The 70188-nt window shown below is 49.4% G+C and overlaps 3 protein-coding genes, 10 non-coding genes and 2 pseudogenes across 13 annotated transcripts; 5 read left to right on the top strand and 10 right to left on the bottom strand.

The window, feature by feature from the left end:
• The first annotated feature begins 17834 nt into the window (after positions 1 to 17834).
• TRNAV-CAC (transfer RNA valine (anticodon CAC)) lies at positions 17835 to 17907 on the top strand. Its single transcript has one exon. It is a non-coding gene; the product is annotated as a tRNA-Val (tRNA).
• A 695-nt stretch (positions 17908 to 18602) lies between these two features.
• On the top strand, positions 18603 to 19762 carry LOC149334508 (uncharacterized; annotated as a pseudogene).
• Positions 19763 to 27144: 7382 nt separating this feature from the next.
• Positions 27145 to 27217, top strand: TRNAV-CAC (transfer RNA valine (anticodon CAC)). Its single transcript has one exon. It is a non-coding gene; the product is annotated as a tRNA-Val (tRNA).
• Positions 27218 to 27336: 119 nt separating this feature from the next.
• LOC149334506 (uncharacterized) lies at positions 27337 to 28269 on the top strand (annotated as a pseudogene).
• Positions 28270 to 32210: 3941 nt separating this feature from the next.
• TRNAV-CAC (transfer RNA valine (anticodon CAC)) lies at positions 32211 to 32283 on the top strand. The gene has a single exon. It is a non-coding gene; the product is annotated as a tRNA-Val (tRNA).
• A 2594-nt stretch (positions 32284 to 34877) lies between these two features.
• On the bottom strand, positions 34878 to 34950 carry TRNAV-CAC (transfer RNA valine (anticodon CAC)). The gene has a single exon. It is a non-coding gene; the product is annotated as a tRNA-Val (tRNA).
• Positions 34951 to 35006: 56 nt separating this feature from the next.
• On the bottom strand, positions 35007 to 44288 carry LOC149334500 (uncharacterized). Its single transcript, XM_089557939.1, has 3 exons — positions 44258 to 44288; positions 41858 to 41994; positions 35007 to 36083 (listed from the first exon to the last, which is right to left on the bottom strand). The coding sequence occupies exons 1-3, from the start codon at positions 44286 to 44288 to the stop codon at positions 35007 to 35009; spliced, it is 1245 nt and encodes a 414-aa protein (XP_089414065.1).
• On the bottom strand, positions 38666 to 39823 carry LOC149334503 (uncharacterized). Its single transcript, XM_089555851.1, has one exon. It carries the CDS (start codon positions 39821 to 39823, stop codon positions 38666 to 38668), a length of 1158 nt encoding a protein of 385 aa, XP_089411977.1.
• On the bottom strand, positions 39943 to 40015 carry TRNAV-CAC (transfer RNA valine (anticodon CAC)). The gene has a single exon. It is a non-coding gene; the product is annotated as a tRNA-Val (tRNA).
• TRNAV-CAC (transfer RNA valine (anticodon CAC)) lies at positions 40082 to 40154 on the bottom strand. The gene has a single exon. It is a non-coding gene; the product is annotated as a tRNA-Val (tRNA).
• Positions 44289 to 45643: 1355 nt separating the features above from the next.
• TRNAV-CAC (transfer RNA valine (anticodon CAC)) lies at positions 45644 to 45716 on the bottom strand. Its single transcript has one exon. It is a non-coding gene; the product is annotated as a tRNA-Val (tRNA).
• A 66-nt stretch (positions 45717 to 45782) lies between these two features.
• On the bottom strand, positions 45783 to 45855 carry TRNAV-CAC (transfer RNA valine (anticodon CAC)). The gene has a single exon. It is a non-coding gene; the product is annotated as a tRNA-Val (tRNA).
• A 66-nt stretch (positions 45856 to 45921) lies between these two features.
• On the bottom strand, positions 45922 to 45993 carry TRNAV-CAC (transfer RNA valine (anticodon CAC)). Its single transcript has one exon. It is a non-coding gene; the product is annotated as a tRNA-Val (tRNA).
• A 66-nt stretch (positions 45994 to 46059) lies between these two features.
• On the bottom strand, positions 46060 to 46131 carry TRNAA-CGC (transfer RNA alanine (anticodon CGC)). The gene has a single exon. It is a non-coding gene; the product is annotated as a tRNA-Ala (tRNA).
• A 3839-nt stretch (positions 46132 to 49970) lies between these two features.
• On the bottom strand, positions 49971 to 51161 carry LOC149334495 (uncharacterized). The gene has a single exon (XM_089556254.1). The coding sequence runs from the start codon at positions 51159 to 51161 to the stop codon at positions 49971 to 49973; it is 1191 nt and encodes a 396-aa protein (XP_089412380.1).
• Positions 51162 to 70188: the final 19027 nt, after the last annotated feature.

The following is a 70188-nucleotide window of genomic DNA, read 5'->3' as shown; positions in this document are numbered from 1 at the left end:
TAGTACGTGGAATGAATGAATTGGCATAAGACGATGAATGGCAGTTACCGCGTTTAACTTTGAGAGAATGATCACGGCGTGGAAAGATAGAATCAGGTGACAAACAAATCACTGCGAAGGTATGGGTGGTGATAAAGCTTATGGAAAAGGGTTAAGCGAGCAAGTTTACGGCGATGTGACAAATCTTCCTGTTCGGCACGTTTTTTTAATGCTGAAACGCTTGTGAAGGGTGAGTAGTATGAAAATATGAAACGAACAGCACGGTTTTGCAAGGATTCAATGTTAGTGATAACGTAGGCTTGAACAGGGTCCCAAATGGCCGCAGCATATACGATTTTAGGGCGTATTAGAGTTATATAAGCGTTTTTTTAACGTGTATAGGGGCATATCTGAGGTTACGTTTAAGAAAACCAAGTGAGCGGCTAGCAGATGCTATGGTGAGGTCGATATGGTGATGCCATGTTAGGTCAAACTGAAGGTGCACCCCAAGGTACTTGTATGTTGATGTTAGTTCCACAGTATTGTCATTTAGAATATAAGTGGTTGGAATGCGAGCTGAACGGCGAGTGAAAAATATCAGTTTAGTTTTAGAAACGTTTAATGTCATTAACCATGATGAGCACCAAGAGCTTACTGCGTTCAGGCCAGATTGTAGGGATTGGCGGTCACTGTGTCTAGTAATGTTACGATAAATTACGCTGTCATCAGCGAAAAGGCGAACTCTAGATGTTACACAGGCAGGTAAATCATTAATATAGATTAGAAAAAGCAAAGGCCCTAGTACGCTTCCTTGTGGTACCCCAGATGTCACATTAGCAGAGGAAGAGTTAGAATTATTAACGGAGGTAAACTGAGTTCTAGATGATAGAAAGTCCTTAATCCAAGCGAGCACGTTAGGGTGTATATTAAGCTGTGCTAGTTTCAGTAGAAGTCTTTGATGAGGAAGCCGATCGAAAGCTTTTGAGTAATCCAGGAACACTGCGTCGACCTGAAAGCCCGCGTCAAGTGATAGTTGTAAGTCATTAATAAAGCCAGCTAACTGAGTAAGAAAATCCCTCGCGAAAACCGTGCTGATAACTGAAATAATGTTATGATCTTCGAGATAGCTGATGACTTGGCTGTGAATTAGATGTTCAAGGACTTTGCAAACAGTGCTGGTTAACGAGATTGGTCGATAGTTTAATGGAGAGGAAGGCTCACCTGATTTAAATATAGGTATTACTTTGGCTACCCGCCAGTCATTAGGGATTAATCCGTGTGATAATGATTGCTAAAACAAACAGGACAACTCAACGCTAATGCTTTGGGATGTCTTCTTCAGCAACTTATTGTTGAAGCCGAGGTGATCCGAACTATTACTTATTTTAAAATTGTTTAATGAAGCTAAAACACCCGTTTCATTAATAACTATTTCAAGCATGCAAATATTTTGGATTATATCTAAGTCAGGGAATGATCCATTGTAGAAAAAACCAGCGCTTACGAACACGGAGAGAGGACAAGGGAAACAGACTGACGGCGCCGAACTTACAACTGAATTTTATTCATACGTACGCAGTCAATTTATACATTTACACAGACATGCGCAAATACACCTTGTCAAACCCGGATACACTGTTGCCACTCACAAGCGTAAAAATAGAGAAAACAAAAACAGCAATCATCCATTCAAGGCACGTGTGTCATTACCTCACCCTCCCTACCCAGAATAAAGCAGGCTCATTTCCCTCCCTGACAAGCTAATCGAGGATTTTCTTACGCATCCCTCGCCCTTCCTGATGATGTGAAATGCTTCCGCGATCTCCCTCGTGCGCTGATCATGATATACAAACAACACTTCCGTGTCAACAAAATACGGAACACAATCACACGTGAATTGGATTGGATTGGAATAAACTTTATTTGTGCCTGCAGTTGGACGCTCGCGCGCCCCGACGAGGGCCTACGTCGTCTACGAGGCTGCCGTTCTCGGCGCGGGTCTCCGCTCGCCGTTGCCGGCTCGCTGGATCCCTGCCTTTCGAGCGCCCCGAGGACCTGCTGGACGGCCCATAGCTGTTGGTCATGGTCGTTGCTCTTCGCGGCTGCCTCCAGCCGCGGCGGGATTGTTCCTGATCTTGCTTCCTTTGGATTTTTGATGCAGTCCCACAGGATGTGCGTGTGATTTGCCGGCTCCCTCCGGCAGACTCTACACGTATCGGTCGGGTAGGTCTCGGGGTACATGCGATGCATCAGTCTCGGGCTCGGTAGCGATCCGGTCTGGAGCTGTCTCAGTAGTACCGCCTCCGCTCGACTCAGCCTCGGGTGCGGGGGTGGGAGAGTCCTGCGAGCCAGGCGGTAGGCCTTCGTGATTTCGCTGTAGTCGGTCATGCGGTCCTTGGCTCCGAACCACGTCGGACGGTGTGTTGCCGGGGCGCGGTTGGTTAGCGCTCGCGCCGCTGCATGTGCCGTCTCATTGTGGTTCGCACTGCGTTCCGACGCGTCGCCCGCGTGCGCCGGAAACCACTTGATTCTTACTCTTCTGTCTTGCAGTTTAGTCGCTCGTAGTACGCGCTCGGCCTCCCTGCAGACTTGGCCTTTGGCGAAGTTTCGCACCGCCTGTCTCGAGTCACTCAGCACCGTGTAGCAGTCTGCGTCGGCAATGGCCAGGGCGATGGCCACCTCCTCCGCTTGTTCCGCTCCGGCGCCTCTCACGCTCGCTGCCGTCCTCGTGGCGCCGGTCGACGCCTCTATGACGACCGCTGCGAAGGCGTTCCGTTGGTATTCGGCCGCGTCCACGTACCGCGCGTGCTCGTCGTTGGCGTGCAGGTCGATGAGAGCCTTGGCCCTCGCCGCTCTTGCAGTGTTGGGAATGAGTCAGGGAATGAGCTAATGTCTTCTTTGGTGAATACTAATGAGAAGGCGTCGTTGAAAACCTGAGCACATTCTGACTCTTTAATTATGACGCCGTCGCTGTCGGAAAGCAAAATGTCGGGTTGAAAGCCAGGATTTATGATGCGCCAGAATTTACGAGGGTTGTTGGATAGCAGAGATGTCAGGTCATGATTGAAAAAGTGGCGTCGAGTGGATTTCAGTAGTGACTGGTAGTCCTTGCCGCATTGTACTTTTCCCACGCGCTTAGAACACCATTGTTCACTGCCTGCCGGCAAAATTGCTTTTTTTTATTATTCGCACGTCGCAAAGTCTGAGTAAACCATAGTGCACTACTGATACATCTAATGGTCAATAGAGGAACGAAGTCTTCGATAAGTTTGTTAAAAGTACTCTTGAATAAATCTCAGTTTTGCTGAACAGTGCGCAATAAATATTGATTAATGAACTTGGCGGAAAAAATTTCTGATTCGGAATTTATTTTTTCATAGTTAGCTCTGTTGTGACATCTGATTTGTTTACCAGTCGTTTTCTTTTCGTTAAAAGAACCAATAATGCGTCCTGCTATTACGTCATGATCCGAAATGCCATCTAAATGAATACTGTCTGAACAAATATCGGGTATATTTGTTAATATTAAGTCTGTAATGTTGGCAGTACTCGATGTGCGACGTGTGGGATTGCTAATGAGTTGCGATAGTGAAAAATCAAGACAAGATTGAAGAAACATGTTAGCTTCAGTTTCACTCGCTGTGACGGATTGTGTGAACCAGTTTATACTAGGGAAGTTAGTCTCCAAATATGCGTATAGTACAGTAAGGGAAACGCGTACATATTTCACACAGAATCCGATGAAATTCAGAAGAAAAGCCATTATTCATGTTAGGAAGACGGTAAAAAACACCAATAATTATATCAATAGAACACCACTTAAAAGAAACTCATGTACACTCAAGAAAAGAACTAATTATGAGAGGCAAAGTTGCCAAATCATCCCTTATCACCAAGAGTACCCAACCTCCTCTCCGGTACGGTCTGTCGCAACGAAAGATGTTAAAATGTGTCTGGCTGACAAAAATTGAATCATCAGGAATAACATCACTAAGCCATGTTTCGGTTAGCGCTAATAATGATGCGCTAACCATAGAAGAACCGCTTGCACCTATGTGCTACCTATGTATTTTGTAGCGATAGCTACACTATGCCAGTTGCTTCGCGAGGTCAGCGTGGCTGCGCGCTGAGCCGTGGCACCACCGCCCCCCGCCAGTGCGCATGTGTGGAGTGACGTCATAGCGTACAGCTGGAGTGCGCGCCGCGCACCTCGCCCCTGCGCCGACGGCGTAGTAGACGCCTCTCGCCTCGTCAGTTGTGCGCCTGCGCGAAGTGACGTCAAATCACGCAGATAGTGCGCGCCGCGCGCCTACGTTATGCTAACATTTCGAGCCTTCAGCGTGGTGGTGCCGTGGCCACCGTGGCTGCTCACGTTGCGCGGAGCAGCTACCGGTTGCGCGGCGCACCGGCGAAACCGAGTGGGGGTGGACTGGAGAGGGGGGGAGTGAGTGAATCCACGTCCAGAGAAGATGAAGAAGGAACGCCCTTCGAAACGGAGCGGCGAAAGACTGACTTTGCAATTCGACTGAGCGAGTTGCACTCGACCAGCTGTAGCTATCGCGTCGCCCCAGGTATAACCACAGATAAACCACAGCCAATTTTTTTTGCTCAAGCAATGAGGGACGCCGTAGTGGAGGGCTCTGGATAGTTTAGACCACCGGGGTTTCTTTAAGGTGCAGAGACATCGCACAGTACATGGATCTCTAACATTTCGTCTCCATCGAAATTCCACCGTCATGGCCGGTATCGAACCCGCACCTCGAGCACGATAACCACTGAGGCACCGCAGCGGGTTACCCCTCTGTGCAGTCGCTTAACAGCACAGTACTTTCTAATGCGCTCACCAAAGTGTGGCTAAGCAGTTGATCACAGGCATTGAAGTAGTCACGAAGTACACACGATACACAGATTGTTATTTCAGCCTTGTCGCTATTCGCTCGCCGAGAAACAAGAATATGCCTAAGACAGGGGTCGACATCATTGCTGTGTGCTTTATGCGCTTGTAAAACCAAAAAAGGGAGCCCTACAAATGAATTTTATATAAGACTAATGGGCAGATATCGTTCCCTGCACGGAAATATGCTATGTGCAGGGAGGGACAGACTGGTGCTGCATCGCAACAAGACATCACAACTGATGGCTGAACGAGACTGATGTTTGTGATGTCGAGCTTATGTTTTGTGTGTGTTTCCTCGAGTGGTCTTGGGAGCCCCGCTTGCCCACTCGCGGGGCATTTCCTGTCTCCCCCGTGCCGTCGCAGCAGTGGTGAAACACTGCATGACGAAGCGGCGAGGCATTAAAGCAGATGGCGTAGCGTCGCGGATATTCCTGACGTTGGGCCGTTTCTATTCTTTTCTTTGACACTTTAATGTTGTTAATGGATGTGGTGTTTGCCTACTAATCGCAAGGACGTCTGAGAGAAATCTGGCGGCGACGACCACATTTAGATAGAGGCGAAACGCAAAAAGGCCAGTACATGCTCTGCTACGTTAGTGCACCATGAGGCAGTTTTTATCGTAACGCGAGAGTTTTGAGGCCCCGTTACCAAGAAAATCAGGCGTCGGTGTTGCCGGCGCTGTGGGCGAAAAATCACGACCATGGATCTGGCAGGTGGTGCCCACAGAGCAACCTATCGGAGGCAGGTGGGCCACAAGGTCACGTGACCTTGCACCGAGTCATCGCAACCTGCCCACCGGATAGTGAGTAAGCTGCCCACCGTGGAATTTAAATTAATGACGGGTCGCTCGGGAAGAGCAAACCTGGGCGGCACAAGGCCCACTGCTGGGAGCGCCTGCCATCGCAGGCCAGTGGCGCATGGCTTAACCGCTGCACCACTGCGCGAAGAGAGGTATGAGGACTTCCAGGCATCTATGAATGTAAAGAAACGGATTGACCTTATGTATATATGGGATTAACCTATTACACTATCGCATCATAGCTTTAAGGCGGAACTTGTGTCCTTGATTTTTTTTTTCGTTGAGATGCCGCGGTCTAAGCGGCTGCAAACATTGCAAATTGCGTGGTTTACAAAGACACCAAACGACAGATCAGCTATGATCGATGGTCGCTGTGAAGGACGGCTCGGTTACTTACAAATTACATTGGGGAATGTACTGCCGTTTATGTGTTGCGCCTCGATCAATCGAAATACTGTGCCGCGGGCGAGATCCCCAGCCGAACGTCAAAACCATGGAGCCGGTACGGTGGGTCGCCATATTACGCGAAAGTTATGGGATAGAGGAACATTACACGGCAATAATACAGGGAGTTTAACCTAATAACATGAGCAACTTTTAAAAATGCGCTTTTTGGGTTAGAAGAGCACTTATTTCGGCATAGCAATGCGAAGAGTCCAGCGCATCAGAATACATCTGAGACGTGCTAACTAGTAGGTTTGGTAACTAATATCGGATGTTAACCTTTTAGCGATTACTGCTAATCTCCTTCTTTATTAAGCGTGTAGGCAGCCGTAGGTAACATTCATATCAGTTTTTAAAATTTCTAAAAGGCAGTTACTCTCGGCGCCGTGGCCCACCAAATTTCGGCTATTTCACCGAGCTACTTGCATGGAGGGGTTGCTTTGCTGCGCATGTATTTTGGTCCGATGTAGCGTAAATTTGTCGGCCACAGCGCCGAGGGAAACTGCGCTTTCGAAATTCTAAAAACATGGTGCGGTTATTGCGCAAAGCCGAAAGTTGGTCAAGTTGGATAACGTTCATGGTGTAACACAAACGCGAAAAACCACAGTTGCCAGTCAGCGCCTGTCTGCGTCGTTTCCTTTCCGTTCCTCGCGTTCCTGTTGCTCTATTGTTACATCTTGGATATTACTTATGGATCGCTGCATGCCTCTCAATGAATAAGGATAGAGAGTAATAGAGGTTCCCAACTCAGTATTAGTTAACTATCCTTCTGGCTAGCATATCCTAGCTCTAGTCTGATGCGCTACACCGCACACAATGTTGTGCCGAAAATAGCGCTCTTCTAACTGAAAAACACTTATTAAAAATTGCAGAACTTCTGAAGTGAAACACCCGTTACAAGAAAGTTCACGCATATGTGTAACATAAAAATTCGATGTCTCACCATGAATAACACCTTAAAAAACAATATAATCGTAAACTTCTATTATTCGGGTGTGCTTGAAGTCTCCGCACTCGCTCTTTGCGTACGACGTCCGTGTTTGCTACCTCGATTGGGCGGGAATATTTTTTGATGATTGCTTAGCTCCCGCCAGCCGTTGTGTGGCGTGGGCCGGCTGCTTCGCTTGATAGTAAAATGTGTGCTTGGCTCTAGCGGAGGGCATTACGAACGTTGACTCACGCAGTACATCGTGTGGATCCCGAAAGGAGGAGACAGCTTCTACAAATCCGAACCGTCAGGCCTTACCACTAGTTGTGGCGATGCGCAATGGCTAGATTCAGCAGATGATGGCTTTGTATTTAACCCTTATACCGCCTCGGAGCGCTGCAAATAAAGCAGCAACCCTTGATGCCACGATGGCCTACGCGGCTAGTTGCAAACTTTCTCATGTTTAGCGATTGAGGGGTGAGCTAATGGTATTCGCAACAGGTGCGCTCGGTAACCGGAAACAGCCGTGTAAACCGGCTGACGCGCATGGAGTCATTGTTCGGCAAATGATCGACGTAAATGTGGTGTGCAGCGTAAATTAGGACGTAAAAGACCCACTTTGGGCAGTTGCGCAACTTCGTACCACTGGTGCGAAAAGAAGTTCCGAAACTGCCGAAAGTGGAGGGCTGTCATACAAAAGGAAACGGATAATTAGGCGTCGTTTAGTCCGTTCGCGCGACGCCCGTGATTTACTAATGAGCTGTAATTGATAGAGTTGCATTGACAGCAGTGTATATTTGACTAATAGCCCCAAAGACAAAGCTTTAGCTGCAACCATTTCAATGCGAGGAGAGCATTATGTGAACTTACAGGGAAGAGGCGTACCTCGCTTTTTACGTGCATATATACGCATGGTTCTAGATATTGTTTTTCAGCTCAGATAGGGACATATAGCGTAATGCACAGAGATATCCATATATATGGGCTGCATTTATATTTACTGCCATATTGATACGTGGCGGCTAGAAGCAGCAATAGAAACAGCAGAGGTAATCTGCTACGCAAGGGACCGACGGCTTGAAGTAGACTCACAGCACACAAGCTCGCACCTCAGCGTCGTCTTCGTAACAAAAACCACTTCGTCGTCCTCCCAGCGTCCGTAGCATGACCCCCCTCGCGGCAAAAGCACCGTCCCGGTGCGCACTACACAGGCCAGATAGACGGCGAGTTGTAAGGTTTGAGGCGGGACACATGGACGATGTCGGTGCGGGGTGCAGCGGCCGGGGATGGCGGATGTAGCGGGGTGATCTCGTAAGTCACCGCGGTCACCGGACGTACGACCCGATAAGGGCCTGTATATCGGGGAAGCAGTTTTTCACAAAGGCCCACACGGCGGGAAGGGACCCAGAGTAAAACAAGAGAACCAGGAGAGTAGGTGACTTCACGACGGCGACAGTCATGACGTCGTTTCTGATTGACTTGGGAGGCTGACAGCCGCTGGCGGGCGACAAGACGGGCAGCGTCGGCGCGAGCGATGGCGTCCCGAGCGTAAGGACTCGTGGAGGCGGTGGCGGGCAGCACACTGTCGAAGGGCAGCAAAGGATCGCGGCCAAAGAGAAGATAAAAAGGCGAGAAACCGGCTGTATCGTGACGCGTAGAATTGTAGGCGAATGTAACAAATGGTAGGCTAATATCCCAGTCGCGGTGATGGTCGGAGACGTACATGGAAATCATGTTGGTGAGGGTACGGTTCAGACGTTCAGTGAGCCCGTTCGTCTGCGGATGGTAGGCCGTGGCGAATTGGTGACGGACGGAGCAGAAGCGGAGCAGTTCGGCGACCACTTTGGAAAGAAAGCAGCGGCCGCGATCGGTGAGCAGGTGACGGGGAGCACCGTGGTGGAGTATGACGTCGTGCAGGAGAAAGTCAGCGACATCAGTTGCGCAGCTGGTTGGGATCGCTCGCGTAATAGCGTAGCGCGTGGAGTAGTCCGTTGCGACCGCGATCCATTTGTTTCCCATAGCAGACACCGGAAAAGGGCCGAGCAGGTCGAGGCCGACACGGGAAAACGGGTCTTCGGGGATGGGAATCGGCTGAAGGTGTCCGGGAGGGAGAACCGAGGGCGTCTTCCGTCGTTGGCACAGCTCGCAAGCGGCCACATAACGGCGGACAGAACGGTATAGACCGGGCCAAAAGAAGCGGCGGCGCACGCTGTCGTAGGTGCGGGAGACTCCAAGATGACCGGCCGTGGGAACGTCATGAAGCTGCTCAAGGACGCTGCGGCGCAGCTGTTGCGGGACCACGAGCAAGAGGTCAGCGCCGTCAGGCCGCATATTGCGCCGGTAGAGGGCGTTCTCATGGAGCACAAACGGGGCGAGGGACGCATCACAGCGGTTGGCAGTGAGGCGGTCGATGAGGGAACGTAGCGAAGAATCCAAGCGCTGTTCGTGCGCAATGTTGCGGAAGGCCGAGATGGATAAGACGCAGGCGTCAGCCTCGCATTCGTTGGAGGAAGGCGCATCGACAGGGTAACGGGACAAGCAATCCGCGTCCTGGTGCAAGCGGCCGGACTTGTGGACGACACAAAATGTGTACTCTTGAAGGCGAAGAGCCCAGCGCCCCAGCCGGCCTGTAGGGTCTTTGAGCGAAGAAAGCCAGCATAAGGCGTGGTGATCCGTGATAACAGAGAAAGGGTGCCCAAACAAGTAAGGGCGGAATTTTGCAATAGCCCAAACCAGGGCGAGGCATTCCCGCTCGGTGATAGAATAGTTGCGCTCTGACACAGAAAGGAGACGGCTGGCGTACGCAATAACGCGAAGCTTGTTGCGTTGCCGCTGAGCAAGTAGGGCACCAATGCCATGGCCGCTCGCATCGGTCCGAAGTTCCGTAGGGGCTGAAGGATCAAAGTGAGCCAACACAGGTGGAGCAGTGAGGGCATTGATAAGGGCTCTGAAGGCGTCAGCTTGGGGGGGTCCCCAAGAGAACGGGATGTCCTTCTTGAGGAGCGTGGTAAGAGGTCGGGCTATTTCCGCAAAGTTCTGGATGAACCGGCGGAAATAGGAACATAGGCCGAGAAAGCTGCGCACATCACCGGAGGAGCGCGGCGTAGGAAATGAACGCACGGCACGGACCTTGTCGGGGTCGGGTTGGATCCCAGCTGAATCGACCAAGTGGCCAAGGACCTTGAGCTGTCGGCGGCCGAAGGTACATTTCTTCGAGTTCAGTTGAAGACCAGCGCGGCGGAAGACGGCAAGGATGGCTGAAAGACGATGAAGATGGCTTTGAAATGTGGACGAAAAAACAATCACGTCATCTAAGTAGCAGAGGCATGTCGTCCACTTAAAACCGCGCAGGAGGGAGTCCATCATGCGCTCGAAGGTGGCAGGGGCATTGCACAGGCCAAAAGGCATGACTTTAAACTGGTACAGGCCGTCCGGGGTGACAAAGGCGGTTTTCTCCCGATCCCGTTCATCGACAGCGATCTGCCAGTACCCTGAGCGAAGATCGATGGAGGAAAAGTAACTGGCGCCGTGCAAGCAGTCGAGAGCGTCGTCAATTCGGGGCAAAGGGTAGACGTCTTTCTTTGTGACGGCATTCAGATGGCGGTAATCGACGCAGAATCGCCAAGTTTGATCTTTCTTTTTAACAAGCACGACAGGGGACGCCCAAGGACTACTCGAAGGCTCGATGATGTTGCGGGCCAGCATCTTGTCCACTTCTGCCTGAATAACACGGCGCTCTGCGAGGGAGACCCTATAGGGCCGTCTGTGAATAGGGCGGGCCTCGCCGGTGTCAATGTGGTGGGCGACAACAGAGGTTTGACCCAAGGGACGGTCCCCAAAGTCAAAAATATCACTGTAGGAGGACAAGAGACTGTGAAGAGCTGTAGAATCAGCAGAGGGTAGATCGGCCGCTATCATCCGGGAAATAGAATCCTCACTGGAGGGCTGCGATGTAGGGACATTAGATGCGGCAGTCGTTGGGTCAGGAGCCAGGACAGAGACTGTGCAATCGGTCAATGGGGACAGATCAGCAAGTGAAATGCCGGTCGGAAGTACCTGAGGGGACAGGCTGAAGTTGAGGACAGGGAGGCAGGTGCAGTTGTTGGTGATGTGGACAATGGTGTGGGGAAAGAGGACGTTACGGTTCAGAATCACAGCGGTGATAGGGCAGGCGACGTAGTCTCCATCAGGGACGGGAGGAGAAGGCGACATAGGGATGTAGACAGCAGCTTGTGGCGGGAGACGAGCAAACTCGGTGGATTGAAGGCGAGGTGAGCTGGTGGAGTCGTCATTGCACAGGGGCAGATCCAATCGGAGAAGGCCTGAGGAACAGTCAATAAGAGCTGAATGGGCGGTTAAAAAGTCAAGGCCAAGGATTATGTCCTGAGGGCACCTGGTCAGGACGGTGAACAGAACAGGTATATGACGTCCGGCAATGCTGACTCTCGCAGTGCACATTCCAATCACGGCAGCGGGGCTGCCATCGGCGACGCGAACCGTGGACATGGCGGCAGGCGTTAAAACTTTCTTCAGACGGCGGCGCAAAGAAGAGCTTAGGACTGACACTTGGGCGCCAGTATCAATGAGGGCAAGGACCGGGACACCATCCACGAGAACATTCAAGAGATTACGTTGGGCAGCGGGGGTCAAGAGAGGATTTTCAGGCCGGGTCAATGATGCAGCGTCACCTCCGGGGGCTGCATCGGCTAGTTTTCCGAGAAGTGGCGGGAGGTCGAAGGAGAAGGGCTGCGGCGTGTGGTAGGAGAACGGGAGCGGCGGCCTAATGGGGAAGGTGAGCGGCTGGACCCACGAGCTTGCGGAGCGGGCTCGTCACGGAGCGGATCGGGACGGGGGGTGAAGCGGCGCGGGCCGTAGTCGTTGCGGTGGTCGACGAAGGAGTAGGGGCGAGGTGGCGGGGACCAACGGCTGCGGCAGTGACGGGAGATGTGTCCGACGCGAGAGCAGGTAAAACAGATCGGCCTGTCATCAGAGGTACGCCATTCGGCAGGATTGCGATATCGGTACCGAGGCGAGAAGCTGCGACTGTAAGTGGCAGCTGCGATCACTGGAGGGTCCGGGCTGGCATGAGCGGTGTCCACGACGCGAGAAGGGACGGCCATGTTCGCAACCTCCTGTCGAACGACGGCTTGGATGAGGGCCAAGGTGTTGTCCGGCAGTGGCAAGGAAGAAACAGCGGGCGTCATCGCCTCCAGTTCGCGGCGCACGATACGGGTTAAGTTAGCCGGGTCGGAAGGCTGCCGCAATGTTGGCAGATCTTCACAGGAGGAGCTAGCAGCAGTGTTCGGCAGCCGGTCAAAACGGTGAGAAATGCGCCGGTGTTTGGCTTGCTCGAAACGGCGGCACACCTCAAGAACAGAGGCGACCGTTGAGCAGTCTTTGCATAGAAGCAGGTTAAAGGCATCGTCGGCAATGCCTTTCAGTATGTGGCCAACTCGATCTGCCTCGGACATGTCTTTATCCACTTTACGGCACAAGGCGAGGACGTCTTGTATGTACGCTATGTAGGGCTCGGAGGAAGTTTGGGCGCGTGACGCGAGGGCCTTCTTGGCGGCGAGTTGGCGGCCGATAGGTTTTCCGAAGAGGTCGCGGAGCTTCTGTTTACAGATGTCCCATGAGGTCAAGTCCTCTTCGTGGGTTTCGAACCACACTCTCGCGGTGCCGGTCAGATAAAATATGACATTAGCGAGCATCAGCGTTGGATCCCACCTGTTGTGCGTGCTGACGCGTTCGTAAAGGGCCAGCCAGTCGTCCACATCAACGTCGTCGGTACCGCAGAACGTGCCCGGTTCGCGGTGGTGGGCGACGACGACCGCTGGCGGTGTTGACGGAGAGGGAGATGGCTCGGACTCGTTAGACATGATGGCGAGACGGCGGCCACGGCGGAGAGCCAGCTTGAGGTCGGGGATCGAATTTAGCAACCTCCACCAAATGATACGTGGCGGCTAGAAGCAGCAATAGAAACAGCAGAGGTAATCTGCTACGCAAGGGACCGACGGCTTGAAGTAGACTCACAGCACACAAGCTCGCACCTCAGCGTCGTCTTCGTAACAAAAACCACTTCGTCGTCCTCCCAGCGTCCGTAGCAATATCTTATCTAATTTCCGGATACAGATATATAGGGAATCGGATTGATCTGGCCGTATATGGTTCATATTTGCATTTACTACCACAGATGACCTAAATCCAGATGCGAATATATAGAGAATTGGGTACATCTAGATATACGAGGCTGCATATATCGGTTATATGCGCAAATATACCCAATTCTCTATCTTCATAAAGATTTTTTAATAACGTCATACTGGTCATTTTCGCACTGGAGCGATCATAAAACACTGCAGGCATGTGAACATGCCCCAGAATGATCTTGTCATTCACTTCAAGCAATAATATCGCACTATACTGCGGTAGATAGAATGCATTTCTTAACGCAAGCTAGTCTGCCACTGCGGAAAATCACAAAAGCGGTTGTTGGCCACGATTAGAATTCAAGCCGCTGGTATGCGTTGATGAACAGGACAGGACAAATCTGACGACGCTTAACCTGCCCTTAACAGTATAATGTGAGATCCCTCAAGCGCAAAAACTATTTCACGGATTTATATAATGCGGGGAGTCCTCATACGACTACTGTCGCAGCGCTGCAGCGGTTAAGCAATGTGCCACTGCCCCGCCAGGTGGCTGTTTCGAACAGCCACTGGAGGCGCTTGCGAGGTAGGTTGCCCTTCCGGATCTGCCGTGAGGCTCATATGTACATACTCTTTGGGAGTCTGTTTTTCTCTCGACCAATCAGCTGATGTGCTGTGCAAAGGTTGTCACCTGCTCACTGTGAGCCGTCTGCTTTTTTTTTTTGAAGCGGATGGAAGGACGCCGGCTTCTCTCGTGAACGCCAGCTCTGATTAAAACAACCTCACAGAAATAGGTTCAAAAACTATATTCACTAAAGTTCACTGTTGAAAGTAAGTTACGACTACACAGAGAAGGTGCGTTTTTTCTTCAAAACATGCATCCTCAGCAGATGTCAAGTTGAATCAAACCAACCAGTTTCGTTGGCGGGAGTGTTGGTTGTGCGTCGTCCGACGTAGTGTGCTCTCACATGGAACTCTGCGTTTGTGTGCGCGGATTATGGAAGCTGCTGCGGGGAATGGGCTGGTTTATAGTGCCTCCAGACGCATCGTTGGGAGGCCACACGTGCGTGCAAACGCAGCGGAACAAGGAGAGCCACACGCACGACTTAGGAGGTAGGCGCCATATGGAGCTGATTGCATTGTTTTGATTAATCGCATGGCTATTAAACTAGAAGCCCCATTGCGTGTCGCAACTTTGAATGTCAGAGGGCTGGGAGCATGAAGGCGGCAATGTCAACTTAATCGCTTGATGCTTGATAATGACCTAGACTTAACAGCTGTGCAGAGTCAAAGATAGACTCTCAAGACCAGACCGACCGCATGGTGTCATCTTTCCGCGCAAACTTCGATGTGTGTGTGTGTGTCATTCTGTCGGTGCATCAGGTGGATGCCTTCTTTTTATTCGTAATACACTAGGTATAAGTGTAGAGTCTGTACTTGCATGTGAAAGTGGTCGTCTCTTGGTTGTCGATTTTTCGTTTTCAAATTTATTTTGGCGCGCAGTTTGCGTTTATGCCCCCAATGTAGAAAGTGATCGTCAGTTGTTTTTTTCTTCCATTGAGCCTTACTTGAGTTGTGACAAGGTTTTGATCCTAATGGGAGACTTCAAATCTGTGTGTGCTGCTTCTGACCGCGTAAAGTGTAGACCAGTGAAGGACAAAAGTGCGGAACAATTGAATGCCTCCGTGCACAACTATTCTTTGGAAGACATTGGAGATAAGTTTTCAGCCGGAACCCTGCCTGAATACACGCATTTTAAGCGCGATAGTCATGCAAGATTGGATAGGTTGTATATATTGGTTGATATCGTGCCGCTCTACAGTGGATATGCCGTAAAACCAGTGTCGTTTAGTGATCACTGCCTTGTGAGTGCGACTTTTGGAATGAAAAAGAAAATCACGCTTTAACTGGCATCTGTGGAAGCTGAACAAAAATCTTTTAGATGACGAAGAATTTGTCCAGGAAATTACAAAAGACTTTGACAGTGCGCTAGCTGCGCCTGTAGACAGCGTGTCAGTCGAATGGGAAAGTTTCAAAGAACGAGTGAAGATTAAAGCAATAGAAAGGAGTAGCGTAATTCAGTATCAACGGAAGGAAAGAGAAAAATAACTTAACGGACAGCTCGAGTGCCTCTTGAGCATGGAAAGTAGTAAGCCAGGTTTTTTCACTAAACAAATAAAATACGTCAAATGTCAGATCGAAAGAATCGATACTGACAGGTACAGAGCGGCGGTTGTACGCTCAAGGAACGATAGATTATGGGCAGGCGAAGCACCTACGAAGCGAGCTTTATCAGATGAAAAGCGCTACGCTTGCCAGAAGGAAATCAGGCAAATAAGACACGAGGGAAACATTATAAAGGACTCTAGAGGTATTCAGCGTGCTATTACGGAGCACTTTTCTGACCTTCTTAGTAATGAGCGCGAGCGCACTGAAGGATTTGAAGAGAATTTTTTACGACTGATGCCAATTCTAGAGGACGATGTTAAGGAGCGTCTTGAGCTGCCTATTATTTTGGAAGAAGTTCAGGCGGCAATAGATGACCTTCCATCTGGGAAAACTCCTGGGCCAGATGGGCTGAATGCTGCCTTCTATAAATACTTTAAAAACCAAGCTGCGCAGTTTTTATTGAATGTCATAACTGAAGCCTATGATCGAAGAAAGGTCCCGACGTCGTTCACTACTTCACACATTGTACTTATTCCCAAATCTGATGACATAGAAAAACGAATGTTGGTGGGTTCCTATAGACCTATCAGTCTCACCAACGTCGATTACAAGGTATACATGAAGGTTCTATCAAAAAGGCTGCAGAGCGTAATCGACTAGTTCGGCCACACCAGACCTGTGGCATCAGAGGACGCAGCATAGCCACAAATATACATGTGGCAAGAACAGTACTGGAATGTGTTGATGCGCTTGGAAGTCAGGTTGCTATGATACAGCTAGACTTGGCAAAAGCGTTCGATCGCGTTTCGCACGGCATTCTTTTCTGCATCCTACAGCATTCAAACCTTGGTAGTGTAATCGTAGATGGGGTGAAAATGGCTTACGCAAACTGTACGACGCGTATCATAGTTAATGGCGAACTCACTGACAGCCTCATTGTCCGCTCGTCGGTGAGGCAAGGGTGCCCGCTCTCTCCGCTGCTTTTTGCAATGCACCTTGAGCCGTTATGCCTGACCATTCTCAACAGTGATTGTGTCACGGGTTTCAAGCTGCAATCCGCGCATGTCAAACTCCTTGCATACGCGGACGACATAGCAGCCTTTGGCACGAACAGAGGCAGCATTCTTGAAGTTCAGAGTTGTTGAAACTTTCTGTGATCAGACTGGATGTGAGGTCAACTGGGAGAAAAGCTCTGGATTTTGGCACGGTGATTGGGACGTTACACCGAATTCTTTTTCACGACTGCAGTGGTCTCCCTTGCCAACGCGCTACCTTGGTGTGCCCCTGAACTGTTACCGCGATCACAGCTCACACTGGAGTGAAGAGACGTCAAGGGCGAGAGAGAAAGCGGACGCGTGGCAAGGAAGGCAGCTGTCAATCTTTTCGCGCGCCTATGTCTGCAATGTGTTTCTGATCTCGAAGATATGGTATGTAATGAATGTGCTTTGTGTATCGAGAGCCGCTATTCAAAAAATTCACCGCGTGTTTGCTGTTTTTCTTTGGTCGTCGACCTGGGAGAAAACCAGGCGAACAAACCTGTTTCTTCCAGTCAAAAAAGGAGGCGTTGGACTGGTTCGTTTGTTTTTGCGACAAGTTGTATCACGCTTTATTTTCCTGCGCGACCAAAATGACATCTTTTTGCGAACTGTGATGCAAGCACGGCTGCAAAGACTGCTCCCCAGAATCGTAGTGTCGTCCGGCGAAAGCATGTGTGGCGCTGTGACGCGATATTTGCGTGAGGTCGTGCTGTCTTACAAGCTTTTAGAAGTTCGATTTTCCCCGGACTGCTTGTACAATGTATGCAAGAAAAAGCTGTACAGAGACCTGGTTGACACCATGATGCCGATACCTTTGTACCGTGCGCCTTACCGTGGAGGCCCAGGGCAGGATATTTTAAAACGTGTGAAGAAGATGCCAGTTAGGCCGGCAGTGAAAACGTTCTTTTTCAAGTTGCACAGTAATACACTGCCCGTAAAAACTTGGCTTCATGAAAAAGGACTCTTTGTCCCTTGGACAACCGACTGCTTGTTATGTAAGGAGCGAGAAACTATCAAACACGTGTTTTTAGGTTGCTGGGACGCAGTATTTCATTGGGACGTCCTACAGAGAACTATTAAAAAAGAACTCCCACTGGACCCTTATGGCATCCGGTTTTTACCAGTAGATCACGCAGATGTACCTTATGACTTATTCATGCTCCTTGGCCTCCACAGTTTGCGGAAAACGCGAATGCAAGTAAGGCACGCGGATATCAATATTCTCAGTGTACGTGAAAACTTCATTGAAAGTGCTGTTTGCCTACGGGAGTGTTTCCGGGAACAACCTGACCCACCTCATTGGGTAACACTTCTGGATGACTTGGTCAAGCTGAAGAAATTTTAACCTCACTCGCTTCAGCTGAAGTGCAGCAGAAGCGATATTTTAAATGAGCCTTTGTGTTGTGTCGTTTTCGGAAATAAAGAAAAAACAGCTTCCGTTGTGTAGTGGTTATCACGTGCGCCTCACACGCGCAAGGCCCCTGGTTCGATCCCGAGCGGAAGCAATTTTTAACAGTGTGTAATATTTTTGAAACACAGAAATAGCGATCAGCGAAGGTGTCCTTTAAACCGCTTCCGTGGTGTAGTGGTTATCATTCTACTTCCAGACGCGATAGCGGACGGTCGCAGAATCATGGGCTCCCACTAATCGGCGATAGCAGCCGTTGCCGACCGCGGAAACAGGTTTGCCAGTGACGCTGATAAGGACTACGAGATCGTTCTGCCTACTCTGCCCACCGGACGTGTTGTTTTAAACACGGTTTTTCTGCACGGCGACGTGCGTGTGCGACCCTACAGGGTCGAAAACTTCAGAGACGCCCTCGCTAACGTTGGTGCGCTCCCCGACGTCGGGGCGTTGGGGGCGTACCAGATTAACCACGTGTGGGCGGTAACCTTCAGCAGTGGGGATGCCGCAAAGAAACTGGCCGCCATGAAGGAGCTCGAGGTTAAGGGACACCGCTGCATCGTCTTCGACCCAGAAGACCACCAGGTGAAGCTGCGCCTGCACTGGATGTTACACGGCGTCGCCGACGAGGACATCCGGACTGCATTCGCGGCGTTCGGCAACGTGACCGAGGTCAACCGGGAGCGTTGGCGCGTCGCCGGTATGAAGGAAAAGGGGTCCACCACGAGGACCGTGCTCTTAGGTGGGCTCGGCAGCTGTGCCACTGCGCGGACGAGTAACCCTCTCGTCTTCGCCATGCAGGTGCTCCTTCCTGTGTTCACACATGTGCTGTTGCCTGTTCTGGCTGCTGCCTGCGTCGACGTGCGGTCACGTTATCGTCATCACTACGGCAGTCATGAAGCTGATACCAATTCCATAACAGCGGCTGACGTCACGTTTGCCTGGATTTCGCCACCACCTGGCTCTGGGACCATCCGTTCGTCGTGGGAAATACAATGGCCGCAGACATGTTTTTCGCCACCTATAAGAGATCGCCTGTGGACCGCGGCGCCTTGTGGGCTCGGCAGCTGTGCCACTGCGCGGACGAGTAACCCTCTTGTCTTCGCCATGCAGGTTAGAAAATCATACTCTCTTTTTGCAAAGAAATCGAGCAACTACTTCTTAATTCCGCTGCCGAGCCCGCAGTGCTGTGCTTGTATTGTCGTTGAATGCTTTGCTGTTGTCCATTCGTTGCTCATGCAATCCGGTGACATAGAAACTAACCCTGGCCCTGACACTGCCGCCATACTTGCAGAACTACAGAAACTAACATCGGGCCAAAGCACGTTAATCAGCGAAGTAAAAGACCTCAGCTGCAGGTTAGTAGCGACAGACAAATCGGTCACCGAATTAAGTAAGCGCACTACCGAATTAGAAACCCACTATCAGGACCTCGCATCACTTAAAACAGAAGTTGAATCCATTAAGACTGATGCCGCCACGTCGGCGAGCCAAATCAGTAATCCAGAGTAGATGATGCCGAAAACCGGTCGCGCCGCAACAACCTGCTATTTTATGGCTTACCTGATACTAGCTCAAAGGACACGTCCTCTGAGTCGGAAGAACTGGTCACCCGCCTTTGCAGTGAAAATTTGGACATCACCATAGATCCAAAAGAAATAGAAAGAGCACATCGCCTTGGCCGTCACTCAAGTGAACGATGTCGACCCATTATCGTTAAATTCACTTTCCATAAGACAAAAGAATCCATCCTAAAAAACGCCCGGAAACTAAAAGACACCGACTACGGCATAGGAGAAGACTTTTCACATTCTGTCCGTAAGGCACGCAAACACTTATTACGTTTCGCGAAAGAAACATCTGATAAGTACGCACTGCGCTTTAAAACACTGTACATAGGCCCGAAGCAGTATATATTCGACGACTTGACGGAAACGGTAAAAGAAGTGCCATAGCAATCACACTCTACTCGCTCTAAAGCAACTTCCCGACAGCACACCTTCCGAACTAATCTTACCTTATCTGCAGTATTTACTAACACACGAAGCTTTTTACCGAAACGGGAAATTATATCTAGTCTTGTCTTATCAACCAACAGCACCCTTCTCATTCTTACAGAAACGTGGCTAACAGACAATATCAGTGATACCGAAATTTTAGCTGCGCTGCCCAACTTTAAAGTTTACCGTAAAGACCGGGAGAAAGCCCGTGGCGGTGGCGTGCTCATAGCAGTACATCAGCAGTTTCCAGCATCCTTAATCAATGTAGATTCTAACTTAGAACTGCTATGGCTGATCTGCCACGCTGCCCCCCGAACTGTGCTGATAGGAGTCTGTTACAGGCCCCCGCAAAATGATCTGGACTTTTCCGACAAACGAAACAACGTGCTGAGTGAACTGACATCACCGTATCCTAACGCAGATATTGTACTTTTTGGTGATTTCAATTTTCCCACTATTGACTGGCGTAACTACACCTCCATGAAAAATTCTTCAGAAGCAAAAAATTTTGTCGATGTCTGTCTTAACTTCAACCTTACTCAGCTAATATTAGAGCCAACGCGCATCGCGCAGAATTCCGCCAACACTCTAGATCTGATATTAACAAACAGCCCTGATAGCGCAACAAGCATTACATACCTAAGGGAAATAAGTGATCATAAAGTAATTCATGCTACCTTCAGTTTTACACCCATGCTTCGTCAAGTTTCCAGGAAAACAGTCCGTCTTTATGAAAGAGGTGATTTTCAAGCAATAAATGAAGAACTGCTTTTTTTCCAACTTATGAAACCGATTTCCACACAAAATCTCTACACGAAAATTGGACTATTTTCAGGGCCAAAGTTCACGAACTAACAAACAAGTACATTCCGGCGGCTAGTTTCCGTGCTAACCAGCAAAAACCGTGGTTTACTACCGCCCTGAAACGCCTGGAAAACAAGAAAAAGCGTCACTATCGGGCAGCAAAGCGGACCCAAGCCAAGCATCATGGGAAAAGTACTACACTGCCGAAGCTGATTACCTTGCTGCTATCCGCAACGCAAAACACACCTTTTCGACTCCGACTTGCCAAATATGCTAATACACAACCCTAAAAAAATTCTGGCACGTAGTAAACCCGAAGGATACACGTACAATCGTTCTTACTAACGATATGGGTCAAACCATCAGCGATTGTGAATGTGCTGACATTTTCAATAGAGCCTTTTCAACTGTTTTTGCGAAAGAGTGTGATTTACCTGCTAACGCCTTCATAAGTTTCTTCACAGCGTCAACCATGGATCCAGTTTCTTTCTTCGCATATGGTATATCATCTCGTATCGAAAATATCAAGCTAACGTCATCAGCCGGGATCGATGAAATTAACTCGAAATTTCAGAAAAATACTAAGCACATTTCCGTGGCCTACTTATCACTATTGAACTCTCAGTCTCTCTCTTCAGGTAACATACCGGATGACTGGAAAGTGGGAAAGGTCGTCCCAATCTTCAAGTCTGGTAACAAAATCTCTCCCTTAAATTATCGACCCATTTCCCTAAAAAGCATTCCTTGTAAAATCATGGAACATGTAATTTATTCTCAAGTCATGAACTTTCTCGATTCCAACAATTTCTTTCATTCATCACAACATGGCTTCCGTAAAAACCTTTCCTGTGAGACACAACTGGCTACATTTGTTCATGACTTACATGCTAACCTTGATTGCAACCAACAGATTGATGCTATTTTTTTAGATTACACAAGAGCCTTTGACAAAGTACCACACCAGAGATTACTACTTAAGCTCTCTTGCCTAAATATTCACCCTAGCATTCTAAACTGGATTGAGGAATTTTTAACAAATCGAACCCAATTTGTCATAGTTAATAACAAATTTTCTGATTACATTCCAGTAACCTCAGGCGTCCCCCAAGGATCAGTGCTCGGACCATTATTATTCTTAATATACATTAATGACTTGCCCCTTCCCGTATCATGTCACATTCGTATGTTCGCAGATGATTGCGTTATTTATCGTACTATTAATAACTCTTCCGACCAAGAAGCCCTCCAGACTGACCTAACTAACGTTCAGAAATGGAGCGACCTGTGGATGATGACACTTAACCCTCAGAAATGCAAGATTGTATCCTTCACCCGTCGCACTAAACCATTTATTTTTTCGTACAATATAGCTCAAATCCCAATAGAAGCAGTTAACTCATTTAAGTACTTAGGAGTCACGTTATCTTATGATTTATCTTGGCGCACACATATTTCAAATGTAATATCATCCGCGAATAAAACACTAGGCTTTTTGAAACGGCACTTACGTCACGCTCCCCAACAAGTTAAACTCCTGGCTTACCAATCGCTAATCACACCGAAACTAGAATATGCATCCCCCATATGGAATCCACATCAAATATACCTCATAAATGCCCTCGAATCTGTCCAAAACCGTGCCACTAGATTCATCCACAATACCTATTCATACCAAGTCCGCGTGTCGTCTTTAAAAGCAGAATCCGCCTTATCACCCCTTTTTATTCGTCGCCGCATTGCCATCCTAAACCTGTTTCATAAGTTCTTTTACAGCACCCATTGTTACGCAGGCTATATCACATCACCAGCTCGCATATCGCATCGCACTGGTCACATTCTTCAAGTTGCCCGGCCTCGGACCCATACGACCACGTTCGCTGCCTCCTTCTTCCCACGAGCAGCATCAGATTGGAACGGCCTTTCCCACAACATCGCCGCTATCACCTGCCCATCCAACTTTTCCAAAGAACTAACAGATCATATTGTATGCTGAACCCACATGGCAACCATTGTACTTATTTTTTTGTATAATCCACCCCTTATGTAACACCCCTACGGGGGTCTTTAAGGTAATAAACTGAACTGAACTAAAGATGAAGCCAGGCATTAAGGTGGACGACCTGCCCCCCCAGGTTCGAGTTGCTGGCGAGTTGGCTCTCGTGGTGGTGCCCGGGCGGCCGATGCAGTGTCTGCGCTGCGGCGGCGCGGGGCACGTGCACCTTGATAGCAAGGTGATCAGGTGCTCGAAGTGCCGACGCTACGGACACTCCGAGGCTGACTGCGTGCGCACCTACGCGTCGGCTACCGGGCGTGTAGCGGCGAGCGACTCTGGAGAGCTGATGGACGTCGTCGAAGCGGAGGAAGCAGCGAGCGGTATCGACGACACGGGCAAAACGGCGGGGGTTGAACCAGCTGTCTCGAGCAGCAGCACCGACACGGCTGTCGGACAGGAGAGCGGGTCACCCATTTGTGACAAACCTTTGACGCCACTGGAGACGCCCAAAGAAAACCCGAGCCCGCCAGAGCACGTGGACGCGGAAAGAAAGGCGGCCAGCGAGAACCGCGACGAGAAGACCGACGCCCGCATGAGCACCGGCGTGACCACTCCAGCGAAGCGTTCGCACGCAGAGACCAAGGCCGACGGGGAGAAGGCAGCAGAGCCCAGCGTGGAGGAACCGCCGGCAAAGACGCCGGAAGCGCGACGGCCCAGCCTGCGGCCGCGCCCAAAGGTCCCGACTGACAAGCGTGGCGGCGACAAGGCGCCGCCTGACCAGGAGCACGTGCTCGCGCCGGATGACACCGGCGGCGACGGCATCGTCTAGCGACATGCTGGACGCGAGAGGTAAGCACCATGCTTTCGGTCTCTTCTTCCTAAGTTAAAATGGCTTCTGCAACTCCGTTTAAAGTCGCCACCCTAAACGTTAGAGGCCTGGCAGGTAAAAGAAAACAAAGCCAGCTGTACAGACTTATAACGGAGCAAGATATTGATATACTGGCAGTGCAGGAGACTAAAGTCGATGGTAAGGAAGAGACCGGGAGCATGGTGCGACGTTTCACGTCTAGGTATTTTGCCGTCGTTAGCCATGCTGTAGGCACATCGGCTGGCTGTATTCTTTTTGTTCAGAAGTTGCCAGGAATAGAGGTACACGGTCATCATTCGTGCTTGTCGGGTCGACACGTGTCCATCGATTTTTCGCTCTGTAACATAGACTGGCGCATTGTTTGCCTCTACGCACCTAATGTGGTTGATGACCGAGCCGCGTTTTTTGAAAGCGTCGAAGAACGGCTTCACACGGACAGACAGCTGATTGTTATGGGCGATTAAAACTGTGTCCTTAGCGCGCGCGACAAGACAAGCGTCCGAGGTTTCCGAGATAAAAGCACCGAAGTGTTGTTACGAATGATTGTGAACTGCAACCTCGAGGATGTAGCAGAGTGTCTTGAAGGAACGCGTGCTGTAAGGTACACACGATTCGAGGGCACAAGTCACGCACGGCTAGACCGAATTTATGCATCCGCGGAAACTGTACCTAAATGCTATAGTTATGTAGTTCTGCCGGTTTCATTTTCAGACCACTGTTTGGTTCAATGCTGCATATGATTCAGTAAGAAGGGGAATGGTTTTTCATGGGAAATGTGGAAGTTAAATGACAAGCTACTCCAGGACGAATGTTATAACCGAGTTTTGTAAGGGAAGAAATAGCAAAAATAGAACCAAGTAGTAACATGAGGATTTGGCAGCAGTGGGAGCTCACTAAAGAAACTTTAAAATTAAAAGCAATAGAAAGAGCCACCTGTATACGCCATGAAGCAAAAAAAGAGAAAATGGAGCTAAAGGCACTGCTTCAGAAGATGATGAAACAGGAATGCCGAGCGTCTGGTAAATGGATAGAGGATATAAGAAAAACCAAACAAAAGCTAGAGCTAATCGAACAAGAACGTTATCGGGGAGCATTGGGGAGGGCAAGGGCAGAAGACATGGCTGCAGGGGAAAAGCCAACGAAACGAGCGCTTGGTTTAGAAAAAGCCCGTGCCGAAAGAAATCACATTTACGAAATAGAATGGGGAGGTGTTTCAAAAACGGATACCGATCACATCAAAGCAGCTTTTTTCCAGCATTACCAGGCGCTCTTCGCAGCGCATCCGGTAGATGTTATCACATTCAAGGAGGCGTTTCTAGCCGAGATGCCGCGTCTGGATGACGAAACTAAAGACAGATTAGAGCAGAAGATAAGTCAAGGGGAAGTTGAGCAAGCAATAGACAGTTTAAACCCTGGTAAGTCGCCTGGACCGGACGGGTTCAGCGCGGCATTCTACAAAGAATTTCAAAAAGTAATTTCCCCGGTCCTGCAGGTAATCTTTAATGAAGCCTATAAAGTAAAAGCATTGCCTCCGTCCTATGGGTCGTCCCATACTGTGCTCATTCCCAAGACGGACGACATAGACAGATTACTAATGGTAACGGCATACCGACCCATAGCACTCACTAACGTCGAGTACAAAATTTACATGAAGGTTTTGGCACGAAGGTTGCAGACCGTGATTCATTTATTAGTTGGTCCGCATCAGACCTGCGGGGTTAAAGGGCGGTCTATTTTTAGAAATATTCACGGTGCGCGCAGTGTCTTAGAAACCTGTGATGACACTAATGGTCAGGTGGCAATTCTCCAGATCGATTTAGAAAAGGCTTTTGACTGCGTTGCCCATGAACTTTTGTTTTCAGTATTAGGCCATGTTAATGTTGGTTCTGTTATCCGCGAGGGTGTGGCCCTGGCATACCGGAACTGCACGACGAGATTGATCGTTAACAAGAGTCTGGGGGCCCCCATTAGCGTGCAGCGTTCGGTGCGCCAGGGCTGTCCCCTCAGCCCTCTTTTAGTTTGTATTTATGTGGAGACCCTTTGTTTAAAGATACTGAAAAACAGGAGTATTAACGGATTCACTTTACAAGCAGCCGAAGTAAAGCTCTTGGCGTACGCTGATGACATTGCTGTGTTTTCCGTTGACGAGGGAGGCATAAGCGAGGCCGTTCAATGTGTACGAGATTTCAGCCAAGCTACTGGCAGCGGGGTTAACTGGTCGAAGTGCCTCGGGCTTTGGCACGTAAGGTGGGTATCTACGCCTGAGCGGTTTGCCAGCGTGCCTTGGACGACGACGCCAGATAAATACTTGGGCGTTCCACTCGCTGCTTACCGTGACAGTGAACAGCATTTGACAGGGCAGATTAAAGAGATACGGGAGAGAGCGGATAAGTGGAAAGGAACGACCTTGTCCATTTTCGCCAGAGCCACTGTTTGCAACTTGTTCTTTATCAGCACGCTCTGGTACGTCATGCAGGTGTTGCACTGTTCACGGTTAAGTATTCAAAAGCTACACCGAATTTTCGCCATCTTTATCTGGTCGTCTGAATGGAAGCGCTGCAGCCGGACCAACCTGTTCCGACGGGTTCAAGACGGCGGGCTGGGACTGGGCCATTTGTTTTTGAGACAGCTGGTCAATCGTTTTTTGTTTCTTCGGGACACAAGAGACCCGTTTTTGCGTACCGTATGCCAAGTTATGCTGCGGCATCTGCTTCCAGATTACATAGTCGGAACTGCTGAGGTTTACAGCAGGGTCACCGGTTTTTACCGGGGAATCGTAGCCAGTGTAAGGTTTCTTTCCGCGCGGTTTTCAAATGACTTTCTGTCGACTGTGAAAGGAGAGAAACTGTACCGTGCTTTGTGCGATGTAGTTTTCCCGGTGCCCTTGTACAGGGCCTTGTACAGTGGAGGCCAAGGCAAAGATGTTTTAAAGAGAGTTAAAAGCATGCAGGTGCCATCAGGAACAAAAACCTTCTTTTTTAAGCTGCACACCGGAACCTTAGCGGTTAAAAAAAAATTTAGAGGGAAAGGAATTATTTTTACCTTGGGGATCTCAGTGTTTAATTTGCAGATAGCCGGAAACAATAGACCATGTATTTTTACACTGTTGGGAAGGGGTTTATTTTTGGATGTATTGCAGCGAACCTTAAAGAAAGAATTTCCACTAGACCAGTATGGCATCCGGTACTTATGTGTTGAAAATGAGGATGGGGTGCCTTTCGATTTAATAATGCTGACAGGCCTCCACTGTATATGGCGCTCCGGAATGGCAGGCTGTCATTGTCAGAGAGACGCAAGACCTGCCAGAATTTACTTTCGCGAAAGTATGGACAGGTTTCTGGCCATTCAGAAAGCCGCTGTGGAGCCTGCGGAGTGGCTCTCAAGACTAGAGCCGCTTTGTATTTTGCGTCAATTTCAATTTGACGAAGCCAGATTCATGCTGGCTGACCACGAGTCGTATATGCATAGTGTTTATTGTGTTTTGTTGATTGTTTGTGTTGTCCAATTTTATGTGTCAAAGTCAGGCAATAAAGAAAAAAAAAGTGTAGTGGTTATCACGTGCGCCTCACACGCGCAAGGCCCCCGGTTCGATCCCGGGCGGAAGCAATTTTTAACAGTCTGTAATATTTTTTAAACCCCAAAATACCGATCAGCGAAGGTGTCCTTTAACCCGCTTTCATGGTGTAGTGGTTATCACGTGCGCCTCACACGCGCAAGGCCCCCGGTTCGATCCCGGGGGGAAGCAATTTTTAACAGTCTGTAATATTTTTGAAACCCAGAAATAGCGATCAGCGAAGCTGGCCCCTAACCTACTTCCGTGGTGTGATTTCATTTCCGGACGCAGAAGCGAACGGACGTGCTATCATGAGCTCCGCTGGAGCGGTGTCAGCGGCCGCTTCTGGTCACGGAAACAGGTTTTTTCTGCTTCGGATGAAGATTACCAGGTCATCTTGCCAACGCTACCAACAGGAAAAATTGTTTTGAATACCATTTTTATGCACGCTGATCTGAAGAACAGGCCTTACCGTGTCGAAGATTTCCAGGATGCGTTGATTCGTCTAGGTTTGCTCCCCGAAGCGCTGGCTTTGGGGGCGTACCAGATGAGCCACTTGTGGGCTGTCACAATGAAGAGCGCCGACGCGACGAAGAAGCTTTTGACTGCCAGAGATGTTAAAGTGAAAAACAGCCCGTGTATCCTCGTGGATCCGAACAACCAAGACCTGCGGATAAAGATTCACTGTTTGCTGTACGGCGTCGCTGACGAGGATGTGCACGAGGCCCTGTCCCCGTACGGAAAGGTGACGAACGTGGCGAAGGAAAGGTGGCGGGCTCAAGGCGTGGTGGACAAAGGAACCACAACGCGTACCGTCACCTTGAAACTGAAAGCCGGAGCCAAGACTGACGACATTCCACACCAGCTGAGAATTTCAGGTGAGCCCGCACTTATTGTTGTGCCGGGAAGGCCGCCGCTCTGCTTGCGGTGCAAGTCGACCGGGCACATTCGGCGGGATTGCAAGGTTCCGCGCTGTAGCCTATGCCGCCGCTTTGGACATAACGAGGGGCAGTGTGTGAAAACGTACGCAAGTGCTGCGGAGTCTGGGAAAGGTGACGGTTTTGTAGAACATTTAATGGACGAAGTAGAGGCCGAAGAGGCGTCAGGGGCCCAACGGGGTCTCAAAGAAGCGGATGCGGCGGCCAGCACGTCTCTTTCTTCGTAGCACGTGCCTGAAGACCGTGAAAACAGCGTTCAGGCCCCACCCACCGTGCAGCATGAGCATGCTCCGGCACCGGAAACTAGCGCACGAGAGAATTCTTTGGGCGATGGTTTGGAGGCCGTTGCCAAGGAAGACACAGCCCCCATGGACGCGAGTGAGGATGTGTGCAGCGGCGGTGCGGCGAAGCGTACTCGTGAGGACGACGACAACTTGACAGGCAGTTCAGAGAACACCGAGAATGAGGAACCGCCCGCAAGGACGGTCCTAACTCGGCGCCCAAGCTTCAAGCCAAAGCCAACCATCTAAGCGGAACGGAGACCTGCGGGAACTACGCCCCCGTCATGACGGGGGAAAGTGTTTTCGTTACTAGCGTGGAACTAAGAGGTGCCTGTGGCGTCGGTGACGGGGCCGAGACACCTAAGCAGTTGCCGAGGCGCCAACCACTAGACCCTTGGAGCGGTGTTGCGGCACATGGAACGTCTCTATTTGCCGACGAGCTCAAGGTAAGACCATGTGGCTCGTTTCACTCGTTGCGAAGATGGCAGCAAATTCCATCACAGCACTGCGTGTAGCCACTTTGAACGTGCGAGGGCTGTCTGCGAGGCGTAAGCAGTATCAAGTGAGACGTGCAACCTAGATTTAATTGCAGTGCAGGAGACGAAGGTTGAAAGTGAAGAGCAGACGAACCGCATGGTCGAGCCTTTCAGAGAAAGATACGACGTGTGTGTGTGCCATGCTGTTGGGTCTTCGGGAGGCTGTGCATTATTTGTTCGCAAATCCTTGGCTGTCCAATTTGAAGCAATGACTGTGTGTGAAAATGGTAGATTTATTGTCTGTGATTTTGCTTTGTCAACGTTGAGTGGCGAAGTATCTGCGTTTATGCGCCAAATAGGGAGGAATAACGTAGATTGTTCTTTGCAAACGTAGGGCCTTATCTGAAATGCGACAGATACGTTATTTTACTTGGAGACTTCAACTGCGTTTGCAGAGCCGAAGACAGAGTTGGTCGCCAAGCTGTTCGAGACAAGAGTGCGCATTTATTGAGCGAAATGATGCTTGAAAATGACTTGTAGGACATTGGATAAACTTTATCGAGTGGTGATATACCAGAGTTCACGCACTTCTAGCGAACAAGCCATGCGAGACTCGATAGACTGTATGTTTCCACTGATCTTTTGCCAGTATGCACGCGCTATGAAGTGAAGCATGTATCTTTCAGCGATCACAGTATAGTAATTGCCACAATAGGCTTAAAGCAAACGAAGTCGCTGTTCAACTGGGAGTTATGAAAATTGAATGCTAAACTGCTACAAGACGAAGTTTTTCTAAACCAAGTAAAGCAAAGTATTCAGATTCTACTAGAAGCTCAGCCAGAAAGATCATTCGAGATGTGGGAACAGTTTAAAGAACAAATTAAGATAAAAGCCATTGAAAGAAGTAGCCTCCTAAGACACAATCAAAGGAAAAAATAAAAAAGATTTGCAGTGCGACCTAAAGTTTGCCCTGAGTTTGGAAAGTGCACATCCGGGCAGGTATACGGATGAAATCAAAGAACTCAAAAATAAATTGGAAGTTATCGCCCAAGAAAAGTACATGGGAGCCGTTGTGCGGGCACGTGCCGACAGACTGCTTTTAGGAGAGGCACCAACGAAGCGATCCCTATCAGACGAAAAGAGATACGCAGCAAAGAATGAAATCAAACAGATAAGGCACGGGGATTCTGTGACCACCGACCCCGATCTAATCCGGCAAGCTTTTGTAGATTACTATCGTGATTTACTCGGTCGGAAGAGAAGTGTAGACGACGGATTTGAACACGAATTTCTAAGCCTCATGCCGAAGTTAGATCAGGATGTGATCTCTGCTCTAGAAGAGCCAATCACGGTGGAAGAGATAAGGACAGCAATTGGTGAACTCTGCCCTGGCAAAACGCCTGGACCAGACGTCATAGGCGCGGTGCTTTATAAGTCTTTCAAGGATGAACTAGCAGCTGCACTGCACAGAGTACTGAAGCAGGCTTATTATGAAAAGCGACTGCCCCTGTCTTTTCGGAGAACGCACGTTGTGCTTATTCCTAAAACTGACGATCCCGTGAAACAGCTTTCAGTGACATCGTATCGCCCCATCAGCCTGACAAACGTCGATTATAAAATTTTCACGAAGGCTTTGGCGAGAAGACTCCAGAGGGTGATGAAAGAAATAGTGGGGCCCCACCAGACATGCGGAATTAAAGGAAGATCAATTTTTACAAATATACATGTGGCCAGAAGCGTCATGGAGTGTTGTGATGCTTGGGGGGAACGTGTCGCCATGATGCAGGTCGATTTGCAAAAGGCCTTTGATCGCGTCGTACACGAAATTCTCTTCAGCATGTTAGAACACGTTAATGTAGGTTCGGTGATAATGGAAGGCGTTAAGATGGCATATGCCGAGAGTTTCACGAGCCTTATTGTCAACAACTGCGTCACAACACCCTTTCAGGTGTTGACATCCGTGAGGCAAGGATGCCCACTGTCTCTTCTGTTGTTTGCAATATACCTAGAACCGTTTTGTTTGAAGGTTATTCACAATGAACAAGTGAGGGGTTTCCGTCTAATGGCGAGTGAAGTTAAACTCTTAGCTTACGCTGATGATATAGCAGTGTTTTGCACAGACAGAGACAGCATCAACGAAACAGGGAGCATTGTAAACAAATTTTGTAGAATGTCAGGGAGCACTGTGAATTGGGGTAATTGCTTGGGTTTTTGGCATGGGAGCTGGGAGACCAAACCTTTATCATTCCAAAACGTGCAATCGACTGAATCACTGGGAAACTATTTAGGGGTACCCCTTTGGCATTACAAGGACGCTACTGAATATTGGAATTGTGAAACTGACAAATTACGAGAGAGAACACGAAACTGGGGAGGACGTGAGCTGTCAGTGTTTGCTCGGGCAACAGTATGCAATTTGTTTATAGTGGCGAAAATCTGGTATGTGCTTCAAGTTATGTGCATGAAGCGTGTAAATGTTCAGAAACTTCACAGAGTTCTCGCCGTTTTTGTGTGGGGCTCTACCTGGGAGCGAACGAGTCGGACCAATTTGTTCCGGTCGGTGAGAGAGGGAGGTGTGGGGCTAGCCCATTTGTTTTTGAGGCAGGTCGTCTCCAGATTTATGTTTCTGCGGGACCAAAGTGATCCTTTCTTGAGAAGCGTCATACAAGTTAGGCTACGTGAACTCCTTCCAAATTTCGTTGTGTCGACGAGTGACGTACGAAGCACGTGTGTCCGCGGTTTCCTGTTTGAGGTGGTTGCTGCTATCCAGATGTTGAAAGCTCGTTTTTCTTTAGAATTTTTGTGTACTGTCTCTAAGAAGCAATTGTACAAAGATATATGTGATTTAATGATGCCCGTGCCTTTGTATCGTACCATATACAGTGCAGGCCCAGGAGGAGACGTCCTAAAAAGAGTTAAAAAGATGCCAATTCGCTCTTCAGCCAAAATATTCTTCTTCCAGCTCCACAGCAATGCACTGCCGGCAAAACCCTGGCTTGAAGCAAAGGGAATCTTTGTTCCGTGGTCTACAAACTGTCTATTGTGCAGAAAGCCAGATACAACAGAACACATCTTCCTCGAGTGTTGGGATGCCGTATTCTTCTGGGACATCCTTCAAAGAACCTTAAAAAAAGACCTTCCGTTGTCACCTCGCGGCATCCGGTTTCTACCTGTCCGAGATCTTGGTAGTATACCCCTAGATATGGTCATGCTGCTGGGCCTGCACAGTCTGTGGAAAGTGCGCATGGCAGTTCGGAATGCAGACATTGATACTGGCCCTGCGAGACAGTACTTTATTGAGAGCATTTTATATGCCAGAGATGCACTCAAGTCCCAAAATGACCCCCCAGAATGGATTGGCATCATGGATGAACTTGCAAACTTGAAACACTTTCAATTAACGCTCCACCAAATGTCGGAGGACGTATTTTAACATTTCATGTACAGTGATCTTGTTTTTCGCCAAGCCGGCAATAAAGAAAAAAAAAAATCTTCCGTGGTGTAGTGGTTATCACGTGCGCCTCACACGCGCAAGGCCCCTGGTTCGATCCCGGGCGGAAGCAATTTTTAACAGTCTGTAATATTTTTGAAACGCAGAAATAACGATCAGCGAAGCTGGCCCCTAACCCGCCTCCTTGGTGTAGTGGTTATCGATTCTACTTCCGGCCACTGGCGTGTACGGACGCAGGATCATGAGCTCCCACGGAGCGGCGACGGCGGCCATCGATGGCCGCGGAAACAGGTTCAGCGCCGAAGACAAGGAGTATGAGATCTTTTTGCCTACCCTGTCCACCGGACGTGTTGTTCTAAACACAGTTTTTTTGCACGGAGATGTGCGTGTGAGACCTTACAGGGTCGAAGACTTCAGGGACGCCCTCGCCAACACTGGTGCGCTCCCCGACGTCGTGGCGTTGGGGGCGTACCAGGTAAACCACGTGTGGGCGGTAACCTTCAGCAGCCCAGAAGCCGCGAAGAAAAGAATTCCCTCTCTTTACCATGCCAAAACAACATGTAACTAAACAATGGTCTGAAAAAGATACTGGCACAACATCGTAACTATGACATTCAGGTAAGACATCGACGGATGCATAAATGCGGTCCAGCCGTGCATGGCTAGAACCCTGAAAGTGTGTGAGCTTTACTGCACGCGTTCCCTCAAGACACTCTGCCACATCTTCCATGTTCCATTTCTCAACCATTCGCGATAACACTTGTGTGCTGGCATCTCTAAACGGTCGAGGGCTTGTCTTATCTCGCGAACTAAGAACACAATTAAAATCGCCCAGGACGATCAGCTGTCTGTCACTACGAAGGCGCTCTTCGATGCTATAAAAAACCTGCGCCCTTTCTTCTGCTTCATTAGGCGCGTACAGACAAATAATCCGCCACTCGACGTTATTCAATCGAAAGTGAAGGAAGACCCACCGGCCCGACACACAAGAGAAATGAGCTTGCACTTCTAGCCCCGGCAACTTCTTTAGAAAAAGAACACAGCCAGCCGATGTGCCTACAGCGTGGCTAACTACAGCAAAAAACGAGGACGTGAAACGTTGCACCATGCTCCCGGTCTCTTCTTCGCCGTATACTTTCGTCTCCTGCACAGCCATTGCATCTATGCCGTGCTCCGTTAAAAGCCGAAAGAGCTGGCCTTGCTTTCTCTTTCCTGCCAGACCTCTAACATTCAGGGAGGCGACTTTCAGCGGAGAAGCAGGAGCCATTTCTACATAAGAAGAAGAGACCGAAAGCGTGGTGCTTACCTCTCGCGTCCAGCACATGGCTAGACGCCACCGCCGCCGTCGCCGCCGGCGTCATCCTGAGCGTGCGCCTGGCCCAGCTCGGAAGGAGCCTTGTCCCCGGCGCGCTTCTGGCTCGCAAGGTTAGGGCGCGGCCGAAAACTGGCCCGCCTTGCTTGAGGCGTCTTCGCTGGTGGTTCCTCTACGCTGGGCGCCGCCTCCTTGTCGCCGTCGGGGCTCGGATCTCCATGGGGACGCTTCCCAGGCGTAGCCACAGTGGTCGCACGGCCACCGGTGTTCTGCCGATGACCCTCGGTAGGCTCCTTCGCTACAAAGTCCATGGGCACTGGTAGGCTTTTTGCATCCCCCGAAGTCGCCTCCTTTGACTGAGGCGAGTCTCCCGTTGGTGGCTGGAGTCCTGGCCCACTGGCAAGGGGGGCGTCGCCGCTTGACGTCGCCGACGTGTCCAGCGACACAGGGAGGTTGCCCAACTCGTCGGTACCCCTCGCTGCGTCCTCAGCCTCCGCGACATCCATCAGCTCCCCGCTGTCTCCTTTCCCTCCGAACCCGGTCGCAGACGCGTAGGTACGGACGCAGTCCTCGTCCGCGTGTCCGTAGCGCCTGCACTTGGAGCACCTGGGAACCTTGCAGTCGCGACGAACGTGACCCGCGCCGTGGCAACGCAGGCACTGCATCGGCCGCCCGGGCACCACCACGAGAGCCAACTCGCCGGCGACTCTAACCTGGTGGGGCAGGTCGTCCACCTTCATACCTGGCTTCAACTTGAGCAGCACTGTTCTCGTGGTGGATCCATTCTCTTTCATTCCTTGAACGCGCCAACGCTCCCGCGTCACCTCGGTCACGTTTCCGAACGCCGCGAAAGCAGTCCGGATGTCGTCGTCAGCGACGCCGTGCAGCATCCAATGCAGGCGCAGCTTTACCTGCTGATCCTCCGGGTCGAAAACAATGCACCGGCGTCCGTTTACCTCAAGCTCCTTCAAGGCGGCTAAATTCTTCGCGGCTTCTGGGCTGCTGAAGGTTACCGCCCACACGTGGTTTACCTGGTACGCCCCCAACGCCACGACGTCGGGGAGCGCACCAGTGTTGGCGAGGGCGTCCCTGAAGTCTTCAACCCTGTAAGGTCTCACACGCACATCTCCGTGCAAAAAAACTGTGTTTAGAACAACACGTCCGGTGGGCAGGGTAGGCAAAAAGATCTCATACTCCTTGTCTTCGGCGCTGAAACTGTTTCCGCGGCCATCGATGGCCGCCGTCGCTGCTCCGTGGGAGCTCATGATCCTGCGTCCGTACACGCCAGTGGCCGGAAGTAGAATCGATAACCACTACACCAAGGAGGCGGTTTAGGGGCCAGCTTCGCTGATCGTTATTTCTGCGTTTCAAAAATATTACAGACTGTTAAAAATTGCTTCCGCCCGGGATCGAACCAGGGGCCTTGCGCGTGTGAGGCGCACGTGATAACCACTACACCACAGAAGCTTTTTTTTTTCTTTATTGCCGGCTTGGCGAAAAACAAGATCACTGTACATGAAATGTTAAAATACGTCCTCCGGCATTTGGTGGAGCGTTAATTGAAAGTGTTTCAAGTTTGAAAGTTCATCCATGATGCCAATCCATTCTGGGAGGTCATTTTGGGACTTGAGTGCATCTCTCACATATAAAATGCTCTCAATAAAGTACTGTCTCGCAGGGCCAGTATCAATGTCTGCATTCCGAACTGCCATGCGCACTTTCCACAGACTGTGCAGGCCCAGCAGCATGACCATATCTAGGGGTATACTACCAAGATCTCGGACAGGTAGAAACCGGATGCCGCGAGGTGACAACGGGAGGTCTTTTTTTAAGGTTCTTTGAAGGATGTCCCACAAGAATACGGCATCCCAACACTCGAGGAAGATGTGTTCTGTTGTCTCTGGCTTTCTGCACAATAGACAGTTTGTAGACCACGGAACAAAGATTCCCTTTGCTTCAAGCCAGGGTTTTGCCGGCAGTGCATTGCTGTGGAGCTGGAAGAAGAATATTTTGGCTGAAGAGCGAATTGGCATCTTTTTAACTCTTTTTAGGACGTCTCCTCCTGGGCCTGCACTGTATATGGTACGATACAAAGGCACGGGCATCATTAAATCACATATATCTTTGTACAATTGCTTCTTAGAGACAGTACACAAAAATTCTAAAGAAAAACGAGCTTTCAACATCTGGAAAGCAGCAACCACCTCAAACAGGAAACCGCGGACACACGTGCTTCGTACGTCACTCGTCGACACAACGAAATTTGGAAGGAGTTCATGTAGCCTAACTTGTATGACGCTTCTTAAGAAAGGATCACTTCGGTCCCGCAGAAACATAAATCTGGAGACGACCTGCCTCAAAAACAAATGGGCTAGCCCCACACCTCCCTCTCTCACCGACCGGAACAAATTGGTCCGACTCGTTCGCTCCCATGTACAGCCCCACACAAAAACGGCGAGAACTCTGTGCAGTTTCTGAACATTTACACGCTTCATGCACATAACTTGAAGCACATACCAGATTTTCGCCACTATAAACAAATTGCATACTGTGGCCCGAGCAAACACTGACAGCTCACGTCCTCCCCAGTTTCGTGTTCTCTCTCGCAATTTTTTCAGTTTCACAATTCCAATATTCAGTAGCCTCCTTGTAATGCTCAAGGGGTACCCCTAAATAGTTTCCCAGTGATTCAGTCGATTGCACGTTTTGGAATGATAAAGGTTTGGTCTCCCAGCTCCCATGCCAAAAACCCAAGCATTTACCCCAATTCACAGTGCTCCCTGACATTCTACAAAATTTGTTTACAATGCTCCCTGTTTCGTTGATGCTGTCTCTGTCTGTGCAAAACACTGCTATATCATCAGCGTAAGCTAAGAGTTTAACTTCACTCGCCATTAGACGGAAACCCCTCACTTGTTCATTGTGAATAACCTTCAAACAAAACGGTTCTAGGTATATTGCAAACAACAGAAGAGACAGTGGGCATCCTTGCCTCACGGATGTCAACACCTGAAAGGGTGTTGTGATGCACTTGTTGACAATAAGGCTCGTGAAACTCTCGGCATATGCCATCTTAACGCCTTCCATTATCACCGAACCTACATTAACGTGTTCTAACATGCTGAAGAGAATTTCGTGTACGACGCGATCAAAGGCCTTTTGCAAATCGACCTGCATCATGGCGGCACGTTCCCCCCAAGCATCACAACACTCCATGACGCTTCTGGCCACATGTATATTTGTAAAAATTGATCTTCCTTTAATTCCGCATGTCTGGTGGGGCCCCACTATTTCTTTCATCATCCTCTGGAGTCTTCTCGCCAAAGCCTTCGTGAAAATTTTATAATCGACGTTTGTCAGGCTGATGGGGCGATACGATGTCACTTAAAGCTGTTTCACGGGATCGTCAGTTTTAGGAATAAGCACAACGTGCGTTCTCCGAAAAGACAGGGGCAGTCGCTTTTCATAATAAGCCTGCTTCAGTACTCTGTGCAGTGCAGCTGCTAGTTCATCCTTGAAAGACTTATAAAGCACCGCGCCTATGCCGTCTGGTCCAGGCGTTTTGCCAGGGCAGAGTTCACCAATTGCTGTCCTTATTTCTTCCACCGTGATTGGCTCTTCTAGCGCAGAGATCACATCCTGATCTAACTTCGGCATGAGGCTTAGAAATTCGTGTTCAAATCCGTCTACACTTCTCTTCCGACCGAGTAAATCACGATAGTAATCTACAAAAGCTTGCCGGATTAAATCGGGGTCGGTGGTCACAGAATCCCCGTGCCTTATCTGTTTGATTTCATTCTTTGCTGCGTATCTCTTTTCCTCTGATAGGGATCGCTTCGTTGGTGCCTCTCCTAAAAGCAGTCTGTCGGCACGTGCCCGCACAACGGCTCCCATGTACTTTTCTTGGGCGATAACTTCCAATTTATTTTTGAGTTCTTTGATTTCATCCGTATACCTGCCCGGATGTGCACTTTCCAAACTCAGGGCAAACTTTAGGTCGCACTGCAAATCTTTTTTATTTTTTCCTTTGATTGTGTCTTAGGAGGCTACTTCTTTCAATGGCTTTTATCTTAATTTGTTCTTTAAACTGTTCCCACATCTCGAATGATCTTTCTGGCTGAGCTTCTAGTAGAATCTGAATACTTTGCTTTACTTGGTTTAGAAAAACTTCGTCTTGTAGCAGTTTAGCATTCAATTTCCGTAACTCCCAGTTGAACAGCGACTTCGTTTGCTTTAAGCCTATTGTGGCAATTACTATACTGTGATCGCTGAAAGATACATGCTTCACTTCATAGCGCGTGCATACTGGCAAAAGATCAGTGGAAACATACAGTCTATCGAGTCTCGCATGGCTTGTTCGCTAGAAGTGCGTGAACTCTGGTATATCACCACTCGATAAAGCGTATCCAATGTCCTCCAAGTCATTTTCAAGCATCATTTCGCTCAATAAATGCGCACTCTTGTCTCGAACAGCTTGCCGACCAACTCTGTCTTCGGCTCTGCAAACGCAGTTGAAGTCTCCAAGTAAAATAACGTATCTGTCACATTTCAGATAAGGCCCTACGTTTGCAAAGAACAATCTACGTTCTTCCTCCCTATTTGGCGCATAAACGCAGATACTTCGCCACTCAACGTTTGACAAAGCAAAATCACAGACAATGAATCTACCATTTTCACACACAGTCATTGCTTCAAATTGGACAGCCAAGGATTTGCGAACAAATAACGCACAGCCTCCCGAAGACCCAACAGCATGGTACACACACACGTCGTATCTTTCTCTAAAAGGCTCGACCATGCGGTTCGTCTGCTCTTCACTTTCAACCTTCGTCTCCTGCACTGCAATTAAATCTAGGTTGCACGTCTCACTTGATACTGCTTACGCCTCGCAGACAGTCCTCGCACGTTCAAAGTGGCTACACGCAGTGCTGTGATGGAATTTGCTGCCATTTTCGCAACGAGTGAAACGAGCCACATGCTCTTACCTTGAGCTCATCGGCAAATAGAGACGTCCCATGTGCCGCAACACCGCTCCAAGGGTCTAGTGGTTGGCGCCTCGGCAACTGCTTAGGTGTCTCGGCCCCGTCACCGACGCCACAGGCACCTCTTAGTTCCACGCTGGTAACGAAAACACTTTCCCTCGTCATGACGGGGGCGTAGTTCCCGCAGGTCTCCGTTCCGGTTAGATGGTTGGCTTTGGCTTGAAGCTTGGGCGCCGAGTTAGGACCGTCCTTGCGGGCGGTTCCTCATTCTCGGTGTTCTCTGAACTGCCTGTCAAGTTGTCGTCGTCCTCACGAGTACGCTTCGCCGCACCGCCGCTGCACACATCCTCACTCGCGTCCGGGGGGGCTGTGTCTTCCTTGGCAACGGCCTCCAAACCATCGCCCAAAGAATTCTCTCGTGCGCTAGTTTCCGGTGCCGGAGCATGCTCATGCTGCACGGTGGGCGGGGCCTGAACGCTGTTCTCACGGTCTTCAGGCACGTGCTCAGAAGAAAGAGACGTGCTGGCCGCCGCATCCGCTTCTTTGAGACCCTGTTGGGCCCCTGACGCCTCTTCGGCCTCTACTTCGTGCATTAAATGTTCTACAAACCCATCACCTTTCCCAGACTCCGCAGCACTTGCGTACGTTTTCACACACTGCCCCTCGTTATGTCCAAAGCGGCGGCATAGGCTACAGCGCGGAACCTTGCAATCCCGCCGAATGTGCCCGGTCGACCTGCACCGCAAGCAGAGCGGCGGCCTTCCCGGCACAACAATAAGTGCGGGCTCACCTGAAATTCTCCGCTGGTGTGGAATGTCGTCAGTCTTGACTCCGGCTTTCAGTTTCAAGGTGACGGTATGCGTTGTGGTTCCTTTGTCCACCACGCCTTGAGCCCGCCACCTTTCCTTAGCCACGTTCGTCACCTTTCCGTACGGGGACAGGGCCTCGTGCACATCCTCGTCAGCGACGCCGTACAGCACCCAGTGAATCTTTACCCGCAGGTCTTGGTTGTTCGGATGCACGAGGATACACGCGCTGTTTTTCACTTTAACATCTCTAGCAGTCAAAAGCTTCTTCGTCGCGTCGGCGCTCTTCATTGTGACAGCCCACACGTGGTTCATCTGGTACGCCCCCAAAGCCAGCACTTCGGGGAGCAAACCTAGACGAATCAACGCATCCTGGAAATCTTCGACACGGTAAGGCCTGTTCTTCAGATCAGCGTGCATAAAAATGGTATTCAAAACAATTTTTCCTGTTGGTAGCGTTGGCAAGATGACCTGGTAATATTCATCCGAAGCAGCAAAAAACCTGTTTCCGCGACCAGAAGCGGCCGCTGACACCGCTCCAGCGGAGCGCATGATAGCACGTCCGTTCGCTTCTGCGTCCGGAAATGGAATCACGCCACGGAAGTAGGTTAGGGGCCAGCTTCGCTGATCGCTATTTCTGGGTTTCAAAAATATTACAGACTGTTAAAAATTGCTTCCGCCCGGGATCTAACCGGGGGCCTTGCGCGTGTGAGGCGCACGTGATAACCACTACACCACGGAAGCGGATTAAAGGACACCTTCGCTGATCGCTATTTCTGGTTTTCAAAAATATTACAGTGTGTTAAAAATTGCTTCCGCCCGGGATCAAACCGGGGGCCTTGCGCGTGTGAGGCGCACGTGATAACCACTACACCGCGGAAGCTTTTTTTTTTCTTTATTGCCTGCATTCGGCATGAACCACAATACACAAATACCCTTATGGAGCACAATGAGCCATAATTAACAACACTATCCGCCTGACGGGGCGTGGCTTCGTCACGTTAAAACTCTTTAAGCGTCACCAAAGGCTCGACTCTTACGAGCCACTCGGGAGCTTCAGGAGCAAGTTTCTGACATTCAATATACCTATGCATGCACTCCCAAAAATAGATGCGTGCTGGCCGTGCATCAGGATCGCGATTATATCCTGCCATTCTGGAGCGCCAAATACAATGGAGGCCCATTAGCATAATAAGGTCGAATGGTGTCCCATCCTCACTCTCTACAGGCAAGTACCGAATACCATGAGAGTCCTGCGGTAATTCCTTTTTTAAAGTCCTTTGTAAGATGTCCCAAAAGTATACCCCCTCCCAACAGTGCAAAAAACGTGGTCTATTGTTTCTGGTTGTTTACAAATTAAACAATGGGATCCCCAAGGTAGAAATAAATGCTTCCCTTCCAAAAATTTCTTTACTGGTAGTGTTCCGGTATGTAATTTAAAGAATTTTTTTGCACTTGGTGGCACCTGCATCGCCTTCCACACGCTTAAGTACGTCGTGTCCCAGGCCTCCATTGTATAAGGCCCTGTACAGCCTCCCTGATTTTTAATAATATAGCGCGAGCGTCGACCGAACTGCTGGTCAGCGCCTTATAACGGCGATAAGCGTGCAACAAGGCGAGAGTTCGCGCACGCGCACGAAGGCAGAGTGTCGTCTGCTATGCTGTTCCGAGCACGAGGGCACACGCCCTGCCACAATATCAGTTCGCTAGATCCCGCCAAGCCGTAGAGCGCATGCGCATGATTAATATGTGAGACTGCATGAGACATGATTTCTTTCCCTCTTTTTTTTTTGCCTACTACGGGAGGCCAGCCTGGCGATGCAAAGTTACGATAAGAAAAAATAAAAGGAAAGAAAGTATCACATATTAATCATGCGCATGCGCTCTACGACATGGCGGGATTTAGCGAACTGATATTGTGGCAGGGCGTGTGTCCTCGTGCTCGGAACAGCGTAGCAGACGACGCTCTGCCTTCGTGCGCGTACGCGAACTCTCGCCTTGTTGCACGCTTATCGCCGTTATAAGGCGCTGACCAGCAGTTTGGTCGACGCTCGCGCTATATTATTAAAAATCAGGGAGGCTGTACATAGGTTGTGGAAGAACTACATCACACAAATCCTTGTACTTCTTCCTGTTAACAGAAGATAAATATTCATACGAAAATCGAACAGACAGGAATCGAACACTCGCGACAACCTCTCTAAAGTAAACAAAAATACGTCCCGAAAAACTTTCGGTTGAGACAACAAAGTCCGGCAGTGCATTTCCGAGCCTTAATTGGCACACAGTGCGCAAAAACGGATCGCTTACATCGCGCACAAAACAAAATCTGCTTACAATCTGCCGCAGAAATAAGTGTCCCAGACTCAGGCCATCGTCCTTCACCCGCCTAAACAAATTGGTCTGGCTGCAGCGTTCCCAGTCCGCAGCCCACACAAAAACGGCAAAGATCCGGTGCAGTCTCTGTACGTTCATCCTTGCACAATGCAACACTTGCATCACGTACCACAGCCTAGACATAAAAAACAGATTACACACTGTGGCCCTTGCGAAAATTGAAAGATGTCGCCCTTTCCACCTCTCCACCTTTTCACGCGTGGCTTGCGTCTGGGCTTTCCAGTAGGAATCGCTATCGCGATAACCATCCAGTGGGACGCCTAAGTACTTTACTGGGGTCGTCACCCAGGACACGTTTTCAAAATTGCCGGCCTTCGTTGGCCATTCTCCGTGCCAAAGCCCCAGGGACTTTGACCAATTCACTTTACTACCGGTGACCTTGGTGAATTCTTTTACGCATGCCACGGCCTCGGTTACACCTTCCCGGTTCACTGTGAACACCGCGACATCATACTCATAAGCCAGCAGCTTAACTTCTGCCGCCTGTAGCTGGAAGCCTCGAATTTTTTCACTTTCCATGATATTCAAACATAACGCTTCAATGTAAATGCAGAATAGAAGAGGGCTGAGGGGACAACCCTGGCGCACCGAACGCTGCAGGCTAATGGGGGCCCCCAAACTCTTATCTACAATTAATCTTGTCGTGCAGCTCCGGTACGCCAAGGCCACTCCCTCGCAAATAATCGACCCTACATTCACATGGTCGAGTATGCAGAACAAGATATCGTGCGAAACACAATCAAATGCCTTCTCAAGATCTAGCTGAAGGATGGCTACACAGATATTTGTGTTATCACAACATTCCAGCACACACCTCGCTTTATGAATATTGGAAACAATAGAGCGTCCCTTGATCCCACACGTCTGGTGAGGACCGACTATATCTTGAATTACTTACTGTAGTCTACGGGCTAAAATCTTCATGAAAACTTTATAATCTACGTTTGTGAGGGCGATAGGACGATATGCTGTGACCTGCTTTAACTTTTCTGGTTCATCGGATTTAGGGATTAGCACTGTATGGGATTTACCATAAGACGGGGGCAATTCATTTACTTTGTAGGCTTCATTATACGCTGCTGTCAGTACTGGCACTATTTCGTGTTTGTATGCTTTGTAAAAAGCCGCGCTTGACCCATCAGGTCCAGGAGATCTTCTCAGGTTCAAATTTTCTATCGCGTGTTCGACCTCTGACGCAGTTTTCGACAGCTCCAGCCTTTCTTTCTGTTGGTCATCTAATCGCGGTAAAGCACCAAGAAACTTTTCCTTGAATGCGCACACATCCACTTCTTCCTTCGCAAACAACCCGTGATAATATTCAAGAAATGCCTGCTGGATATGCCCGCTGTCCCCAGATAACGCCCCGCCCCATTCAATCTTTTCAATGTGGTTTCGCTGAGCATGCGTTTTTTCCATTCCTAACGCTCGTTTTGAAGGTATCTCCCCAACAGCTAAATCTTGCACCCTAGCCCGCACAAGTGCACCGCGATAGCGTTCTTCCTCCAAGAGTTCAATTTTGTGTTTTATTTTTCTAATGTCGTCCATCCATTTGCCTGGCTGTTCGCTTTCTTTTTCGAGAAGTTTAGCCAGTAAGGATCTTAAATTATCCTCCTCACGCCTCTCCTCTTGTCGTATACAGCTTGACCTTTCGATTGCTGCTATCTTTATTTGTTGTTTGCACAGTTCCCACTGCTGCCATACTTTCAGTTCTCCGCTCGGCTTTAATTTGCTGATTTCTTCGTTTACTTTCCTGCTAAAGATGTCGTCTGTAATGAGCTTATTATTTAATTTCCACATCTCCCAAGAAAACTGATTTCCTCGTTTCTTTGTTCCTATCCCACACAACAGTAAACAATGATCAGAAAATGATACCGGTACTACACTGTAGCTACTGCATTTTGTAATAACGTCCTGCGACACATAAATGCGATCTAGCCGCGCATGGCTTGACCGCTGAAAATGTGTGAACCTCACACAACGCGTGCCTTCTAAACATTCGGCCACATCATCGAGGTTGCACGTGTCTATAATTTCTGAGAGTACCTCAGTGCTTCTGTCCCTAAACGCCCGTGCACTGGTTTTGTCACAGCCTCCGAGGACGCAATTGAAGTCGCCCATGACGATCAGGGATTTCTCACAACTGAAGTACATTTGAACGTTTTGAAAAAAGGCTGTCCTCTCATCCACCGCATTTGGGGCGTACACACAAATTATGCGCCAATATGTTTTGTTGTACAGGACGTCAATCAAAACAAATCGACCCGATGGACACGCCGTATATGCCTGAACCTCAAGTCTCGGTACATTCTTTACAAAAATGAGACAACCCGCAGACGTGCCTACAGCGTGGGCTGCTACTGCAAAAAACCTGGACGTGAAACGTCGCACCATGGTCCCGGTCTCTTCTTCCCCGTCAGTTTTTGTTTCCTGCACTGCCAGGACGTCAGTGTCATGCTCAGTCAAAAGGCGGTACACCTGGCTCTGCTTTTTCTTGCTTGACAGGCCCCTGACATTAAGTGTACCGACTTTTATGGGGAACGCATGAGCCATTTTCATGCAGAAGAAAGAGGCCGGGAACATGGCGCTTACCTTTCGCGTCTAGCGCTTGGCTAGATGACATCATTGACACCGGAGCCATCCGGTGCTGGTGCCAGGCCTGGCTTCGGGGGCGGTTTTTCGAGGGCTCTCCTCTTCGTTGACACATTTGGTCGTGGCCGGATGGAGGGCCGCCGTCCTTGGGTCGTTTTTGCCGGCGGCTCGTCGACGCTGGGGGCTTCCGCCTTGTCTCCTTCGGTTCCGGTCTGGGCGTGTGGCCGCTTCGCTGGAGCAGGGACGCTGGTCGTGCGGGCGCCGCTCTGGTCAAAGTTCTCCTCGGTCAGAGTCGCTGGCTCGGTTTCTGGGAGCGCCGGCACGCTTGCTTCATCACTCGATGCCCCCGTCTCCTTTTTAGAAGGTTCCGCCTCTTCAGGTTTCGTCCGGCATCGCTGCTGGAAGGTCCCGAAGAGCCCGTCGAGCCTGCTTGCTTTTCGGGTTCCTCTATGCCTTTCGCAGATTTTTCGGCCTCGACTACATCCATGAGAAGTTCCGCGGAGTCGTCTTTCGATGCACCGCCCGTAGCCACCGCGTAAGTGCGGACACACTCGTTATCTGCGTGGCCGTACCGCCTACATTTCGTACAGCGGGGAACCTTGCATTCACGCCGCACGTGGCCCGTACCATGGCAGCGCAAGCACTCCATTGGACTCCCAGGCGCCACGACAAGAGCCAACTCCCCAGCAACACGTACCTGGTGTGGCAGGTCTTCCACTTTCAAGCCGGGCTTCAACTTCAGTAGGACAGTTCTTGTCGTTGAGCTCTTGTCATTGGCGCCCTGTATCCGCCACCGCTCACGCGTAACGTCGGTCACTTTGCCAAACGCCGCGAATGCCGTCCTGATGTCGTCGTCGGTCACACCATGAAGCATCCAGTGTAGCCGCAGCTTTACCTGCTGGCCTTCCGGGTCGATAATGAGGCAGCGGCGTCTCTTAATTTGCAGCTCGTTGAAAGCGAGCAACTTCTTTGCTGCCTCCGTGTTCCGCAGGGTAACCGCCCACACGTGGTTGATTTGGTACGCCCCCAACGCGACCACGTCGGGGAGCGTACCGGTCTCGGCCAGGGCGTCACGGAAGTCCTCGACCCGGAACGGCCTCGCTTGCACGTCGCCGTGAAGAAAAACGGTGTTGAAAACAACACGTCCTGTTGGCATTGCCGGCAAAATAATCTGGTAATCCTTATCACTGCAGTCATCGATCCTGTTTCCGCGGCCGTCAAAGGCCGCTATCGCCGCTCCGCTGGAGACCATGACCCTGCGATCCGTTCAGCTCGGCTGCCGGAAGCACAATGACGTGGTAACCACTACACCACGGAAGCGGGTTAAAGGACACCTTCGCTAATCGCTATTTCTGGGTTTCAAAAATATTACAGACTGTTGAAAATTGCTTCCGCCCGAGATCGAACCGGGGGCCTTGCGCGTGTGAGGCGCACGTGATATCCACTACACCAGGGAAGCGGGTTAAAGGACACCTTTGCTGATCGTTATTTCTGGTTTTCAAAAATATTACAGACTGTTAAAAATTGCTTCCGCCCGGGATCGAACCGGGGGCCTTGCGCGTGTGAGGCGCACGTGATAACCACTACACCACGGAAGCGGGTTAAAGGACACCTTCGCTGATCGCTATTTCTGGGTTTCAAACATATTACAGACTGTTAAAAATTGCTTCCGCCCGGGATCGAACCGGGTCCTTGCGCGTGTGAGGCGCACGTGATAACCACTACACCACGGAAGCGGGTTAAAGGACACCTTCGCTAATCGCTATTTCTGGGTTTCAACAATATTACAGACTGTTAAAACTTGCTTGCGCCCGGGATCTAACCGGGGGTTTGCGCGTGCGAGGCGCACGTGATAACCACTACACCACGGAAGTTTTTTTTTTATTGCTGACTTCAACGTTCACAAAAATGTGCAATAGATAAAACGTGTCAACCAAGCTTTGGCTGACACGGTATGTTAAAATTTTTTCAGTTGCGTCAAAACGTCAAGGACATCAGCCCATTCTGGCGGTTCAAGGAGTGCTCGATGCACTTCTCTGAAACGTACAACACTTTGAATAAAATGTTCCCGTACAGAACGAACTTCTACATCAGCATTGTTGAACTGGATTCTTGTTTTCCACAAGCTATGCAGGCCCAGGAGTATAATCGCATCCAATGGAATGCCATCTGCGTCGTGTAATGGTAAAATTTTATGCCGTAAGAATCTAAGGGTAAGTCTTTTTTTAAAGTCCTTTGAAGGACATCCCAGAAAAAGATGGGGTCCTAACCGTCCAAAAAAACATGTTCTATGGTTTCAGCTTTCTTGCATAGAAAACAGTTAGTTGACCAGGGAATGAAGATGCATTTATCTTGCATCCTTTATCTGCTTTTATCTTTGGTATGGGGAAATTCTACTCAGAAGAATGTTAGCAGAGTGTACCTTTTGCAAAAAAGGTCAATCTGTTATATTGCAAACATAAACTATTATTCTCATACTAAAGGACTATTTAAACGTTACAATATTGTTCCTGTACATAATTTATATGACTACTGTGTATGTGTTAAGAAATGTGTCAATAATAACCAGCACGTGTTTCTGAAGCTAGCTGATCTTAAGGCCAATATACCTACTTACACACTTCGGCACCAAGAATTGTGGCATGTTCCAAGTTCTAGAACGCAATTCGGTTGCCAGGTGTTGTGTTCCACAATGCCACGACTTCTAGATACCTTTTGTACCAGCAACGTACAATTGTAAAAATGCAGCTTGCGTTCCATCAACACCAGGTTCCTCTCATAACTTGTCAATATAAATGAATGGTGGAAGAGTGATCTGTACCATGTGTATATTTTTGTTTTTGTTTTCTTAATAGTTTTCGTCTACAAACTAACAGAGTATGAATTGATATGTGATTACTTTGTGTGCTGTTTCGCTGTATGCCATGTACAGGGGGGCGCCGGCGCATTTCAAGCGAAAATTTTTTCGCTTTTTTCCGGTGCCTACCCACACCTTTTTGGTGTAAATAAAAAAGAATGAATGAATGAATGAATGAATGAATGAATGAATGAATGAATGAATGAATGAATGAATGAATGAATGTTTTTACTGATGATGTGCTAGTGTGAAGTTTAAAGAAAAAGGATTTCACTGATGGCGATACTGGCATCTGCGCTCAGCGCACTCATCCGATACCATATCTTTGCGGCAAGGAAAATATTACAAAGAGTGGCACGTAAGAATATGGACAATTGTCGTCCTTGCCAAGCATCGGTTTTTTCCTTGACTTTCGCTGCTTGCTCATTTCAGTACCGATCAGGCTCTCGGTAACAGTCAAGTGGTACTCCTAGATATACTGTCGGAATGGTGGACCAGCGCATTCGGGAATAGTAGTCGGGCGTGACTTCCCAACTGCCATGCCAGTACCCGTAGCTTTTTTCCCAGTTGATCTGAGCCCCAGTGGATCTACAGAATTTGTGTACTACATCTGTGGCTTCACACTCTCTCTATTTCAACAGAAAACTGCAATGTCATCGGCATATGCCAAGATTTTCACTTCCGCTGACTGCAGCCTGAAGCCCATTATGCGGTCGTTATTCTGGATAGCCAGGCAAAGTGGCTCAAGGTAGGCCGCAAATAGCAAGGGTGACAAAGGACAACCCTGCCTCACAGAAGACCGCACTTGCAGGCTCTATGTGAGGTCTCCGTTGACAACAATTCGAGTTGTACAATTTGCGTAGGCCATTTTCACGCCCTCTGTTATTATCTCGCCCACATTCGAGTAATCTAATATGGCCAAGAGTACTTCATGGGAAACACGATCAAAGGCTTTTGCCAGATCCAGCTGCATCATCGCCACTTGGTCGTCAAAAGAGTCGCAGCATTCTAGTACGGATCGCGCTACGTGTATGTTAGTGGCGATGCTTCGCCCGTTTATGCCACATGTCTGATGTTCCCCTACCAGCATGGTTATGACTCCCTGCAATCTTTTTGCCAGCACCTTCATGAATATTTTGTAGTCAACGTTGGTGAGGCTTATCGGACGATAAGAGCTCACCAACAGGCGTTTTTCCGGATCATCAGTTTTTGGTATGAGCACAATGTGTGAAGTTGTGAAGGACATGGGAACACGTTTTGCTTCGTAACACTCGGCAAATACTTTCAGCAGGACAGGAGCTATCATAGCTCTAAATATTTTGTAGAAAGCAGCCCCCAGGCCGTCTGGACCAGGAGCTTTACCAATTGGTAATGTGTCTATCGTGTGCTCTATTTCGTTCACGGAAATCGGTTGCTCAAGACGCGTTTTCACTTCTTCGTCAAGTTTCGGCATGAACGGTAGAAATTCACTGTAAAACTTTTCTTCGGCTTTTCGCGAATGACCCAGTACGTCTTTGAAGTGGTCACAGATTACGCGCTTGATAACACTGCGCTGTCTGCCGAAATATCTGCGCCGGTGCTTATTTGTCGTATTTCCTTCCGGCATGCGTATCGTTTCTCATCAGACATACCACGCTTTGTTGGCGTTTCCGCTGCCCACAGCTTCTCGGACCGTGCACGAATAACTGCCGCTCTGGACTTATCAGCGTCTATTCTTTCGAGCTGTGTTTTTACATCCCTTATTTCATTAAAACATGTTCCTGGTTCAGCGCTTTCTATACTGATCAGGAATTCAAGCTGATCGCGAAGCTGTGTTTCGGTTTGTTTCTCTGCGTACCTCAAGGTGCTAGATTTTTCAATCGCTCTTATTTTGACAAGCTGCTTAAACTCTTCCCATTCGGTAGCGTTGTTTACCCGTTGCACTGCAAGTAGCTTCTTTAGCTCTTGCGTTACTCCATTATTAAATCCCTCGTCTTCAAATAATTTAGAATTAAATTTCCACAAGTGACAGTTGAAACGAGTTTTCTTTTGTTTATTTCCAAAAGTTGCTATTACTAGGGAATGGTCACTAAAGGGCACAGGTTTTACTTCGTACATTGTACATAGCGGTACCAGCTCTGCTGACACATACAGTCTGTCTAGCCGTGCATGGCTATTTCCTTGAAAATGAGTATACTGCGGACGGGTACCATATAAGAATACATTCCCAATATCCTCTAAATAGTGGTCGTAGACCACTTCTTTCAAGACGTCCACGCTTTTGTCTCGCACCGAAGCACCATTTGCACGATCTTAGGCATGACAAACACAATTGAAATCGCCCGCTAATACCGGCACCCTGTCACAGTTTAAATATGTCTGGAAGCGCTCAAAAAACATTTTCCGGTCGGTCTCTACATTTGGCGCATACGCACAAATAACCCTGAAATTCTGGCCGCAATGCACAAAATCAACGACAAGAGGTCGCCGCTTTCACAGGAGAACAAAGACTGCACAGCGATACCGATGTTATTCCGAATGAAGAGAACAGAGCCACATGAGGCACCAACAGAATGACGCACGCATACATCGAAATGCGTACGGAAAACAGACACCATTCGATCCGTCGCCTCCTCACTTTCAATCTTCGTTTCCTGAATTGCTACTACGTGCAGATCGTTCTCTAGAAGAAGGCGCTCAACTGGCATTGTCGCCTTCTTGCCCCAAGGCCTCGTACATTCAAAGTTGCTACACGCAGTGCTTCCGTGAGATTGATCGCCATATCGAGCGAAAAAAAAATCCCTTATCGCATGGTGTCTACCATCACTCCCGCACCACAAACCACCCACGCCCCAGCTCGGGTTCTACAGTGCAAAACTACGGAGGCGGTTTCCCCGCCTGCCGTGAGTCGGCCGGAATGTTCGGCCGCGGCTTGTAGGACGCTCGCCTCATACCTGGCGTTTTAGGAGGAGGCTCATTACCCCTACTGGCATCCTGCTGCGGCTCCTTGCTTGCGCTGTCATCATGCGCCCGTTTTCCGGCCGTGACACTGGTTGTTGGTGGAATGTCCATGGGCTCAGCCACATTACCGGCGGCGCTCACCGGAGAGTCCCCAGGCTTTGCAGTCGCATCTCTCGTCACGACATCGTCAGCCTGTGCAGGAGCTGGAGGCCACTGCGCCGGAGTGTCAACCGGGCAAAGTTGCGCTTCCAACTGATCCGCCCGAGGAGCAGCCGACGCGGTCTCGCTTGCCACTGGCCCGCTCGCCGCTCTCGATGCGTCCTCCGCATCGGCCTCATCCATGAGCAGCTCTGTTGTCTCCTCACTGGTCGATGGTCCGGTGACGCTGGCGTACGTCCGAGCGCACTGGCTTTCCTCGTGCCCGAAACGACGGCAAGCACCGCAACGTGGGATTTTGCACTCACGCCGAATATGGACTGTGCCGCGGCAGCGCAGGCAAAGGGGAGGCCTGCCCGACACGACCACAAGCGCAAGCTCTCCGGCTACGCTCACCTGGTGGGGCAAGTCGACCATCTTGACGCCGGCGTTCAACTTAAGGGTCACCAGCCTCGTAGTTGAACCATTGTCCGACACGCCTTGTGCACGCCATCGCTCCCTTGTGACGTCCGTCACCTTCCCGAACGGAGCGAGGGCAAGCCGCACGTCTTCGTCCGGTACGCTGTGTAGGAGCCAATGTAGCTTCATTCGGACGTCCCTGTTTGCAGGATCTATCACAAGACATCGGGCACCTTTCACTTTGGGCTCACCGATGTTGATAATCTTCTTCACAGCGTCGGCGTCCTTGAAGGTTACGGCCCACACACGACTCATGCGATACGCCCCCAGGGCGATAACTTCCGGCAGAAGCGAAAGTGGAGCGAACGCATCTCGAAAATCTTCCACCCTGTAGGGGCGAGCACTGATGTCCCCGTGCAGGAAAACTGTGTTCAAAACAAAACGCCCTGTAGGCAAACTAGGCAGTAGAACCTGGTACTCGCTGTCCGAGCCAAAATTCGTGTTTCCGCGGCCAGACATGGCCACTGTAGCCGCTCCGACGGAGCTAGTCATTACAAGTCCGTCACGCTCGGTGGCCGGAAGTGGAATCCAGTCGCACCCAATTATTCTCAGTTTCCAGAAGTCGTTAAGGCACGGAAGTTCATCTGATGAAAAAAAAAGAGGAAAGAAAAACTGACACCAACCTCGAGCCGCCAGTGAGGATTGAACTCACGACCGCTGGTTTACGAGACCAGCGCTCTACCACTGTGCTATAGCTTTTTTTTTCTTTATTGCCGGGCTTCGACATTACAAAACAGAACATAATAATATGTACATACAGTATACACAGTTAATCAGGATCCCAAAGAGTGGGCCTGACTTAGGTTAAAATTCTCTTAAAGTTACGAGGGGTTCCAGCCTTGGTAACCACTCAGGAACCTCCACTATTAGCTTTTGTTCTTCCAGAAACTTGTGCATACTTTCTCTAAAATACATACGGGCTGGCCGTGCGTCAGGGTCACAATGATACCCTGCCTTGCGGGAGCGCCATATACTGTGGAGGCCCATCAGCATGACTAAGTTTAACGGTACCCCATCCTCGTTCTTGGTTGGCAAAAACCTTATTCCGTATGAGTGGATTGGAAGCTGTTTCTTTAAAGTCCTCTGCAGCACGTCCCAGAAATAGACCCCTTCCCAACAGTGCAAAAAGACGTCATCAATTGTCTCCGCCTGTTTGCATATGAGACAATGCGACCCCCAAGGAAGAAATATCTGTTTTGCCTCAAGAAAAGTTTTCACAGGTAAAGTTCCAGAGTGTAACTTAAAGAAGAAACTCTTGACTCCCGGTGGTACCTTCATTTTCTTTACTCTTTTCAATACGTTGTAGCCCGGCCCTCCACAGTGCATGGCCCTGTACAAGGGCACCGGAAAGAGGATGTCACACAAATCCTTGTACAAATCTTTCCGGCTCACATCACTCAAATATTGTTTTGAAAATCTAGCATTCAAAAATCGGACGCTGGCAACTATCTCCTTGAAAAACCCAAACATGCCACCCGTCACACACTTAGTTGAAATCACAAAGTCTGGCAAAGCCCTACCGAGCCTTACTTGGCACACTGTGCGCAGAAAAGGATCATTAACATCGCGCAAAAACAAGAATCTATTGACCAATTGCTTCGCAAATAAATGCCAAGCCCGAGTCCTCCATCCCTCACTCTTCTGAACAAATTGGTTCGCGTACACCTCTCCCATTTCGAGGCCCACACAAAAACAGCAAAAATACTGTCACGACCAGAGGAGCCGTGAAGGTAGACGTCAGAAAGAACCCAAGACCGGGAGCCTTCTTTTTAATTAACGAGCCAGCTTCCACGACACAGAACAGAACAGCGCGCCACGAGAGCCCACCGCCGCTTCGTCGTCGTCTTCGACTCAGCGCGGAGGCCGCGCGGCGCGTTAGGCGCGTGGCATTATTCCCCCCCGCGAAAGCAAACATCGTCTCGATGTGGAATGGGGTATGTACAGTGAGGGGAGGAGGAACAAAGAAAAGACTGGGGGTGAGGTGAATTATACAGTGCGCGCTAGATGACATGCAGGGAGAATCAAGTACACACGTGGGGTAAGGGGAAAAGGTACGAAACAGCGTGAACACAGCGCTCAGTCACGCGAAAAGTACGGCTTTAAGAGCACTACATGCACGATTTCAGGCCGTTGACGCTGAGGGCCGGCGACCACAGTTCCATGGGGGACAACTTCGTAGTTGACGCTGTTCAGGCGGCGCAGGACTCTGTACGGGCCAAAATACCTATTTAAAAGCTTTTCGCACAATCCCTTGCGGCGCACTGGTGTCCACACCCACACGTGGTCGCCCGGCTCGTAGTGCACGTCCCTGTGCCGAAGGTTATAGTATCGGGCATCGGCGGATTGCTGGTCCTTGATGTGCAAGCGGGCCAGCTGACGGGCCTGCTCTGCTTGCTCCACGAAGTGGCCAGCTTCAGGGGGAAGCTCTGCGTCGCCGTAAGGCACCATGGCGTCTAGCATCATGCGGACCTCTCTGCCATACACGAGACGGAACGGGGTGAACTGGGTGGTTTCCTGCGTCGCGGTATTATATGCGAAGGTGACGTACGGCAAGACGTCATCCCAGGTTTTGTGTTCAACGTCGACGTACATCGAGATCATGTCCGCCAATGTTTTGTTGAGCCGTTCCGTTAGACCATTGGTTTGGGGATGATACGCTGTTGTTGGTCGATGAGCAGTAAGGCTAAGCGCTAAGATGTCACGTAGGAGTCGGGCTGTAAACGCCTTGCCGCGGTCAGTAATGATGGCCGATGGGGCGCCGTGTCTAAGCACGATGTCGTGCATAAAGAAGTGGGCAACTTCGGCGGCAGTACCTCGCGCAAGGGCCTTCGTTTCAGCGTAGCGGGTCAAGTAGTCAGTGGCGACTACGATCCACTTGTGGCCGGAAGACGAGAGAGGAAATGGCCCCAGGAGGTCCATGCCGACTTTGTGGAATGGTATTTGTGGCGGCTCGATGCACTGAAGCAGTCCAGGAGGCTTGAGCGCGGGTTTTTTTCGCCGCTGGCATTGCCGGCATGTCCGGACATAATGCTTGACACTTGAAGTTAGGTTGGGCCAGTAATAGTTCTGCCGGATTCGGGATAAGGTGCGGGTAACTCCAAGGTGGCCGGAAGTCGGTTCATCATGGCAGGCAAGGAGGACTTCATCCCGCAGATCAGACGGTATGACGAGCAGGTAAGTTGTCGGATTTGAAGTAGAGTTCTTTTTATAAAGCACCCCTCTCCGCAGGCAGAACGACGATAGTCCACGAGCTAGGTGTCGTGGTATTTCAGGGCACCCACCTTCGAGATGTTCGATGAGCAGACGGAGCTCGGCGTCGGCACGCTGTCTGGAAACGAGCTCAGATGTGCTGACCGCTCCAAGGAAGCTATCATCGTCGGTGGTGTCTTGCGGAGGAGGTTCGACGGGAGCGCGTGACAAGGTATCAGCGTCGGTGTGTTTCCGGCCTGACTTGTAGGTGACGGTGAAATCGAATTCCTGCAGGCGTAATGCCCAACGTGCTAAGCGGCCGCAAGGGTCCTTTAAATTTTTCAGCCAGCACAGCGAGTGGTGGTCGGTGACGATACGAAACGGTCTGCCATAGAGGTATGGGCGGAACTTGGCGGCGGCCCAGACTACCGCTAAACATTCTTTTTCCGTGGTAGAGTAGTTCAACTCAGCACGCGACAGTGCGCGGCTTGCGTAGGCAATTACTTTGTCGACACCGTTTTGCCGCTGAACTAGAACGGCGCCAAGACCGACGTTGCTCGCATCCGTGTGCACCTCCGTATCGGCATCTTCGTCGAAATGTGCCAGGATGGGCGGTGATTGGAGTAGGCGTCGTAACTCGTCGAAGGCAGTCTGTTGTTCGTTGCCCCAGGAAAATGATGTGTCATCACGGGTTAGGAGCGTCAGAGGGCTGGCGAGCTGGGCGAAGTTTCTAATGAAGCGGCGATAATAGGAGCACAGGCCTAGAAAACGACGGACTGCTTTTTTGTGGGAGGGGACCGGAAAGGTAGCAACGGCAGCAAGCTTCTCTGGGTCAGCGCGGATTCCGTCAGCACTAATGACGTGCCCGAGGAACTTCAATTCGGTGAACCCAAAGTGGCATTTTTCTGGTTTGAGGGAGAGGTTGGCGGATCGAACGGCTTTGAGGACAGTCCTGAGGCGGTGCAGATGTTCCGTGAACGTTGCGGAAAAAATGATGACATCGTCAAGATAAACAAGACAGGTCTGCCACTTCAAACCGGTGAGAACGGTGTCCATCATTCTTTGGAACGTGGCAGGAGCACAGCAGAGCCCGAATGGGAGGACGCGAAATTCGTACAGCCCGTCCGGTGTAATGAAGGCGGTTTTCTCACGGTCCCTCTCATCAACTTCTATCTGCCAATAACCACTTCTGAGGTCGACCGAAGAGAAGTACTTGGCTTGACGAAGTCGGTCGAGGGAGTCGTCGATACGCGGGAGCGGGTACACGTCTTTCTTGGTCACACTGTTCAGCTTCCTGTAGTCGACGCAGAACCGTAGTGTCCCGTCTTTCTTTTTCACGAGGACGACAGGAGACGACCACGGACTGCTTGACGGTTGGATGACGCCGTCTGTGAGCATCTCTTCGACCTGTGTTTGAATAGCATCTCGCTCACGAGGGGACACACGATAGGGCTGCTGATGGATGGGTCGGGCTCCTTCATGCGTGATAATGCGGTGTTTAACTATCGACGTTTGGCGCACTTTGGACGACGACGTGAAACACGCACCAAACTCCCGCAAGAGGTCCTGGAGTTGCCTCTTTTCAGTGGGTGGAAGGCCAGGATTTATGTCTACGCTGGTGACCGCTTCGGCGTCAGCTCCAGGTGTGTCCTCCGCACAAGCAAAGCATTCGGCCACTTCCTGAACATGGTCAACGTAAGCGATGGCTGTGCCACGGAACAGATGTCGATGTTCATTGCAGAAGTTGGTGACAAGGACCTCTGTACAACCGTCATGAAAGGATCCAAGGCCCCGTGCCACCGCAACCCCCTTAGTGAGTACGAGGGAGACATTAGGCTCGATAACCCGGAGTCCCCTATGTGGCTCGTCGCAGGTAACTCTCGTGAGAATGCTGGCACGTGGTGGCACCGTAACGTTATCGTTGGCGACTCGCAGGGCGGACCGAGAACCCTGGTGCGCAGGTTCTTCTGTGGCCATTGCGGTAGAAAACGTCACCAAGCGGTTCGGGAGGTCTATGATCGCACCGTGCTCGCGAAGAAAGTCGATGCCAAGGATGACATCGCGAGAACATTCGCGGAGAACGAGAAAAGTGGCAACGAATGTGCAGCCTCGAACCGTAACCCGGGCCGCACACATGCCGAGTGGTGCGACAAGATGTCCGCCTGCCGTGCGTATGTCGGGACCGTCCCAGGGTGTCGTCACTTTTTTCAGGGCCGTCGCAAGCCGTCCGCTAAGGATAGAGTAATCTGCGCCCGTATCAACCAACGCGCTGACCTCCTTTGTGTCGACGAGAACAGGGATATCCAAGGAGACCCTGCCTTCAGCACGGCCCGTCGATGGCTGTTGTGGAGGATTCAGTCGGTGCGGCGGCGGAACCTGGTCGGCGACTGGGGTTGCGCTGTCGGAGCGATTCAAGCGGCGCGTTGGGGGAAACTCTTCGGCGATGCGGCGTTCGGCGTCGGGGCGATTGGGTCGGTGCGGCGGCGGAAGCGGGTCGGCGATTGGGGTTGCGGCATCGCGGCGATACGAAAGGCGCGTCGGGGAAAACTGTGCAGCGATGCGGCGTGCGACGTCGGGGCGATTCAGTTGCTGCGGCGGATGAAAGTTTTGTACATTAATTCGCGAACAATGCATCACTTGCATCACATACCACAGTTTGCTGATGAAAAACAGATTACACACTGTGGCTCTCGCAAATATAGATAAATAGGACGCTTTCCACTTTTCAGCCTTATCGCGTGTTTCTTGCACCTGCCGTGTCCAATACGGTTCGCTGTCGCGGTGATGTTCCAGCGGGACACCCAAGTATTTCACAGGGGTCGTGTGCCAGGTCACGTTAGCAAAATTTTTTGGGGTCACTGGCCACTGTCCATGCCAGAACCCCACACACTTCCCCCAGTTAACCCTGCTCCCCGTCACAGTGCTGAAACGCTTGACCCCGTCGACCGCGTTACAAATGCTATCGTGACTCACGCCAAAAACAGCAACATCTGCATATGCTAGGATCTTGACTTCAGCCGTCTGTAGCCGAAATCCTTGAACAGCATTATTTCTTATAATGTGCTTACACAAAGTTACTATATAGATACAAAACAAAAGAGGACTGAGGGGGCAACCCTGGCGAACAGAACGCTGAACGTTAATGGGGGCCCCCAACGATTTATTAACAATTAACCTGGTAGTGCAATTTCTGTACGCCAAGGCCACACCCTCAGCGATAATAGTGCCTAAATTAACATGATGAAGGATAGAAAACAATATGTCATGCGCAACACAGTCAAAAGCTTTTTCTAAATCTAGTTGGAGAACTGCCACACGAGCGCCAAGGGCGTCACAGCACTCCAGTACACTTCTTGCTTTGTGAATATTATAAGCAATAGACCGCCCCTTGATGCCACACGTTTGATGAGGGCCAACGATTTCTTTAATTACCATCTGAAGTCTGGCAGCTAGCACCTTCATAAAAATTTTGTAATCGACGTTCGTCAGCGAGATGGGCCTATATGCTGTAACCAGTTTCAGTTTCTGCGCGTCATCTGTTTTAGGAATGAGTACTGTATGGGACGTACCGTAGGATGGAGGTAGAGCATTACGATTGTAGGCTTCGTTAAATAAAGAAGTCAGCAAAGGGGTTAATTCACTCTTAAACACTTTATAAAAAACAGCACTTAAACCATCCGGGCCTGGAGACTTACCAGGGTTTAAGCTTTCTATAGCGCGTTCGACTTCTTGCTGCGTAATCTGCTGCTCTAAAATTACTTTTTGCTCGTCATCCAGCCGTGGCATATCTTTCAAAAACTCGTCTCTAAATGCATTCGAGTCGACGTCATGTTTCGCGAAGATTGTCTGAAAGTGCTCAAAGAAGGCCAGCTGTATGCTATCGTTATCAGAGACTGAAGTGCCTGCCCATTCTACCTCGTGAATCTGGTTTCGTCGAGCGTGCGCCTTTTCCATTCCAAGCGCCCGCTTAGTGGGCGTTTCTCCCGCGACCAAATCTGCCGCTCGCGCCCGAACTAGCGCTCCCTGATACCGTTTTTCTTCGATAATTTCCAGCTTTTGCTTTGTTTTCTTGATGTCTTCCATAAATATGCCCGGTTGTTTGCATTCTTGAGCTAACAAGTTTTCTAGCATAACTTTCAGCTGCCTTTCTTGTAATCGTTCTTCGTGCCTTAGAACGGTGGACCGTTCTATAGCCTTCATTTTAATGTCTTGTTTCACTAGTTCCCACTGCAACCCGACTTCGTTTTTTCCCTCCCTCTCTATTTTATTAATCTTTTCTACCACGGCATCAGTGAAAGTTTTGTCACTTATCAGGTTAGAGTTTAGTTTCCATAGGTCCCACGAAAAGCTGTTATTTCGCTTCTTCGATCCTACAGAGCACTCAACTACACAGTGATCAGAGTAGGACACAGGCAAAACATTGTACTTATGACATTTCGGCAATAAATCAAGTGACCTATATATGCGGTCGAGGCGCGCGTGACTGACACGTTGAAAGTGCGTGTACTGCACATCGCGTGCGCCCTCTAAGCATTCGGCAACATCTTCCAAGGCGTATTCGTCTATCATTTGATTCAAAACCTCAGTACTTCTGTCCCTGAAGGCTCGGGTGCTACTCTTATCGCGAGCGCTCAAAACACAGTTAAAGTCACCCATGAAAACTATTTGTTTGTCGGAAAGAAGATACTGTTGCAGGTTCTCAAAAAACGTTGCCCTGTCTTCCACTACATTTGGCGCATAAATGCATAGCACACGCCACTCAACGTTGCAGTACAAAAAATCGCATACTACGTAGCGGCCCGATTGAGAAGAAAAATACGCCTGTATTTCGAGTCCAGGCAACTTTTTCACAAACACAGCACACCCAGCAGAGTTGCCAATCGCATGGCTCACAATTGCATAGTACCTCGACGTGAATCGTTGCACCATGCCTCCAGTCTCCACCTCCCCTTCCACTTTGGTTTCTTGAACGGTTACTACATCTATGTCTCTGTCCGTCAAAAGGCGGAGCACTTGACTCTGTTTTCGCTTCCCGCTCATGCCCCTTACGTTAAGCGTGGCGAAATTAAGGCATGACTCCGGATACATTTTGGTAGCGAAAAAAAGAGGCCGGAAGCATGGTGCTTACCTTTCACGCCTAGCACTAAGCTAGACGCCGTCTTTTGCCCCTGAGTCATCGGGTGGACCAGGGTCACTCTGCTGCGGTGCCGGCTTATCGGCCGGCCGTCTTTCCGTCGCGACATTTGGCCGCGGCTTGAAAGGTGGTCGTCGTACTGGAGGTGCTTTTGCAGGCGGCTCCTCTGCGTTAGTCGCGGCCGCCTGGTCTTCTTCACTGTCGGTGTGTGCGTGGGAGCGTTTTGCGGGGCCGGAGACACTGGCCAAGAAAGTGTTGTCCTTTCGCGTCGCGGCCTCACAGTCCATTTGTTTCAGCGACTCGTCAAGCTGAGGGCTCCCACCCTCAGTTGACGCTCTTTCAGCTGTCTCGGGTGATACCACTGCCGCAGTCTGCGTCTCCGCGCTGTCGGTCACCTTGCTCTCTTCCCCCGTAGACACCGATGAATGCTTCGTCGCTGCCAGCCCTTCGTCACCTCCGGCACCCTTCGCAGCAGCTTCAGCCTCGTCTACGTCCATCAGCAGGTCTACCGACTCGTCCCTTGCCGTCGACCCTGTCGCCGCTGCTTAGGTCCGCACGCAGTCCGCCGCAACATGACCGTACCGTCTACATTGGGTACATCGCGGTACCTTGCAATCCCTGCGGACGTGGCCCTTGCCTCCACAGCGCAGACATTGCATTGGAATTCCGGGCACGACAACGAGAGCCAGCTCTCCCGCGACTCGTATTTGGTGCGGGAGGTCGTCCACTTTCATGCCAGCTTTCAGCTTCATGAGCACGGCTCTTGTAGTCGACCCTTTCTGGTGGAAACCTTGAACCCGCCAGCGCTCCCGAGTGACTTCGTTAACTGTTCCGAATGCCGCGATGGCCGTCCTTATGTCTTCGTCTGCCACGCCATGCAACATCCAATGCAGTCGCAGTCTCACCTGTTGGTCTTCTGGGTTGATAATGATGCACCGGCGGTCTTTCACCTGAACCTCCTTAGAAGCGAGAAGGCGCTTCGTTGCCTCCGCGCTACTGAGAGTCACCGCCCAGACGTGGTTCACCTGATACGCCCCCAAAGCCACCACGTCGGGGAGCGTACCAGTCTCGACCAAGGCTTCACGAAAATCTTCGACCCGAAAGGGCCTCGCACGCACGTCACCATGCAAGAAAACCGTGTTTAACACGACACGCCCGGTGGGCAGCTGCGGCAGAATAATCTGGTAGTCGTTATCATCTTTTACATCTAGCCTGTTTCCGCGGCCGGCAAGGGCCGCTGTCGCCGCTCCGTGGGAGCTCATGATCCTGCGTCCGTCACGCTCGGTGGCCGGAAGTAGAATGACTGAGCTATAGCGGCGCTTTTGTTGTCTTTACTACCTGTTTCAGGTGCTCTCGCAGATGCACAGTGTAGTCCATGTGTAAGCGAAGCACGCGCTTTCTGCGTTGCCGAGTCACACCCAATTATTCTCAGTTTGCAGAAGTCGTTAAGGCACGGAAGTTCATCTAATGAAAAAAAAAGAGGAAAGAAAAACTGACACCAACCTCGAGCCGCCAGTGAGGATTGAACTCGCGACCGCTGGTTTACGAGACCAGCGCTCTACCACGGAGCTATAGCATTTTTTGTTATTGCCTGGCTTAGACACAAAAATAACAGTAACACACGCAAACATATATACACAGCGATCAAATAGCCTGTACCCATAAGGGGCAGGCATTGTCATGTCAAAATTCCTTGAGTACCGTCAAGGGCTCCAGTCTTGACAGCCACTCGGGAACACAAGTTTGTAATTTCGCCGTATCCAGCCATATCTGTACGCTTTCTCGGAAATACATGCGTGCCGGTCTTGCATCTGAATCGCAGTGATAACCGGCCATTCGAGAGCGCCATATACTGTGGAGGCACATTAACATTACTTGGTCTAATGGGACGTCATCTTGGTTATCCGTTGGCAAGTATCTAATGCCATGAGCATCGAGTGGCAACTCTTTTTTGAGTGTCCTTTGAAGCACATCCCACAAATACACCCCCTCCCAGCAATGAAGAAACGCATGATCTATTGTCTCCGGCTGTTTACAAATCAGACAGTGGGCTACCCACGGAAGGAACAAGCCTTTTTTCTCCAGAAATGATTTTGCCGTCAATGTACCGGTGTGTAACATGAAGAAAAATGTTTTTGCTCCAGGTGACACTTTCATTTTCTTTACACGTTTCAATACATTACTGCCTTTGCCTCCAGAGTATAAGGCCCTATACAAGGGCACCGGGAACACTACATCACAAAGATTCTTGTATAATGTTGTCTTGTCAAGTTTACTCAAATACTCCATCGAAAAACGTACGCTAAGAAATTTCACACTTAGAACAATCTCTCTAAAGAATCCAAAAATACGGCCAGGCATACATCCGGTGTGAACCACAACATCAGGCAACGCTCGACCTAGCCTTTGTTGGCAAACAGCTCGCAGTAATGGGTCTCTTACATCCCTAAAAAAACAAACCGGTTCACGATCTGGCGTAAAAATAAATGGCCCAACCCAAGCCCGCCACACTTCACCTGCCTAAACAAATTTGTCCTCCTGCACCTCTCCCAAGTGGAGGCCCAAATGAACACGGCAAAAATTCGGTGCAGTTTTTGCACATTAACACGAGAACAATGCAACACTTGCATCACATACCATAACTTGCTTATTAAAAAAAGGTTAGAAACTGTTGCTCTTGCAAATATTGACAAGTGGGCGTTTTTCCATTTCTCCGCTTTCTAGCGGGTTTCTTGGATCTGCTGTGTCCAGTATGGCTCGGTATCCTTATAAAACTCTAAAGGCACTCCCAGGTATTTGACAGGCGGTGTAGCCCATGACATATTAGCAAATGTCTCGAAGGTTGACGGCCATTCTCCATGCCAAAACCGAAGACACTTACTCCAGTTAACTTGGCTTCCTGTGACTCCACTAAAATGCTTCACAGTATCGACTGTCCTCTTTATACTTTCCTTATTTACACAAAATACCGCAACATCATCTGCGTAGGCAGGTAGTTTAATTTCAGTAGACTGCAGTCGGAAACCATCAATGCCTTTGTTTTGAAGATTGCTTAAACACAAAGCTTCAATATCAATACAGAACAAAAGAGGGCTGAGGGGGCAACCTTGGCGCACCGAACGTAGTACGTTGATATGGGCCCCCAATGACTTATTGACAATTAATCTCGTAGTACAGTTACGGTACGCCAAGGCCACTCCCTCTCGAATAACTATACCAACATTAATGTAGTCTAAGAAACTAAACAGAATGTTATGTGAAACGCAATCGAAAGCCTTTTCCAAGTCCAACTGCAGTAATGCAACACGTTCGCGTGTAGCATCACAGCATTCGAGCCCACATCTTGCTTCATGGATGTTCTGAAAAATAGATCGTGCTTTGATCCCACACGTTTGGTGGGGGCAAACTATTTCGGCTATAACTGTTTGTAGCCTGCCAGCAAGCACCTTCATATAAATCTTATAATCAACGTTCGTCAGAGCAATGGGCCTGTATGACGACACCCACCTCAGCTTATCTGGTTGGTCAGTTTTTGGGATAAGCACAGTATGCGACGACCCGAACGATGCTGGCAACGACTTCAATTCATAAGCCTCATTAAATAAGGCACACAACAATGGTGATAACTGTTCCTTGAATGCTTTGTAGAAAGCTGCACTCAGGCCATCGGGCCCGGGTGATTTTCCCGGATTTAAGTTATTAATTGCCTGCTGCACTTCCTGTTCACTTATTGGCCGCTCAAGGTTAGCTTTTTGCTCGTCGTCAATTTTTGGCATCGCCTCAAGAAAGGATTCTTTAAATCTATCCAACTTGACACTGTGCCAAGAAAAGAGCTGTTGGTAGTGTTCAAAGAAAGCTTTCGCGATTCCTTCGTTATCTGTTTCTGTGCCGCCCGCCCATTCAATCTCTCCCACGTGATTACGTCTTGCGTTCGCTTTTTCAATTCCGAAAGATCTTTTTGTTGGCGTCTCGCCCATGACCAGTTTCTCCGCTCTCGCGCGCACAAGTGCCCCGCGATAACGGTCTTCGTCAATCAGTTGAAGCTTTTGTTTTATTTTTCTAACATCGTCCATGTACAAACACGGCGCATTACACTCCAGAGCTAGAAATTTCTCAAGCAGTGTCTTTAAATTCATTTCATTTTGTTTTTCTTTATGCCGTATACAGCTGGATTGTTCAATAGGTTTTATCTTAATTTGTTGTTTGCAAAGTTCCCATTCTTGACCCAGTTCTTGCTCGGTATCCAGAGCAACGTTATTAATTTCCGCTTCTACGAGTCTAGTAAACTGTTCATCCTCTAAAAGTTTATTGTTCATCTTCCAAAGGTCCCACTGAAAACAACCGCCTCTCTTTCTGGTTCCAATCGTACACTGAACCACGCAGTGATCCGAACATGTTACGGGCAGAACGTCATAACATTGGCACTTTGGGACCAGTTCTACAGATATGTAAATCCTGTCAAGGCGGCCGTGATTATACCGCTGAAAATGCGTGTACTGCAGTTGTCCATTGCCCATAAAACATTCCGCCACGTCTTCCAATGCGAGACAAAATTTCTGTGCTCTTATCTCGAAAAGCACGCGGGCTAGATTTATCAGCGGAGCTCAAAACACAATTGAAATCACCCATAAAGACAAGTTGCTTGTCCGTGTTTACGTACTGCTGCACTAAATCAAACAGAGCTGCGCTTTCATCGAAAAAAGTAGATGCATATACACAGACAACACGCCATTGAATAGACCAGACTAAAATCGAGGACCACTCCCCTACCCGACAGAAAAGGAGCATGCGTTTATACAACAAGACCTGGCAGCTTTTTGACGAACAAGACACACCCCCCCGAAGGGCCAACCGCGTGACTCACAACTGCATAAAACCGGTACGTGAAACGCTGCACCATGCTCTCGGTCTCTCTTTCGCCCTCGACCTTCGTCTCTTGAACACCTAGAATGTCGATGTCGTAGTCATTTAGGAGGCGCAACACTTGGTTCTGCTTCCTTTTCGTGGCTAAACCCCGTACGTTAAATGTGGCAATTTTTAGCGACTGTGCAGAAGCCATTTTGTTACAGAGAAAAAGGGCCGAGAGCATGCTGCTTACCTTTCACGTCTAGCATAAAGCTAGACGCCTTGCCCTTGGACTGGCGGACCTTGCGTTGGGGGCGGTTTTTCGACGGCTCTCTTGTCCGTCGGGACATTCGGTTTGGGTTTGAAAGTCGGTCTCGTCCCTAGTGCCGCTTTCGTTGGCGGCTCCTCGATGCTAGCTGCCTCCGCCTTTTCCTTTTCGCTGCCGCTCTCGTCGTGGGCTCGCTTCGCCGGTCCGGGGACGCTGGTCGCTCGGCCGCCACTCTTCTCAAGAGGTTCCAACTTACTCGTTGAATCCGTTACCTCAGCGTTTGGAAAGCGCTCAACCTCGCTCTCCATACCTTCCTCCGAATCTTCGTTGCCAGGTGTTGTGGCTCCCTTGCCTGACAGACAGGGTCTCTAAATTAAGAGCCGCGCCTCTATTAATTAATTTCTCTAAATTAAGAGCCGCGCCTGATACATCGCAGAACTGTTTAGTCAAGTTTAGAGCCTCAAGTACACTCTCTTTGTCAGAACAAAAGAGGGCGACATCATCAGCGCTTTCGTTGTCTTTACTACCTGTTTCAGGCGCTCTCGCAGATGCACAGCGTAGTCCAAGCGTAAGCGAAGCATGCGCTTCCTGCGTCCCCCAGTCGCGCCGAAATTATTCTCAGTTTGCAGAAGTCTGTTAAGGCACGGAAGTTCATGTAATGAAAAAAAAAGAGAAAAAAAACTGACACCAACCTCAAGCCGCCAGTGAGGATTCAACTCACGACCGCTGGTTTACGAGACCAGCGCTCTGCCACCGAGCTATAGCTTTTTTTTTCTTTATTGCCTGACTTCGGCAAGAACCACAGTACACAAATACACTTACAGAGCACAATGAGCAATAATTAACAACACTATCCGCCTGGTGGGGCGTGGCTTCGTCACGTTAAAACTCTTTAAGCGTCACCAAACGCTCCACTCTTTCGAGCCACTCGGGAGCTTCAGGAGCAAGTTTTTGACCTTCAATATACCTATGCATGCACTCCCGAAAATAGATCCGTGCTGGCCGTGCATCAGGATCGCGATGATATCCTGCCATTCTGGAGCGCCAAATACAATGGAGGCCCATTAGCATAATAAGGTCGAATGGTACCCCATCCTCACTCTCTACAGGCAAGTACCGAATACCATGAGAGTCCAGCGGAAATTCCTTTTTTAAAGTCCTTTGTAAGATGTCCCAAAAGTATACCCTCACCCAACAGTGCCAAAAAACGTGGTCTATTGTTTCTGGTTGTTTACAAATTAAACAGTGTGTTCCCCAAGGTAGAAATAAATGCTTCCCCTCCAAAAATTTCGTTACTGGTAGTGGTAGAGAGAGGGTGTGGTAGATGGTCCTTGGCGATCACAAAATGAACAAGGGAGGGGAAAACCTCAGGTTGCTTGAGCCAACGTTTCGACAAGGGGAGTTGTCTTCGTCTGGGCAAAGCGTTCATCATTGGCAGGGATTAAATAGGGCCTTCGCTCCGAGGAGGAAGGCCCCGGGGGTGGGGAAGGAAAGTGGTGTGAGAGGGGATGCGTGTCAGGAAGTTTAACAGAGTACACTGTGGGGCCAGTTGGTCATACATAATCTGAACGAACAAACGTAGCGTTTAAAACAGGACACAGAAAGATGAGGACAGGACGGGGCTACATGTAGCCCCGTCCTGTCCTCATCTTTCTGTGTCCTGTTTTAAACGCTACGTTTGTTCGTTCAGATTATGCGTGTCAGGAAGGCAATAGTGGAAAAACTTATATCCCGAGGGTGTGTAATGAACAAAGGCTTTGAAGGGGCTGTGACAGGGGGTTGGCGCTGGGTGGACCTGAAAAACTCAGATAAGAGGATTAGTCAGCGTGGTACAGGGAAGTGAGAACAAGGCAAACAAAATAGGCAGGCACTGGAAGGAGAACGAAAGGGAGGGCATTTCCAAGGAAGGACAAGGCAGGGGGGGGGGGGGGGGGGGGATGGCTCGAGTTCAGAGAAAGCCAAAAGGTGGGGCAGAGGGGGTAACAGGAATGTCATGGTTTCCGAGAACTGATAGTAGTGGTTTAGGAGAAAAAAAAGAAAAAAAAGGGTGAACAAAGGGAGAGGGTGAGAAAGCCGGAAATGTGGTGGAAGATATGACCTGGGAAGGGTCCAGAGAGTGATAGTATACTCAGAAGTACTTGTATTTGGGCGTGTTGGTTCATAACTTTTCAGGAGGACACAGGGGCGCAACAAAAGACACGGACATAGAAGCAGACAGGGACAAGGGCTTGTCCCTGTCTACCTCCACGCCCGCGCCCCCCATCGCGCCCCTGTGTCCTCCTGAAAAGATAATATACTTATGCGAGGTTCTAGGAAATGGTCTGACCACGTGCAAGACATATGTTCTTTACTAATGAACCTCTTGACAATCTTCCAGATCCACCATATTTTACGCACCCGCTCATGCAAAATATCACATTTCATCCCGTCGGCATAGTCAAGGTAATTGAGTCACTGAAGAACTCGTCATCTACTGGAGTGGACGGTATCAACGCCAAAGTGCTGAAAAATACTAAACATACGTGTAGCCTGTTCTTATCGCTCATATTCCAGGAATCCCTGAACACCGGTTCGATTCCACGTGACTGGCAGGTGGGCAAGGTCATCCCAGTCTTCAAGAAAGGAAGCCGATCATCGCCGAGTAACTACCGCCCGATTTCCATAACAAGCGTTTCTTGCAAAATAATGGAGCATGTTTTATACTCGCATATTGCTAATTTCCTATCGTCCGTTCATTTTTTTCACTCAAGCCAGCATGGTTTTCGCAAGAATCATTCCTGTGACACCCAACTGGCACTCTTCCTGCACGACTTACATTTAAACCTTGATCGTAATATCCCGACTGATGCAGTGTTTTTAGACTTCGAAAAAGCATTCGATAAGGTCCCCCATGGTCGTCTCTTACTAAAGTTATCGCGCCTTAATATTCATCCATGTGTTCTGAACTGGATTCGAGGGTTTTTATCTAACCGTCAGCAGTTCGTATATGCCAATTCACACTCTTCATCCTTAACACCTGTGCTCTCCGGGGTACCTCAAGGAACGGTACTCGGGCCCCTCCTTTTCTTGATATATATTAATGACCTACCGTGGTACATTTCTTCTCATATCCGACTCTTTGCCGATGACTGTGTCGTTTACCGAAGCATTACTAACTCCACCGACCATCTCGCATTACAAACTGACCTTATTCGCATACAGGACTGGTGTAAAACATGGCTCATGTCATTAAATATTTCTAAAACCGTGTTAATGTCCATTCACCGTCGTCGTAATTACGTAGCGCCTAATTATAATATTAATAACCTGCAGATTGGAACATCCGAATCATTCAAATATCTTGGTGTGCATATCTCGCGTGACCTAACTTGGACCTGTCATATTAATCACATAATAAATTCTGCTAATTGTGCTCTAGGTTATTTACGCCGTAACCTTTCACTCGCTCCTCCCCCTATTAAACAGCTTGCTTTTCAAACCTTTGTGCGTCCCAAGCTTGAGTATGCTAACGCTATTTTTGATCCGCACCAAATTAATCTTACTAACGCCCTCGAATTGGTTCAGAACCGCGCAACACGATTCATTCTATCTAATTATTCCTACCACTCAAGCATCTCAGCACTAAAAGCTCGAATCAACTTGCCCCCCCTTAGCCTCGCGCCGTAAGATAGCACGTCTTAACCTTTTTCATAAATTTTTCCATTCTTTGCCTCTTGATAACCCCTACATAAAAAGAGCCCACCGCATCGCCCGGTTCAGCCATAGTAACGCAGTGTATCCCCTACAAGCCCATACTGTGACATTTCAGCAGTCATTTTTTCAGCGTACTGCACGAGACTGGAATGACCTGCCCACCGAAGTTGCCATTATCATCAACCCACTAGAATTCAAGCGGAGCGTCGCCAGCCTTTCATCTTAACATTTTTTACCATTGTTTGCCAGAAACCGTCCACTCCCTCATGTAATGTCTCAACCGAGACCTTTGAGGAAATAAATAAATAAATATGTTAATTTAAAATGATGCTAACCCTGAAATGTACCTGAGAGATTCCAGGTTTCCTCTGGACATGTTAATCCCTGTTGGTTGCAGTGTTTTAAATTTGTGGATTAGGAATGCTTCTCTGTATTTTCTGTCCCTAGTCGATTTGAAGCCTGACTGAAGAATTAACAATTTGAGTTCGTCGAATTTGTGATGGCGTTGATTAAAATGGGTCGACACTGCCTTCTGTTCATTCCGTGTTGTGTCAGCCCGGTGCCCGTTTAATCTGGCACTCATTGTTTGCCCGGTTTCTCCGATATATTGTTTCTGGCAGAAGGAGCACTGGAGCATGTAGATAATATTGGACGATGTGCAGTCAAAACTCGTCTTTATATCGAAACTGAAATCGCTTGCCGTACTTTTAACCGTAGTGTCCCTTTGTAAATGTTTGCATGTCTTGCATCTAGGTCGAGAGCATGAAGTTACTGTCGGTGGTGGTTTCTCACCGAGCCTAGCATGAACCAGGATGTCCTTCAGGTTTGTGTTGCGTCTGTATGTTACCCTTGGTGCGTCGGGAAATATTTTCTTGAGACGGTCGTTACCAGTTAAAATGGGGTGGTATTTCCGCAGGATATTGTTTATGTTTGGAAGCGCGTTTGAGTATTTCGTTATAAGTGCAGGAGGTCGTTGACTGTTAGCTTTTGTTCGTTTTTTAAGAACTACATCTCGTTTCAAAGTGGTTGCTCGTTGGAACGCATTATTAAGGGTTGTCTGTGGATGATTTCTGGCGATTAGTGTGTTTTTTAGCGAGTGGAGGTGTTTCAGGTAGTCGTCGTCGTCGCTGCATATTCTTCTTAGTCTCGTTGCCTGTCCCACGAATATACCTTGTTTGCAGTGTCTTGGATGATGGCTAGTGAAATCTAAGTATTGTTGTCGGTCAGTAGGCTTCCTGTAAAGTGTGGTTTTGAGCTTGCTATTTTCTAAATGGACAGTGGTGTCAAGGAAATTGACTTGCGTTTTCGAAGAGTTGAAGGTGAATTTAATGCTGGAGTGGCATGAATTGAAATGTGTGACGAATGCCTTCAGGGTCTCAGCCCCATGCTCCCATATCATGAAAATGTCGTCTATGTAACGCAGGTATATAAGTGGTTTTTTTAGAAATGAATTTAGAAGTTTAGATTCTAGTAGCCCCATAAAAATGTTCGCGTAGGTGGGTGCGAAGGGAGCGCCCATGCTTGTTCAAAATACTTGAAGGTAGTAAGAAGAATCGAATTCAAAGTAGTTGAGTGTTAGTACCAATTCAAGTAGCGTGAGGTACACTTCAGTTTCGTGCGGGTGAGGACTTTGAGATAGAATTTTGGAGAGTGCGTCGATACCTTCATTTATGGGAATATTTGTGTACAAAGCGGCGACGTCAAGTGTGACAAGTATGCTATCTGCCGGGATAATGGAAGCGTTATTCAGAGACTCTATTATGGGGAGAAAGTGCGGTGTATCCTCGACAAAGGAAGGGAGGTGGGTGGGAATATCTGCAAGATAGTTGTTCAGGAAAATTGATAAGTTCTCTGTGGGCGTGTTATTGTTTGAAACTATAGGTCTGCCGGGGATATCTGCGGTAAACAAGTCTTCTGCGGAAACCTTATGGATTTTGGGAAGTAGGTAAAAACGTGCTGCCTGTTTGTTTCCTGTCTGTTTCCTGCCTGTAAAAACGTCCTGCCTGTAGTGTTCCGGTATGCAATTTAAAGAAAAATGTTTTTGCACTTGGTGGCACCTGCATCGCCTTCACACGCTTAAGTACGTCGCGTCCCAGGCCTCCATTGTATAAGGCCCTGTACATAGGCTGTGGAAGAACTACATCGCACAAATCCTTGTACAACTTCTTCCTGTTAACAGAAGATAAATATTCATACGAAAATCGAACAGACAGGAATCGAACACTCGCGACAACCTCCCTAAAGTCACCAAAAATACGTCCCGAGAAACTTTCGGTTGAGACAACAAAGTCCGGCAGTCCATTTCCGAGCCTTAATTGGCACACAGTGCGCAAAAACGGATCGCTTACATCGCGCACAAAACAAAATCTGCTTACAATCTGCCGCAGAAA

Source organism: Amblyomma mixtum, chromosome 8 (assembly GCF_055824585.1).
Source record: "Amblyomma mixtum isolate Tamu chromosome 8, ASM5582458v1, whole genome shotgun sequence".
Classification (NCBI taxonomy): Eukaryota; Metazoa; Arthropoda; class Arachnida; order Ixodida; family Ixodidae; genus Amblyomma; species Amblyomma mixtum.
The sequence above is the reverse complement of the archived record's forward strand: the minus strand, read 5'-3'. Positions and strand labels throughout refer to the sequence as shown.

Coding starts and splice junctions, on each gene's coding strand:
- LOC149334503 (XM_089555851.1), bottom strand. CDS start 39,823: ATGCGCTCCGCTGGAGCGGTGTCAGCGGCCGCTTCTGGTCGCGGAAAC.
- LOC149334500 (XM_089557939.1), bottom strand. CDS start 44,288: ATGTCATCTAGCCAAGCGCTAGACGCGAAAG. Junction 41,995..44,257: donor CCAAGCGCTAGACGCGAAAG/GTAAGCGCCATG, acceptor TTTGGCACGGAG/AATGGCCAACGAAGGCCGGC. Junction 36,084..41,857: donor CGCAAGCCACGCGTGAAAAG/GTGGAGAGGTGG, acceptor AAATTGCGAGAG/AGAACACGAAACTGGGGAGG.
- LOC149334495 (XM_089556254.1), bottom strand. CDS start 51,161: ATGACTAGCTCCGTCGGAGCGGCTACAGTGGCCATGTCTGGCCGCGGA.